The following is a 63,178-nucleotide window of genomic DNA, read 5'->3' on the forward strand; positions in this document are numbered from 1 at the left end:
GCACCCTATATTCTCCAGCGAGCGGGTATCTGCCCCTTTGTGCTCCTGGTTGACCTCCTTAACCCACTGTCTGGTGGTGGACCGACCTGGCTTTCACCACTAGCGTTAGGGGTACAGCTACCAGCTGGGTGTACAGGTAGGGCAGGCTGCTGTCTGCGGGTCCTTTGGCTTACCGCAGGCATGGCAGGCTCACTGTCAGCAGAGGGTTGACTCTCCTGGGCTGCTGGCACAGGCTCTTCTGCCTCTGGAACTGCTTGCTCTTCTTCGCCTTCCGGCTCTGGTGTAGGTTGTTGCTGAGCCGGTTGCAGGAAATGCAGGACGAGTACCACTATGGCATCGTTTATTCGAGTCCAGGACTGAGGGAACTCTCCGAGAACGGTGCTGATCATTTCTTCCTTGTCCTCTGCGGGTTCAAGGTCACTTTGATCCTCTTCTGCACTACGGAGTTGCTCGGGGCATCTTTTGAGGTGGTCTCTGGAGACGGTACTAGTGGTTTCTCTTCCATCCTTGGTGATCACGCACACCTTCGAGTTGTCGTGATCAGACTGCAGTACGGTGTAGGGTTCCCTTTCCCACTGGTCGTCCAACTTATGTAGCCTTCTCTTCCGCTTCAGGACCTGCTCACCAGGTTCTAGGGGACCAGCAGGGGCGTGTTGGTTGAAGAGTCTTTCTTGCCTTTCTCTCACCTGGGCCAGGCTCTTCTCCACACTCTCCTGTACCTTCTTGTACTGCAGTCGCCTCTCCGTATCCCAGTCCGCATCGGGGGAGGTGTCCTCAGGTGTTAGGACTCCCATCTCCAGGTCTACGGGCAGCTTACCTGGTCTGGCTCGCATCAGGTAAGCCGGGGTGCAGTTTGTAGCATTCACTGGGATATGGTTGTACAAGTCTATTAGGTCCGGCAGTTTTTCTGGCCACAGGTTGCGTTTTTCAGGGGCAACGTCTTCAGGAGATCAATGACTATATTGTTCATTTTGTCACACATCCCGTTGGTTTGTGGGTGGTAAGGCGTTGTCCGAATCTTCTTACAGCCATAGAGGTTGCAGAATTCTTGGAAGATTTCAGCTTCGAACGCTGGACCCTGGTCCGTCAGGACCTGTTCCGGATACCCGTGTGGACGGCAGAAGTATTGCTGGAAGGCTCTGGCCGCCGTTTGGGCTGTCAAGTCTTTTACCGGGACCACCACTAGAAAACGGGAATAGTGGTCCACGATAGTCAGGGCGTAGATGTATCCTGACCGGCTTGGAGCCAATTTGACGTGGTCCAGAGCTACCAGCTCAAGAGGCTGCTGGGTGACGATGGGCTTCAAGGGTGCTTTCTGGCTGGCACGATCCTTCCTCCTTAAGTTACAAGGGCCACAGTCCCTGCACCACTTCTCTACAGCACCTCTCATGCCGACCCAAAAGAACCGTCCTCTTAGCAGGAACTCCTGTTTCTTCCAACCGAAGTGCCCCGCTCTGTCATGGTAAGCCCCCAGGACCATAGCTGCATCCCGCCTTGGGACCACGACTTGCCAGGTCAGCTCGTGTGTCCGGTGGTTGACAAGTCTTCTGCACAGCTTGCCTTCATAGAGGAACAGCTTCCTCTTCTCTTTCCATAGCTGCTTGGCTTCCTCTGGAGCATCCAGATCTAAGCGGGCATCTTCCTGGGTCAGAAGATCTTTCACCAGGCGGATTGCAGGGTCACTATCTTGGGTCTCGGCCCAGCTGTGGTGAGGTAGGGGATTGATCATAACAGTTGTTATATCTTCTTCTTTCACGCGGTGGGAGTATTGAGCGGCCCCATACCGGTGAAACGCGGGGAGTTCTACCTCCTCCAGCTCTTCTGGGTCTTCGTCACCTTCAGGTAAGTGAGGCATTCTCGACAGCGCGTCAGCGTTGGCATTGGTTTTGCCTGCCCGGTACTTGATCACGAAGTCATAATTGGAGAGACGGGCCATCCACCGCTGTTCCAGGGCACCAAGTCTTGCACTGTCTAGGTGTGTTAACGGGTTGTTGTCCGTGTACACAGTGAACTTTGCGGAGGCCAGGTAATGCTTGAAGCGTTCCGTTACGGCCCACACCACCGCCAAGAATTCTAGCTTGAAGGAGCTGTAATTCTCCGGGTTCCTCACGGTGGGCCTCAGCTTCCGGCTGGCGTACGCGATCACCCTTTCTCTGCCCTGTTGCTTTTGTGACAGTACGGCCCCCAGTCACACATTACTGGCATCTGTGTGGAGAATAAAAGACTGGCCATAATCAGGGTAGGCAAGGATCTCATCCCCTGTGAGGGCCATCTTCAACTGGCGGAAAGGACTTCTCTTCCGGTTTATCCCACTTGAAGGGTGGCTTTTGGCTTCTGGACTTAGACTGTCCTATCCACTCGCCCGTATGGTTTGCAACGTGGGTTCCTTTCTTCTCCCGGCCTGGTACGGCTCTGCTGGTCCCTTCTGCTGTGGCGGAGCCTCCGGGCTTCTTAGGCCAAGGAATGTACAGTCCCCTGCGGACTGGTTATCTGCTGTAGGACGTGGAATCCTCACAGCCTCAGATGCCAAAGTCTGGTAAATTTGGTTCTTTATCTGCCAGGACAGGCGTACTTCACCTCTTGTCCCTGGCTTGAGGCTCTCCTACTGCCACACGTCCTCTTAGGGTGCAATACAACTGTCCCTCACTGCTCTGGGACACTTCTCTATCCAGAGACAGGTTGTCCAGTTCTCCCTAACCCTGCCCCCAGTTCCAGCTTTTATAGGGGCAGCCTGCTCCCCCTACTGGCCTGAGACAGGAGGTATTGCATGCTAATGTTCCCCTGACCAGAGAACCTCCCCCTTGCTCTCAGACACAGCTTTATTATATTTGTGGCATCCAGGCCAGGGTGACACATTTCCGCCACGCGGCGGACGCTGCATGCTGGGCCTCAGCAACCCTTCGGGCAAGGTCCTGGGTTTCCCTATGGAGGAATTCAGTATCTCACGGGGTCAGGAACATGCCTCCCTCTTCTCCGACGATAGCAGGACTTGGGCCGACCTCGGAAGGCTCCGGTGGACTTTCCTCAGCAGCGTCCATGACTGCTCCTAGGAATGGTGAGTCTCGGACTGTTATGGCCGCACTTTGTTGTGTCCTTCGTTCCCTCCTCTTTTCGGGGCGGCTCCAGGGCGGCTGGCTGACGGGCACTCCCAGGGACATCCCATCCGCTTTGACGGACATCACCTTGCGGACTGTCTCTACTGAAGGGGGCGGTCTGCACTTTTGGCGCCATGGGGGAGCCAGGCCCACGATAGGAGGTGCTAGGACTCTGTCCTTTCTGCACATCATGGCGTCCGTTTTTCTTGGGCGGGCGCCATTTTAAGTGGAAAGCGACAGTCTGTGGTAAAAGGCGCAAAGTACCCGGTAGCAATGGCGTTATTCTCTTCCGTTGCTGCGGGCACGCAATCCTGCCGACTACGGCAAGTTTGTGACGCTCACAGCCCACCCTGGGAGATGGGGGGTACTCGGAACCGGGTCAGATGTTGGGGGTAGCAGTCGTGGCCTGGACCCGTTCCGTGCCCAGGGCCGTAACAATAAAAGATTTAATGGGCTTTCAGGGTTTGGTGTTAATTGAGTGGATGAAATGACTACGCCACCTGTGGCTTTTGGTGATTCGCCACCAGCGCTGTGTTCAGTCCTCTGAGGCGGGATGTAGTGGCAGCAGAAGATGGTGCTACTACCCACAGGCAGAGCAGGGCCTCAGGGCAGAGGAAACAGGAAGGTGGGAATTGTAGTGGGAGATGTGGTACGGTGTAGTGCGATGCCGCGTTGCAATAAGGAACCGGAGGCCATAGGGGTAGTCTTCCAAGCTTTACTCACGGTAGAATGCACAGCTGCAAGGCTTCTCCCTGCTCCTCACGGCGCGTTGCGGCCACCAGGACCGGGGGTCCGACAACCTCCGGGTAGTTCAGGTGCTTTGGTCAGGACCCCGCACCAGAGTGTTCCTAGACTTCTTACTAAGTCCTCTCCTGTCCGTATGTGGTACGTGTGGTAAGGCCGGGTCTCCCTCTGGTCTATGCACAGAACAAGGGTACGGGTGGCGACTCCGCTCCGTCCGTTACCCGGTGGGATCCACTGAGCCTTCCGGGCTTTCCTGACTAGGACGTGAAGTAACCAAGTCAGGTATCGGGGGCCGGTACCCCTTTTGCAGCAGGAGTCCCTCTGACTAGGCCAGAATAAAGAGTACAGGTGGCGTATGCCGCTCCGTCCGTTTTCTCCAGAATCCTTTTGCCTGTGGAGCTTTACTCCTCCACTCCCCTCCAGGCCTTCTTAAGTAAGGACCTTGACCGGGTAGAGACAGCCGTTAACTCTTGCCCGTTCCTCGACTCAAGGCCAGTGTATGAGGACCGTGTCCCCATCAGCTGCAGGTTCACACAGAAAGCCACGTTCAGCGATGAAGATCACAATCAAAGACCATGAACTTAAGATGGCTGTCTATTAAATATGAATTTAGTACGTGTAACCTAAATGTGCGTCCTCCACCCTCACCCACTACTAAGTTCTCCCTAACTTTTGGTTCCCCCATCTCTACTTATCCCGGCTGGGGCAGCACCCTGGTGCATATAAGCCACCATACAGGTGGGAGAGGTGTAGAGTTGGATGCAGAGGTGGGGTCCTGACAGCTGCACCATCCTTACCTCGAAGGAGAGATACCACACCTCATTAAAGAGATGCAGTACCCCTGTGGCGACCGAACCCTCAGGGACGCCACATACGGATCTAGTGTCCTCCCAAAGAGTGGAAAATTCGCTGACAAGAGACTCCGCGGCCGGGTTGTCCACCGAAGCGGAGACGGAAATGGAATCCGGGAATATTGACCGTAGACCACGAAGAACTGGGAATTGGAAGAAGATTTGCTTTCATGGTTGTTGTAGGAGAACTCGGCCCATGGCAGGAGCTCCACCCAATCGGTATGGTGAGCGTTGACAAAGTGCCGGAGATAGCTGGTAAAGATCTGGTTGATACGCTCCACTTGGCCGTTGGATGATAAGCGGAGGAGAAATCCAGGGTTAAAGCAGACGAAGAACAAAGACCACCGGGTCTGACGCGGATTGAGTCTTTGGGCATTCTGTAGATATGCCAGGTTTTTGTGGTCAGTATAGATGACCACAGGGTGCAGAGTCCCTTCGAGCAGGTAACGCCACTCCACCAGCGCCAATTTGATGGCTAGCAGTTCTCGGTCTCCTATGGAGTAGTTGCACTCAGACGAAGAGAAGAGCTTGGAGAAGAAGCCGCAGGTTACCATTCTCCCGGTTGGAGATTTCTGGGTGAGCACCGCTTCAGCTCCGGAAGATGAAGCATCTACCTCCAAAAAGAACTGTTTGTTGCAATCTGGATGTGCAGCACTGGGGCAGAAGAGAAGGCTTGTTTTAAGGAGAGGAAGGCCTCCTCCGCTTCGGACGGCCATTCCTTAGGATTCGCTTCCTTTCGGGTGAGCGCAGAGATGGGAGCAGTCTGGGAAGAGAAATGTGGGATGAAGAGACGGTAATAGTTGGCGAAGCCCAGGAATTGCTGAATCGCCTTCAACCCCTCCGGATGGGGCCACTTTAGGACGGCAGAGACCTTCTCGGGGTCCATCTGTAGACCTGTCTTAGAGATAATATAGCCCAGGAACGGAAGAGAGGACTGCTCGAAGAGGCACTTCTCAAATTTTGCATATAGGTGATTCTGCCTGAGCCTAAGCAGGACCTGACGAACATCCCTCCGATGTGAGGGAAGATCCGGAGAGAAGACAAAGATGTCGTCCAGGTACACCACCACGCATGAATATAAGAGGTCACGGAAGATGTCATTTACTAATTCTTGGAAGACAGAGGGAGCATTGCAAAGACCGAAGGGCATCACACGGTATTCATAGTGACCGTCCCGGGTAATGAATGCCGTTTTCCACTCATCTCCTTGGCGGATCCGGACCAGGTTATACTCCCCACGAAGATCGAGCTTGGTGAAGATCTTCACGCCTTTAAGGCAGTTGAACAGCTCAGAGATGAGCGGCAGAGGGTATTTGTATTTGACAGTGATTTGGTTGAGTCCTCTATAATCGATACATGGACGTAGTGAACTGTCTTTCTTTTTAACGAAGAAGAATCCGGCTTCAGCCGGAGAGGAAGATTTCCGGATGAATCCCCTAGCCAGATTTTCTTTGATGTACTCCGACATGGCCCGGGTTTCGGCCAACGACAACGGATAGATACGCCCACGGGGTGGAGTGGCACCGGGTATCAGGTCGATAGGGCAGTCATATGGCCTATGAGGTGGCAGTGTCTCTGCCTCTTTTTTGTCAAAGACATCAGCATAGGACCAGTAAGGTGCCGGAAGACCGGGTAAATTAGTCGGAGTAGATGGAGGTCGAGCCAGGCGAACCGGGACCAGGCAGGTGTTATGGCAATCCTGCCCCCAACGAAGCACCTCACCGGATTGCCAGTTCAGAATGGGTTCGTGTCTCTATAGCCAGGGTAGACCTAGCAAAAGAGGGTGAGAGAGTCCGGAGAGCACATGGAAGGAGATCCTCTCTGAGTGCAGCATTCCTACCTGCAGGGTCACTGGCTTTGTGACGAGCAAGATGGTCACCGGAAGGAGTCTTCCATCCATGGAAGCGACTGCCAATGGTAGAGATTTGGTAGGAATCTGATACTTCTCTACAAGGGACTGGGAAATGAGATTCCCAGCGGCTCCAGAGTCCAGATGTGCAGTTTCAAAGAAGCGGTTCTCTCCACAGGAGATAGAAATGGACAAAGTCAAGAACGGAGAGGATTTGCTCTTGCCTAGGATGACCTCTCCGAGCGGTCCTAGACACTGGAGTTTCCCGGCTTCACCAGACAGGAACGGATCAGGTGCTCCTTACTATCACAGTAGAAACAGCTCCCCTCGGCTCGGCGTGTTTCTTGGCGAGACTTGACCATCTTAGTCTGGTCGATCTGCATGGGTTCGGGCGAGCGTGCTCGGGGATTAGCTGTTTGGGAAGCCGGTTTCTGAAAAACAGGAGCAAGACGGGGAAATCTTCTCTCCCGGTTAGTCTCCTTGGCACGTTCTAGGAAACGGATGTCAATCTGGGTAGCCAGTGACACCAGGTCATGCAGGGTGGTAGGAATGTCCCGGCCGGCTAACTCGTCCTTAATCCGACCGGAAAGACCCTCCCAGAAGGTGGACACCAGGGCCTCGTTGCCCCAGGCAAGCTCAGAAGCGAGGGTACGGAACTGTATGGCATACTGGCCCACGATGAGACTCCCTTGGCAGAGACGGAGCAATGAGGAGGCAGTAGAAATCCTTCGTCCGGGTTCATCGAAGACCTTCCAGAAGGCAGTGAGGAAAGCCAGAAGATCAGACACCAGGGAATCCCCTCTCTCCCATAGAGGGTTTAGCCATGCCAAAGCTTCCCCGGTGAGGTGATACATGATGAACGCCACTTTCGCCCGGTCGGAGGGAAACTGATGTGGCAGCAGTTCAAAGTGCAGCGTGCACTGGTTCAGAAAGTCCCGACATAGGACGGGGTCACCTCCAAAACGAGGAGGCGCAGAAAGCCGGGGTCCTGGGCTGGATGCCGTGGTATTGGTAGGCAGCGGCACTGCCGGAGAGGGTGTCGCTTGACTTGAGGCGGACACCGGTGGAACAGACAGCATGTCCAGGCGAGAGTTGACAGACCCCAGGTAGGTCAGGATGGTTTCCTGTTGGGATCTCTGACGAGAAACCTCCTAGTACAGGTCAGCAAGCGAAGGAGGCTGGGGGCCACCGGGTTCCATGGCCCGTGCAAACTGTTACGGATCCGGCTGGTGGAACCTCTGTGCTGCGGTGCAAAGAGGGACTAGAGGGGAGTAACTAGGTATCAACTCGGACCGACCAAGGCCGTACGGCGGCTCAATCGACTCCGTGACCAGGGAAGGACTGAGCAGAGGGACCAGGTGCTACACTGGGGACCGACCTTGTATGAGAGCAGGTGACTCCCACGGGTCAGAAGGCAGAGACTGACCGGTACAGCAGATGAGCACGGCAGGCAGGCTGACAGGAGATCCGGGCAGACGAGCTGGCAGGCACGGCTGGTAACTATCAGGAGCCTCTAGGTCGGCTGTCTGGTGGTCACAGCAAGTGACAGGCGGGAGCCTCTAGGTAGGCTGTCAGGTGGTCACGGCAAGTGACAGGCGGGAGCCTCTAGGTAGGCTGTCAGGTGGTCACAGCAAGTGACAGGCAGGAGCCTCTAGGTAGGCTGTCAGGTGGTCACGGCAAGTGACGGGCAGGAGCCTCTAGGTAGGCTGTCAGGTATACACGGCAGGTGCAGGCAGGAGCCTCTAGGTAGGCTGTCAGGTATACATGGCAGGTGCAGGCAGGAGCCTCTAGGTAGGCTGTCAGGTATACACGGCAGGTGCAGGCAGGATCCTCCAGGTAACAGGCAAGTTCTCCAAGTAGGCAGGCTAGCCTAGCCCATAGACAGACTGGAGGGTTTGACCATAGGCAGACCGTCGGGCTGGAGAGTGTCCTTGGCAGGCGGAGACAGGTGAAGGCTCCGGATAAGCGGACTGGCCAAGTCCATAGACAGACTAGCGGACTGGGCTGTAAGCAGACTGTCGGGCTGGACTGGTGATCAGGCTGGCAGACTGGACTGATAGTCAGACGGACTAGACTGGTAGTCAGACAGGCAGCAGGACCTGTGGGCTGAAGCAGAGTTTAGCATACAGAGCAACAACCTTGCACAGGCACCTCCATATTGGAAGAGGTGCCTTTTATAGGGGAAGTTGGCCGGGGACTTTTTAGGATGGCGCGCGCGGCCCCTATAAGAGGAAGGGAGCGCGCGCGCGCCCTAAGCACAGTGCCCGGGGAGCTGCGCGTGCCGGCAGCAAGAGAGGCAGGAGCGCCGGAGGACGCCGGCCACGGAGCGCGGCGGTGAGTGGGACGGCGTCTCTGCCTGTCAGGGAGCAGAGACGCCGATACTACACCTCTCATGGATAACCTGACACCACTGAGGTAATGCCTATTTTCCACCCTCTGCCCAGAGGAAGTTTCGAGGAGGACGGAGAGAAAGGAACCTCCCACCACAGACCTGAACCAGGAGACATAGCGTTCCATATCTCCTGGCAACAGCTGACGCTGGAGAACCTGGCGTCCTGGTGTAACAGGCAGAGCATAACCCGAGTCCAGACTAAACCCGGGGTGAAAACGGCCTAGGCTTGATTATACTCTGGGGTATATATTGGCCCAGGTCATTTTGTGGCACCCAGCTGTTCACAGGTACCACAGGACCCAAAATGGTGCATGGATGGACTTCTCCACAAGAGGCCTTCATTACATGCAGACACCTCCACCCTTCCACCTTATACCACCAGAGGGAGCCCTGTTAGGAATATATATATATGGAGGGTGGAGTTAGGCAGTCAGAAAGTCAGAGAGAGAGTTCAGAGAGTGTGCTTCCACTGAGAGCAGTGAAGACGCAGCACATCTGCTGCTGGATTGAGGGCCCCGAGTGTGGCCGGAGGCAGTACGGAGAGGAGAGATGAGTTGAGGGGGCAGAGGAGCATCATAGGCTCACCCCAAGACACAAACCGGACACCGGGTCCGCGCCTACAGGGTCCTCTATACCCAGTAGGGACTACCGGCTTACCAGGAGGCTTCCAGACCCCTGGTCATCCTGAGGCTACCAGCCACAACTGGACTAAGAACCACGAAGGCCCCGGCATCCAGGGATAGTGGTTGCCAAAGAAAGGTCCTACTACCAAGCGGTCAGGTGAGAGAGCAACACAACACAGAAGCTAGGCCAAGTTTCAGGCTGGCTAGAAGCTTAGAGAGAGGGAGACACGGATCAGGAGGCCTTATACCCGCTCACTGGGGAGAAGTCCTGAAGTGCACCCTTCCTAGCAAGTACCCTGGACCATACCTGCCGTTACTCCAGTAAAGGTACTGAAGCGAACCCCCTGTGTGCGTGTCCGTCATTCCCCTTGACCTGGCCATCTTTCACCTGCATCCCTTCCATCAACACTGCCCCGGGGGTCCGCTCCGCCTGTGGGGAGCAGAAACATCCCAGCTGCCATTTCATCACCCCCGGAGGTCTGCAACAGCGCCGGTAACCATTACCGGAAACCACAGGTGGCGTCACGAAACAAACTATACACTAAAAAACCCTTTTTCAAGAGAGACCTCAGAGTACGGGCCCGGGAGCCGACTGCCGTGACATCCTAAGCAAGGTAAAAGGCCCGGGTACCGAGTTCCCTATATGCCCCTGGGTGACACAATTTCATACCCCCTCATGCCAAATTATACCCCACCTTGATATCAGTAGTGTTGAGTGATATACACAAGAATTACTTAATTTATCAACATCTTAATGGGGGGGTCAGGTTTGTCAGGTAAGTTATGTGAGAAGATAACTGACTTAAATCCTAAAGCTCTAAACACATAGACGTGGAACTCTAACATCTGAGTCATTACAACAAACATGACACATCTCAGATGTTAGACTTCCCAGTCACATTGTATTGTAAGATCAGTCTTAATCATGTGATTAACACAAATACCTTCCCAATATGTGGAAGTCAGTTTTAAGTTATTAAAAATGGCATCTAAATTCTCATTTACAAGTACTGATAAAATAGAGGGGTATATTGTAGCCTGGAGGAGAAAAAAATCCCATCTAAAATCTATCTAATTTACAAAGGCTCATAAAATAGAGGGGTATATTCTGTAGGGGTATAGTTTGATGTGTGACGCTCGCAGCCCTACCCTGGGAAGATGAAGGGATTACTCGGAGCCGGGTCAGATGTTTTGTGGGGTTGCAGCCGTGGCCTGGACCCGGTCCGTGCCCAGGGCCGTCACATTTAAAAAAGATGTAATGGTCTTTCAGGGTTGAGTGGTTGCTTACGACTACGCCACCTGTGGTACCTGGTGAAGGCCACTTCAGACCGAGTCCTTTCCTGTCTGTGTAGATAGGCTGGGTCTCCCTCTGGACTACGCTCAGAAAAAGGGTACGGGTGGCAACTCCGCTCCTTCCGTTACCCGGTGGGATCCTCTGGGCCTGCCGGGCTTCCCTGACTAGGACGTGGAGTAGCAAAGTCAGGTATCGGGGGCCGGTACCCCTCTTGCAGCCGGAATCCCTCTGACTAGGCCAGAATAGCGACGACAGGTGGCGTATACCGCTCCGTCTGTATCCCCCTGGGATCCTTTAGCGGTGGAGCTACACTCCTAAGCTCCAGGCCTTCTTGGGTATGGTCCTTGACCGGATTGAGACATTCGTTAACTCCAACCTGCCCCTCGACTCAAGGCCGGAGTACGAGGGCCGTGTCTCCATCCGCTGCAGGTTCACCCATAAGCCACGTTCAGGGATGGAGATCACAATCAAAGAACCCTGAGCCCAAGATGGCTGTTTATTAAATATGAAATATTAAGTGTAACTAAATGTGCGTCCTCCACCCTCACCCACTAAATGGTTCCCCCTATCTCTTGGTTCCTCAGTCTCCCATTTTCCAGTAGGGGCAGCGCACTAGTGCCTACTAGCCCCCTCTGGTGGGAGAAGTGTGGTGTTGGATGGTTTAGTTTGGCCTAGGACAGTTTATCTGCCAGGGGGGTATATTGTAGCCTGGAGGGGTATAGTTTGGCTTAGGCTATTTTATACTCTGGCCTAGGTCAAACTATTCTTACAGAACACGGTCTGATCATAAGACATCTCCTGGGTAGTGGGGGAAGCAGAAGAGTATATAGATATCGCAGCACGGGATCACAGCTGATCCTTTTTGTGAGGTAAACATTTCCCTCCCTGTTTTTAAGCAATGTTTTACTTGAAAGAAAGAATCAGCTGTGATCCCCTGCTGTCCTGTCTGTATACTCTCTCCCCCCGTACCTCTGCCCAGGAGCTGTGGTATGATCAGACCATGTTCCTGTACGGTCAGACACAGCCATTACACAGTACACAGCAGGGGCACATTTATAAGATTATCTCAGCACAGGAACATTTTATTTAAATACATCCAATTGTGGAGCTTATTATTATTGCTTTAACTCATGTTTTTGAACACACTGCTATTATTTTGAACACTACTGTAAATTCCGGGTTTCAGAGAGTGCCCGGGATACTAAATGCATCCGTGGGTAGTAAACATTGAAGGTACATGGTGACAGATCCTCCCAAAGCACATGGCACAACGTGCATTCGTGCATTGCCTTTTACATTACGTTGTCATACTCATTTGGATAACCTGAACATATTCTGCGCAGCAGACAGGCATGCAGTGTTTGATCCCTTCCTGCTGGAACACGGAGGACGACTACTTCACTGCATTATGTTTACTGAATTTTATGATACTTTATATAATTTTAAACGAGACCTACTCAATACTTATTACATTATAAAGCTCTGGGTTTAGGAAGTACATGGAGATAATTGCATCTAACATGCCGAAATCGGGAACTGTGGCGGACACCAATAAAACATACGTGACTCCATCTGGAGATTAGGAGCAGTCGGTACCGTTCTCGTGTCCATTTTGTGTTTTTAAACAATTAATTGGACGTCTTGTATTGGAAAAAAAAAAACAACCTTTTTTAATTCCCTATTCATCGGGCATTCAAGACCGTCATCTACAAGCTAGACTTGTCAGCAGCTACAAGGAGCAACTTTAGTGCCCAGTGGGAACCATCTGTATATTGCATTGACATCCTGTTGGTTATAATGGGAAACTTCAGCAAAAAGAAATAGTATTTAACATACAGCCATAGTGGTAATCTGCAGGTAAAGATCTAACTGGAAGTGCAGCTGCAGGGTGGAAATGAAGTTATATTTTCCCTGCAGCCACTCGCTTCCATTCATTGGGTTGAAAGCAGCCTGCTCCTTGAGTGACAGCCTGCCCTTCAGCATATGTGACGCCTCTTCTCGGAAAAAGCCCATTATTTTACCTTGGGTGATGGGGGACTCGGAGTCGGGTCCTGTGATGGAGAGATGGGGTGCAGCCGTGGCCCGGACCCAACCTGTGCTCAGGGCCGTCACATTAAAAAGGATGGTGTGGACTTGTCCGGGTTGAGTGGCTGATTTACGACTACACCACCTGTGGCACCTGGTGAAGGCCACCAGCACCGCTGCAGTCCACTGAGGCATGGTGTTATGGCGGCTAGAGTTATTACTACTCCCCACAGGCAGAGCAGGGCCTCAGGGCAGATGGACAGGATGGAGGGGGTAGTAGTAGAGGAGAACGGGCACCGCGTCGTGCGGTGTAGCGCAGAATAAACAGTCCGGAGGCCATAGGGGTGAACTTCCAAGGCTTTACTCACTTTAGATATGGCAGAAGGAAGGCGACTCCCTGCTCCCCGCGGAGTCCTGCGGTCACCAGGGACGGGGGTCCGACAACCTCCGAGTAAGTCCAGCGTTCAGTCGGAACCCTACACCAGAGTGTTCCTGAACTACAGACCGAATCCTTTCATGTCCGTGTGTGTGCAAATAGGCCGGGACTCCCTCTGAGCTCCTCTCAGAACAAGGGCACGGGTGGCAGCTCCGCTCCGTCCGATACCCGGTGGGATCCTCTGGGCCTACCGGGCTTTCCCGACCAGGACATGGAGTAGCAAGGTCGGGTGTCGGGGGCCGGTACCCCTCTTGCAGCCGGACTCCCTCTGAATATATCAGCATGGCGAGGACAGGTGGCGTACACCGCTCCGTCTGCATCCTGCCTGGGATCCATTTGCTGTGGAGCCACACTCTTAAGCTCCGGGCCTTCTTGGTCCTGGTCATTGGCCGCGTTGAGCCTTTCCCTGTCTGCAACCTGCCCTTCGTCCCAAGGCCGGGGTACGAGGGCCGTGTCTCCCTCCCCTGCAGGTCCACACAGGATCCATGCTCAGGGTGGGAGATCACAGTAACACACAGTAATTTGACAGCACAAAGACCCAGACCAAAGATGGCTTTTTATTAAATATGAAATTTAAAGTGTAACTAACTTGTAGGTCCTCCACCCTCACCCACTAACTGGTTCCCCTAACTCTTGGTTCCCCAGTCTCCCTGTAACCAGGGGAGCAGCACCTAGTGCATACTAGCTCCCTCTGGTGGAGAAGTGTGGTGTTGGATGCAGAGGTTGGGTCCCGACTATCACACTGTTCTTACCTCAGAGGAGGAACACTACACTCCATTAGAGAAGTGCAGCATCCCTGTGGCGGTCGAACACTCAGGGGCGCCACACATACATGCAGTCAAGGAGTAGTGGGCATGATTACAGCGGGCTCACTGAGTACTGAGCGGTGAATGATCAAAGTCCTGATTATCCGCAACCCGGATGACTGGAAGTAAGCGGCTGCAGGGAAAATATAACTTAATTTTCTCTCTGTAGCTGCACCTCCAATTAGATATGTTTAATAAGATATTTACCTGCCGATAACCTGTAAATACCATTTATGTTTGCTGACAGGTTCCCATTGGAAACAGTGTCATATCATATTTCTCCTGTAGGGGCACTGCAGGGAGACTAAACAGTTGCTGTCAGGTTCCACAACAAATTACAGATGATCACTCTCTATAAGCAACTTATAGTTGAGGGACCAGGTAAATAAAAGGGATCGAGAGAGAAAGAGAGCTCCTTTACATTTAAAGGAATTTTCTTTTTTTGGAAAACCACCTATCCCCGGCTGCAACAAACAAAATGTGCTTTATTCTCCCTGTCCACTTCTGCTCCTGGTGTCTGTTATTGTCTGCAAGGTTGGCATCATGAAAAAAGCGCTGCAGTCAATCAGTGAGCTCAGCGCCTCTGAGCAGCTCGCCGTCAACTTGGGCTGAGTCACTTTAACAGATTTTGGGAAAAATGGGTCTAAATAGTTGTGTTTCTCTTAGATATTGAGTATTTTGCCCCTTGAGTGTTAGTTCTCTTTCTACCATTTTATGGAAGCATTAAGCAGCTTAGGCTTGGATGTCATTGTGTGGGGCTGCTATTATTATGGGGTCACTTAATCACCATTATGTGAGGTCTCAGGCTCATTGTGTTATGTGGACACACTGGCCATTTATGCACGGGACCACTGTGCAGATTGTGGTTTGATGGCGTTGATGCTGCTATTGTTCTTAGGGTTTGTGGGAAGCTGTAATTACGCGGTGTGGTTGGCATTGTCATTGGAATACTGTGACTGTTGCTGTTAAAGGCTATGAACACCTTTGACATGAAAAAAACATTTTTTTTTCACTTATCTTAATGGCTACCCTTAGCTAATAAATCACTTTGTAATCTTCATTTCTTCATTTATTTTAGGACCCCCTGATATGCAGTCTGCAGCCTGTTCCTACGTTAAGATTTCAGTTTCAGTTCTTCAATACAAAAAGTGAAACTCATATATTATACAGTTAGGTCCATATATATTTGGACAGAGACAACATTTTTCTAATTTTGGTTCTAGACATTACCACAATGAATTTTAAACAAAACAATTCAGATGCAGTTGAAGTTCAGACTTTCAGCTTTCATTTGAGGATATCCACATTAAAATTGGATGAAGGGTTTAGGAGTTTCAGCACCTTAACATGTGCCACCCTGTTTTTAAAGGGACCAAAAGTAATTGGACAATTGACTCCAAGGCTATTTCATGGACAGGTATGGGCAATCCCTTCGTTATGTCATTCTCAATTAAGCAGATAAAAGGCCTGGAGTTGATTTGAGGTGTGGTGCTTGCATTTGGAAGGTTTTGCTGTGAAGTAAACATGCGGTCAAAGGAGCTCTCCATGCAGGTGAAACAAACCATCCTTCAGCTGCAAAAACAGAAAAAAAACATCCGAGAAATTGCTACAATATTAGGAGTGGCAAAATCTACAGTTTGGTACATCCTGAGAAAGAAAGAAAGCACTGGTGAACTCATCAATGCAAAAAGACCTGGGCGCCCATGGAAGACAACAGTGGTGGATGATCGCAGAATAATCTCCATGGTGAAGAGAAACCCTTTCACAACAGCCAACCAAGTGAACAACACTCTCCAGGAGGTAGGCGTATCAATATCCAAATCTACCATAAAGAGAAGACTGCATGAAAGTAACTACAGAGGGTTCAATGCACGGTGCAAGCCACTCGTAAGCGTCAAGAATAAAAAGGCTAGACTGGACTTTGCTAAAAAACATCTAAAAAAGCCAGCACAGTTCTGGAAGACAGATGAAACCAAGATCAACTTCTACCAGAATGATGGAAAGAGAAAAGTATGGCGAAGGCGTGGTACAGCTCATGATCCAAAGCATACCACATCATCTGTAAAACACGGTGGAGGCAGTGTTTTGGCTTGGGCATGCATGGCTGCCAGTGGCACTGGGTCACTAGTGTTTATTGATGATGTGACACAGGACAGAAGCAGCCGAATGAATTCTGATGTATTCAGAGCCATACTGTGTGCTCAGATCCAGCCAAATGCAGCCAAACTGATTGGTCGTCGTTTCATCCTACAGATGGACAATGACTCAAAACATAAAGCCAAAGCAACCCAGGAGTTTATTAAAGCAAAGAAGTGGAATATTCTCTAATGGCCAAGTCAGACACCTGATCTCAACCCAATTGAGCATGCATTTCACTTGTTAAAGACTAAACTTCAGACAGAAAGGCCCACAAACAAACAGCAACTGAAAACCTCCGCAGTGAAGGCCTGACAGAGCATCAAAAAGGAGGAAACACAGCGTCTGGTGATGTCCATGAGTTCAAGACTTCAGGCAGTCATTGCCAACAAAGGGTTTTCAACCAAGTACTAGAAATGAACATTTTATTTACAATTATTTAATCTGTCGAATTACTTTTGGTCCCTTTAAAAACAGGGTGGCACATGTTAAGGAGCTGAAACTCTTAAACCCTTCATCCAATTTTAATGTGGATACCCTCAAATGAAAGCTGAAAGTCTGAACTTCAACTGCATCTGAATTGTTTTGTTTAAAATTCATTGTGGTAATGTCTAGAACCAAAATTAGAAAAATGTTGTCTCTGTCCAAATATACACTGTGTTCCAAATTATTATGCAGATAATATTTTCTCAGATTTTCCCAAATTACCTATATGAATTGCAGTCATTGTAATTTTCCAGTCAAATAACTATTAGAGTACAATTGAAAGGTTTTCGCACAAACTGCCTATGATAACAGTATATTTTTAAAAAAATAAAAAACTCAAACTGCACTCAAAATGCATGTTCCAAATTATTATGCACAGCAGAGTTTTCAACCTTTTCATTTTAATAAAGAACAAAAAAATGGTCATTTTTGAAATTATAAGCATTAGCAGGTTATTACAAACTGAAATCAAACAGTTTTCAACTCAAAACTTTATTCTAGGTGATGTTACATTTGCACATAGGACCGCTTGTTCGAAAGGAGCTTCTGAACTCTCTCGTCCATTGAATTTGTCAGGTTTTGGATGGTTTCTGCTTCCAATTGTTTTGCATGAGGACAGAATACCCTCCCAGAGCTGTTGCTTAGATGTGAACTGCCTCCCGCCATCATAGACACTCCTTTTGATGATGCTCCAGCGGTTCTCAATGGGGTTGAGGTCAAGGGAGCATTGGTGCCACACCATAAGTTTGTCCCCTTTTATGCCCATAGCAGCCAGAGATGCAGATGTATTATGTGCAGCATGAGACTGGGCATTATCATGCATGAAATGATCTCGATGGTCCAGAAGGATGGAGTGGAGGATGGCTGGTTGATGGACACCCCATGCAAACACGGCTACGGCGCTAACAAGGAGGAGGTAGAGTAATGTTTTGGGCTGGAATCATGAGAGAGAGATTGTCGGCCCTTTTAGGATCCCTGAAGGGGTAAAGATGAACTCCATAATGTATGTTGAGTTTCTCAAACAGCACTTCCTTCAATGGTTCAAGAAGAAGAACCGTGCATTCCGCATCAAGATCATTTTCATGCATGATAATGCCCCGTCTCATGCTGCACATAACACATCTGCATCTCTGGCTGCTATGGGCATAAAAGGGGACAAACTTATGGTGTGGTACCCATGCTCCCCTGACCTCAACCCCATTGAGAACCTCTGGAGCATCATCAAAAGGAGTGTCTATGATGGCGGGAGGCAGTTCACATCTAAGCAACAGCTCTGGGAGGGTATTCTGTCCTCATGCAAAACAATTGAAGCAGAAACCATCCAAAACCTGACAAATTCAATGGACGAGAGAGTTCAGAAGCTCCTTTCGAACAAGGGGTCCTATGTGCAAATGTAACATCACCTAGAATAAAGTTTTGAGTTGAAAACTGTTTGATTTCAGTTTGTAATAACCTGCTAATGCTTATAATTTCAAAAATGACCATTTTTTTGTTCTTTATTAAAATGAAAAGGTTGAAAACTCTGCTGTGCATAATAATTTGGAACATGCATTTTGAGTGCAGTTTGAGTTTTTTATTTTTTTTTAAAAATATACTGTTATCATAGGCAGTTTGTACAAAAACCTTTCAATTGTACTCTAATAGTTATTTGACTGGAAAATTACAATGACTGCAATTCATATAGGTAATTTGGGAAAATCTGAGAAAATATTATTTGCATAATAATTTGGAACACAGTGTATATGGACCTAACTGTATAAAGTCATTGAAAACAGAGTGATCTATTTCAAGTGTTTATTTCTGTTAATGTTGATGATTATGGCTTACAGCCAATGAAAACACAAAAGTCATTATCTCAGTAAATTAGAATAATTAACAAAAAACACCTGCAAAGGCTTCAGATGCATTTAAAAAGGTCCCTTAGTCTGTTTCAGTAGGCTCCTCAATCATGGGGAAGACTGCTGACTGGACAGATGTCCAGAAGGCAGTCATTGACACACTCCACAAGGAGGGTAAGCCACAAAAGGTTATTGCTAAAGAAGCTGGCTGTTCACAGAGTGCTGTATCTAAGCATATTAATGGAAAGTTGAGTGGAAGGAAAAACTGTGGTAGAAAATGGTGCACAAGCAACCGGGATAACAGCAGCCTTGAAAGGATTGTTAAGAAAAGGTCATTCAAAAATTTTGGGGAGATTCACAAGGAGTGGACTGCTGCTGGAGTCATTGCTTCCAGAGCCACCACACATAGACGTATCCAGGACATGGGCTACAAGTGTCGCATTCCTTATGTCAAGCCACTCATGACCAATAGACAACGCCAGAAGCGTCTTACCTGGGCCAACGAGAAAAAGACCTGGACTGTTCTCAGTGGTCCAAGGTGTTGTTTTCAGATGAAAGTAAATTTTGCATTTCATTTGGAAATCAAGGTCCCAGAGTCTGGAGGAAGAGTGTAGAGGCCACAATCCAAGCTGCTGGAGGTCTAGTGTGAAGTTTCCACAATCAGTGATGGTTTATGGAGCCATGTCATCTGCTGGTGTAGGTCCACTGTGTTTTATCAAGACAAAAGTCAGCGCAGCCGTCTACCAGGACATTGTAGAGCACTTCATGCTTCCCTCTGCCGACAAGCTTTTTGGAGATGGAAATGTCATTCTCCAGCAGGACTTGGCCCCTGTCCACACTGCCAAAAGTACCAATACCTGGTATAAAAACAACAGTATCACTGTGCTTGATTGGCAGCAAACTCGCTTGACCTTAACCCCATAGAGAATCTATTATAGAGAATCTATGGGGTATTGTCAAGAGGAAGATGAGAGACCCCAGACCCAACAATGCAGACGAGCTGAAGGCTACTATCAAAGCAACCTGGGCTTCCATAACCCCTCAGCAGTGCCACAGGCTGATCGCCTCCATGCCACATTGCCGCATTGATGCAGTAATTGATGCAAAAGGAGCCCGACCAAGTATTGAGGGCATTTACTGATCATACATTTCAGTAGGACAACATTTTGGATTTTAAAAACATTTTTCAAGCTGTTGTTATAAAGTATTCTAATTTACTGAGATAATGACTTTTGTGTTTTCATTGGCTGTAAGCCATAATCATCAACAGTAACAGAAATAAACACTTGAAATAGATCACTCTGTTTGTAATGACTCTATATAATTTATGAGTTTCACTTTTTATATTGAAGAACTGAAATAAATTAACTTTTTGATATTCTAATTTAGTGAGAAGCACTTGTATCAGCACAGCTTTTATTCTGCATTATTTCCTCTTCATGTGCTTTTCTCCTTATCTATGGTTTGTTATCTCTGCCCTCCCTGAAACTGTAGATACTTTCCCCTCTCGCCACAATGTGTATAACTCCCTCTATTTCTCTGCAACTATCCTTAACACTGATAGAAGGAGGGGAAGAGATAAGAGACCTGTCAGGAGCACAAAACAAGAGAGCACATTTGCTGATCAATCATCTAGATAAAGGATTTACAATGTGCAGCAGAAAATCAGGAGAAAATTTTCAATGAAGACTATCTAGAAAAAAAATAGCTTATAAAGAGGACTTGTCACCATGTCAAAAGTATTTCACTTTAGTCTTATTTTATTCCTTCTGCTGCAGAGTATTCTTCTTTCTTTTTTAAATTTGCCATACAGCCCCAGAGATATGGGCTGTTTTAATTAGTACTAATTTTGTGGCTCATAGGGTAATAATGCTGATCAGCCTAAAGACACACACCAGAGAATCCTGTGAGAGCTACCATCTTGATAAAAACCCATAAAAATTAGCATAGACCAGCTCCAAACTGAGACAATGCGAATTAGACATTTTCTTCAAACTGCCTTAAAGGGGCACGGTAATGGGGACACACTGGCACCTAAAGAGGCACAAGGAAACATTTCATTGAGATGTGCTGCACATGTTGGAAATACTGTTTTGTCATTAGTAGAGCTGAGCTAAAAGATTTGCAGGACACTGGTCCAGCAGCCACACTACTGGTCCAGACCCCTATTAACTTCCTATTTCTTCTCTGCTTCTCTGACCCTTCTTCTGATTAGTAGGTCCGGTGCAACGTCATGCTGTGCTTATTAAAGGGAATCTGACAGCAGTTTATTTTGCTATGTAATCTGAGAGCAGCATGATGTAGAGGTAAAGACCCAGATTCCAGCTCTGTAGACAAAAAAGAAGGAAGGCTGACAGCACTCACTAGTATGATGGCGGAATAAACTTCAACTTTTGAAATGCATTACCCTGGACTGGGCACTGTTCCAGCTCTGTGTCACTTACTGGGCTGCTTACTGCAGTTTTGATAAAATCCCTGTTTTCTCTGCAGCAGATCTACCAGTTCTCTCAATACTGAGCTCTGTATAATCCCACCCATACCACTGATTGGCAGCTTTCTGTGTACACTGTGCATAGACAGAAAGCTGCCAATCAGTGGTGGTGGGGTGCGGGGTTGGACTGGGAGGCACCAGACACCTAGTCCTGCAGTGATAATCTCCTGCTGATAAAACAGGGATTTTATTGAAACAGCCTAGTAAGTGACACATCGCTGGAATCAGGCTCTCAGCCCCTACATCATGCTGCTGTCAGATTGCATAGCAAAAACCTGCTGAAAGATTCCCTTTAATCAGATGAAGAGCCAATGATGCCAACAGGTAGGAGGAGGTTTGCAGGGCTCTGGGCTAGTGAGGTGACCATTGGATTAGTGTCCTGCATATCTTTTTGCTCATCTATTGGAGAGCTGGGTGCACTTGCAGGCCATTATTAATTCGCTGTAGCAGCAGTGGCAGCAGCGGCCATCTGTCTGCTCTCTACAGATGTCTTTGTAGTGTAGCCAGCGTAACCGTAAATCAATAACTGGGCATGTGCGGTAAACAGGCTCGCTGCATTTGCTGCGTGTGTTTCTGTTTCTTTTAGAGGACGTGCCTATGAAAACTGGTCTAACCAGAGTGTCAGCGACTGCGGCGTCTGAGCAACAGATATAAGGAGCGGTGAGGAGCACGGCGATGGGCATAGTGCAGGTGCTGTGTACACGCCACGGCTGATCCTTCACCTCGCCTCCATCTATGAAGAAGGAATAAGATCAGCCATCCTCCTCATCATGCTTTACTGCCACGCCAGATACAGGGCAGCCTGACATGTGCCCGCACCGTCTCTCCCATGAAGAATCACGCAGGCTGGAGCCCAGTCAGAGCAGCTGTAGTGTTCTTCACATTATGTCTCATTCATCAGATCCCACAAAGTAAGTGACAATTATTTCCCAGGGACGTTACGTTACGCACTTCATCTATGGCGCTGCAGCCATTGTGGAACCATAAGTGCCAGCAATTATTTCCTTCCAGTGTCCACACACCGACACTTGTAGTCTTACAGCAACAGGAAGGCCACATGTTGCATCTCTACAAACGTTCGGTTTAATCCACCTTTGAGTACTCCCGTAAAGATGTAGCTGAGCCAAGATGGTCAGGTGTAGCAGAGCCGAGATTGCCAGGTGTAGCAGATCCAAGGTTGTCAGGTGTAGCAGAGCCAAGATTGTCAGGTGTAGCAAAGACGAGATTGTCAGATGTAGCAGAGACGAGATTGTCAGGTGTAGCAGATCCGAGATTGTCAGGAGTAGCAGATCCGAGATAGTCAGGTGTAACAGATCCGAGATTGTCAGGTGTAGCAGACATGAGATTGTTAGGTGTAGGAGATCCGAGATAGTCAGTTGTAGCAGATCCGAGATTGTCAGGAGTAGCAGATTCGAGATTGTCAGTTGTAGAAGAGCCGAGGTTGAAGGTGTAGCAGAGCCGAGATTGTCAGGTGTAGCAGATCCAAGGTTATCAGGTGTAGCAGAGCCAAGATTGTCAGGTGTAGCAGAACCGAGATTGTCAAGTATAGCAGATCTGAGATTGTCAGATGTAGCAGAGCCGAGATAGTCAGGTGTAGCAGATCCGAGATTGTCAGGAGTAGCAGATCCCAGATTGTCAGATGTAGCAGATCCGAGATTGTCAGGTGTAGCAGAGCCGAGATAATCAGGTGTGGCAGAGCCGAGATAGTCAGGTGTTGCAGATCCAAGATTGTCTGGTGTAGCAGATCCGAGATTGTCAGGTGTAGCAGATCCGAGATTGTCAGGTGTAACAGAGCCGAGATAATCAGGTGTAGCAGAGCTGAGATAATCAGGTGTAGCAGAGCTGAGATAATCAGATGTAGCAGAGCCGAGATTGTCAGGAGTAGCAGAGCCGAGATTGTCATTGGGCACAACTCATAGGTGATATCTTTACAGTTATATGCCACAAGATGCAATGACAAATTCAGCTTTGCCATATTATTATTATTATTATAGCGCCATTCATTCCATGCCGCTTTACATGCCACATTGACACTTGGACACCAGTGACTGCCAAAATCCTGCCTTTGTTTTTGTTAACCCATTGTTTCTTTTAGATTTTAGCTGAGTTTCATGATACAATTATATAATTACTATTATGTATAACATATAATATTATTATAATATTATATCATATTAATTTATGCAATTCAACCAATCAAGAGGTCAGTGATTGATGATTGTATCAACCCGATCACTATGATTACCAAAATTGTGATGGAAATTATAACATTGGATTAAAAAAAAGAATTAAAGTCAATTAATTCCAGCGACCTGTCAGTGCCTGTGAAGGCTGAGCTCAGTCCCAAGTCTCTGACATATAATCTGGACATCCGTCTGATTGATATATTTCTTTTTTACCATGTTTTAGACATAACATTGATTGCTACAATCCGATGGTCCAGTGGTCATTGTAGGAATCCAATCACAGTTATTTCCACAATTTTGGCTTGTGAATTGTAACATTGGATTTGCAGTTCATAATATATAAATGCTGAGCTCAGTCCATGTGTCTACAGTCATGGCCAAAAGTTTTGAGAATGACACCAAAATTATATTTTCACATGATCTGCTGGCCTCTGGTTTTTATTAGTGTTTGTCTGATGTTTATATCACATACAGAAATATAATTGGAATCATATTATGAGTATCAATAGGTTATATTGACAGTTAGAATGAGTTAATGCAGCAAGTCAATATTTGCAGTGTTGCCCCTTCTTCTTCAAGACCTCTGTAATTCTCCGTGGCATGCTCTCAATCAACTTTTGGACCAAATCCTGACTGATAGCAGTCCATTCTTGCATAATCAATGCTTGCATTTTGCCAGAATTTGTTGGTTTTTGTTTGTCCACCCGTCTCTTGATGATTGACCACAAGTTCTCAATGGGATTAAGATCTGGGGAGTTTCCAGGCCATGGACCCAAAATCTCTATGTTTTGTTCCATGAGCCATTTTGTTATCACCTTTGCTTTATGGCAAGGTGCTCCATCATGCTGGAAAAGGCATTTTTGGGCGCCAAACTGCTCTTGGACGGTTGGGAGAAGTGGCTCTTGGAGGACATTCTGGTACCATTCTTTATTCATGGCTGTGTTTTTAGGCAAGACTGTGAGTGAGCCGATTCCCTTGGCTGAGAAGCAACCCCACACATGAATGGTTTCAGGATGCTTTACAGTTGGCATGAGACAAGACTGGTGGTAGCGCTCACCTCTTCTTCTCCGAATAAGCTGTTTTCCAGATGTCCCAAACAATCGAAAAGGGGATTCATCAGAGAAAATGACTTTGCCCCAGTCCTCAGCAGTCCACTCCCTGTACCTTTTGCAGAATATCAGTCGGTCCCTGATGTTTTTTCTGGAGAGAAGTGGCTTCTTTGCTGCCCTCCTTGAAACCAGCCCTTGCTCAAAGAGTCTCCGCCTCACAGTGCGTGCAGAAGCACTCACACCAGCCTGCTGCCATTCCTGAGCAAGCTCAGCACTGCTGGTAGTCCGATCCCGCAGCTGAAACAGATTTAAGATATGGTCCTGGCGCTTGCTGGTCTTTCTAGGGCGCCCTGGAGCCTTTTTGACATCAATGGAAGCTCTCTCCTTGAAGTTCTTGATGATGCGATAGATTGTTGACTGAGGTGCAATCTTTGTAGCTGCGATACTCTTCCCTGTTAGGCCATTTTTGTGCAGTGCAATGATGGCTGCACGTGTTTCTTTAGAGATAACCATGGTTAACTGAAGAGAAACAATGATACCAAGAACCAGCCTCCTTTTAAAGTGTCCAGTGATGTCATTCTTACTTAATCATGAGTGATTGAACGCCAGCCCTGTCCTCATCAACACCCACACCTGTGTTAATGGATCAATCACTAAAACGATGTTAGCTGCTCCTTTTAAGGCAGGACAGCAATGATGTTGAAATGTGTTTTGGGGGTTAAAATTCATTTTCTGGGCAAATATTGACTTTGCAAGTACAGTAATTGCTGTTAAGCTGATCACTCTTTGACATTCAGGAGTATATGCAAATTGCCATTACAAAAAATGAAGCAGTAAACTTTGGAAAAATTACTATTTGTCTCATTCTCAATACTTTTGGCCATGACTGTATGATGCATCATCTGGACATCCGTCTAATGGAAGCGTATTCCCCTGTGCAAACGCAGACATGCTGTGTGTCCGTCTGATCTGATGGAATAATGTGCATTGCTACAATGTGACCGTAGCAGCGATCAAGTGATCAGTGATCGAGCCGATCAGTATTTATTGTATCAACCTGATCACTAAAACTGTGATGTAAATTTTTTAAAACTGGATTTTTTTTTTATTGTACAATTAATGGCAGCAGCGAATCAGTGCATGTGGTGTCCCCTCCTGTCTCTGCGATGCATCATCAGGACATGCGTCTGATCGATTCAGATTTTGGCTGAGTTTGATGCGTAATATTAAATTGCTGCAATCAGACGACAGCAACGATCATGTGATCGGTGATCTACCCCATCATCATAAATTCTATCAATCCGATCACTATGATCGCTTAAAATCTTAAAATTGATTTATTTTTTTTTACCTTTGCAAATGAAAGTTTTTTTTCGAAAACCCCTGTCCCTTGGCTGCAATTTGTAGTTTGTTATAACAAAAAAAAAAAAAGCATTACTCACACTCCCCAAGTCCAGCGCTAAATCTCCACTGTTGTTCTCAGTGTCTTTTAGCTTAACTCGGTCAGAACTACTGAGCTCACTGACTGACTGCAGCACTGTTGATGTGATGTCAGCGCTGCAGACAATAGCAGACATTGGTAGCAGCTGCAGGGAGTCTGCATCGGACCTGGGGAGGGCGAATAGGGAACAGTTTGTGGGGACAAAGATTTACCAAAACTGGTAAATCCCTTTAATCCCAACAATCTACCAGTCGGCCCATATCTCTATGATACATTGTGTGGACACCCGGCTGATTGTGGCTTTTGCTGCAGGATATAAATCCCAGTGCTTTGCAAATATCAGTCCATCATCTAAGAGGAATCCATTGAAAGCTTCCTAATGGACCCCGATTCATCTCATCCCTTTAACAGGTTGCACAGACTACCTCGGGTCATTGTGGAGTCATATTCACATGTAACAGCAGTTACTGACATTTCCATGTATGATCGGCAGACCTGCCTGTGTCCATAAAGAATATAAACCTATAAAATATCAGCAGATTGCACCATATGCATTATAGGATGTCATCCCATTCATGCACATGGATACATATACATATATAGTGCTGCAATGGGTTTCTCATTTAAAGGGCTTGTCCATGAGTATGGTCGTAAAAGATTACTAATAGGAATGTGCTTGAAAATTGACAAAAAAGAATTGTATTCCTAGGTCTCCCATTCATTTGATTGAGCAGCGGGTAATGCCTCATTTCACCTGTAGTGATCCCTACAGGAGTTTTGAGCAATCACAAAGAGGGTCTCCTGATGATCACTAAAGGACTAAAGGGGTTTTCCACTTCTTTAAAAAAAAAATTGTTATTTACTCATCCTCCCTGGGTCCAGCGCTGATGTCACCGCTGCTGACAATCAGTGAGCTCAGAGCAGCTTGTGCCATCAACTCATGCAGAGCCACTGATCTCATTGATTGGCTGCAGCACTGCTGATGGAGCGTCAGTACTGTAGACAATAAGGCTATGTGCCCACGATGCAGAAATGCTCTGGATTTTTCCTGAGTGTTTCTGCATCTCCCTGGCAGAAAAAACGCATGCGGATTGTACATGCGGATTGTACATGCGGATTTTACATGCGTTTTTCCTGCCAGGGACATGCAGATGTGAAGCGCTCTTCACATGCATTTCCGCATGCGGGTTGTCAAGCGCTTTCCAAGCGATTTTAGCATCACTTGGAAAGTGCTTGACAACTTGGTCACACTATATAAATCCATGCAAAAGGCATGGACTTATATAGTGTGACCCCAAAGAATGGTTAAAAATAAAAAAATAAATCTATACTTACCTTCTGGTGGCCCCTGCAGTCTTGCTTCGCTCCATACTATGACGTCAGCGCAGGTCCTTCAGTCCACCACGATCTGCCGGCAAGGGAGGACGAGCGCAGCGGGGGCCGTCAGAAGGTAAATATAACATTTATTTTTTATTTTATTCTTTTTTTCACAGTTTCTATGGTACCCGGGTCCGGAGGAGAGTCTCCTCTCCTCTAGACCTGGGTACCATCCGCACATTGAAACACATGGATTCTGCATCTACAGATGCAGGGATGCGGATTCCATGCGGTCCAATGCAAGTCAATGGCAGCGAAAACACAGCGCTACCGCAAAATAATTGGTAGTGCTGCGTTTTTTTCCGCAATGATAATTCGCAGCGGAAATTTCCGCAGCATGTGCACAGCACATGCGGATTATCATTGAGGAACATGGCAGACCTTCTATCATGCGTTTTTTAAGCGTTTCTGCAGCGTTTTTGCCGCTGCGGAAACGCTTAAAAAGCGCATTGTGGGCACACAGCCTAACAGACACCAGGAGCAGTGCCGGAGACTCAATGGTGGACCCAGGAAGGCTGAATAAACCCCCTTTTTTTTTGTTTTTTTTTAAACAAACTGCAGCAGAGGGATGGGGTTTTTCCAAAACTGGAAAACCACTATAATTACCAGGTAAAATAAAATTTTAAAAAATTACAATTGTAGTGATCGGATTGATACAATTAAGGATTATCGTCTCGATCACTGATCACTTGATTGTCGCCACGGTCGGATTGTAGTAATTAATATTAGGTGATGTGGGACTGAACTGAGCTCTCACATGCACTGATACATTTGTGGCATTAATTGTATTTAATTTTTAAATCAACCTGCAGCCGGGGGATGGGAGATTTCTGATAATAGATAAGCGCCTTTGTCAGACTAGAGCTGCTGCACAGGAGACTGGTCACTACATAATGCACATAGTGCGCGGAGCTGTGGTAGAATCATAGAATCCTAGAATGTTAGAGTTGGAAGGGACCTCCAGGGTCATCGTGTCCAACCCCCTGCTCAATGCAGGATTCACTAAATCATCTCAGACAGATGTCTGTCCAGCCTCTGTGTGAAGACTTCCATTGAAGGGGAACTCACCACCTCTCGTGGCCGCCTGTTCCACTCATTCATCCCCATCTAATATCTAATCTGTATCTTCTCCCTTTCAGTTTCATTCCATTGCTTCTCGTGTTTCCATGTGCAAATGAGAATAAGGTTGAACCCTCTACACTGTGACATCCCTTCACATATTTGTAGACAGCTATTAAGTCTCCTCTTAACCTTCTTTTTTTGAAAGCTAAACATTCACAGATCCTTTAACCGTTCCTTGTAAGACATAGTTTGCAGTCCGCTCACCATCCTGGTAGCTTTTCTCTGAACTTGCTCCAGTATTTTTTTAAAATTTGGTGCCCTGAGCTGGACACAATATTCCAGATGAGGTCTGACCAAGGAGGAGTAGAGGGGGATTATTGCTTCCCGTGATCTAGACTCTATGCTTCTCTTAATACATTCCAGAACTATGTTTGCCTTTTGTGCTGCTGCATCACACTGTTGACTCATGTGACATCTGTGATCTATTACTATACCCAAGTCTTTTTCCTGGTGTCCTGGTCATTACTCTGTGTACTTCTGCCGGCAGCGAACCTGTTAGCAGCTCATTGTTGGGACTCCACTGATCTGATCATGATGAACTATCAATATAATATTCCTAGAAAACCCCTAAGGTGACCATGCACCCTGGGATTGAAAAAAAGAATATATATTTCTCATTGATTGTCACCCTACCTGGTGCCCTCCATTTCGACACTGCTGTCTCCTCCACTCAGATGGGCGTTCTAAATCTCCAGTTTGTGAGATGGCCCTGACGCGCCCCTGGGCCTGTGTCGCGCAGCGTTGCGCACGCGGGAGCTTACCCGGAGCCGGATCTGTTGAGGGTTGTAGTCTCGTGGCGGTGATCCGGTCCGTGCCCAGGGAGTCAGACTAAGTGGCGCTGTATCAGCGGTAGATGTTGGACGACTACGCCACCCGTTGAGTACAGCTAAGGAGCTGCTGCTGCAGGGCAGACCGCTGAGGCCGGTGGTAGGATTGTGCAGCGTGATAGTATAACCCCCAACGGGAGGGGTATGGCCTCAGGGCAGCCGACGTGGATGATGGGGGTAGCAGGAACCACTCGGAGACGGTACGGTGTAGTTCAGGGTCTTTTACTGGTGACAAAGATAGACCCTCCCGGAGTACTGGCTAGCGATTGGGGCCTGGTCAGTCCTTGAGCAGATGGGATCTCCCCTGGCCAGGCGGAGTTGTAGGCCTCCCAAACTAACGATACTCTTCTAGCTACCTTGCTAGAGGCGGGTATAAGTAGCCCACGTCCCTGAGTGTACCGTGTGGTGCTCACCCGTATGGCCGGTGACTCGGGGCCTTCTAGTAGCTTTCGCTCCACGACGGCGGTGCTGGTCCCACGCGTGTGACCGTGCCTTCGGGTTTCTGGGCCAGAGGACCTGCAATCCCCTGCCGGTCGGTTTCTGCTGCTGGATAGGAGTTAATCCCCACAGCCTCGGACTCCGGGTCCCGTGATAACTTCTCAGTCAGGGCGAGCTCTGCAGCTGCCAGCCCCTGACTCCTTGTAGCACTGTTCCCACAGAGCTCCTGTTGTTTCTTCCTATGCTGCTTCTCTTCTCTACTTCTTCTCTACTCCTGGCATGGCCCGGGAGCTGGGCCCAGCCGGAGCCACAGCTCCCTGTCAGCCCTCCTGGCTGAACTCTCCCTCTGAACTCCCTAACCCTGCCTCAGCCCCAGGTTTATATAGGGGAAGTCCTTCCCCTCCCAGGACTGGGCAGGAGGTGTGGCATGCATAGGATTCCTGACCAAGAGACCTCCCACCTGCTCTCAGACATAACATTGCATTACTGTGGAAACCAGACCCCTGGGGTGCCACATTCTCCCCTAGTGAAATTTAGTACTCCGGGACTAAACATATTTTTTTAGAAAGACATAACAGGGTATAACAATAATAATACAATAAGAAAAACACATAAAGGTGGTCACGGCATGTCCGCAACCGGGTGCAGTCTTTGAAGGAAACAAAGGTGTCCATTTCACCAAAACAGGGAGACGTAACCAGGTAGGGGTCTGTCCTGCCCCGAGTCCTTAACAGTCTTTTAGTCCATCCTGGGTTACGCTCCACTAACTGTACAAAGGATTCCCGGTAAATCCACCAAGGACTCCTATAAATTACTAGAAACACATAATTATTTACAGGATATGGCCGCTCTCAGTCCTCGGCCAGTGGGGATAAGGATTGGCTGCTCACAGTCCTCAGCCTGGTAAGGGATAGGGGATGGCTGCTCACAGTCCTCAGCCTGGTAAGGGATAGGGACACACGGGGAACAATTCACTAATCCCAACGGGGACCATATTTTAATTAGCAGCAGTCCTTGTACCCTTACGGGTAACTATTTACAGCTCTTTATTCACGCTACTTCCCTTCAGTAGCTATGTCCTCTTTGTGCTCCCTCCTGAGGGTAGTCCTCAGACCCGTCCGGGTCCTCTTGGCTTTCCTCGTATTGGTAGTACTGCAGCTCCTCCTCGGTTAGCTGGGTTAGTATCTCTGCGACAGTCCTCCTCCCAGGTGGCCAGGACTTTACCTCCCTTTGGGCTGCCCCGGTTAATTGGGCCACCAGGATGCTCACTTTTTGCTCCTCTGTGAGGGGGTACACCTGGAAGAGGCTATCCAGCTTTTCTCTAAAGTCATGCAGGGTATGTGACTCCCCTGAGTACTGGGGTAGCCAGGCTGCCCCCGGGATATAGGGCATGGTGAAAGGCATGACCGCAACAGCGGTGGCGCTGGCGGGGGTTGAAGCGGTGAAGCTCCCCTCCGTATCCGGCATCCTTCTCCCCCCTAGTGGACCGTGGCCTACCTTGCGATGATCCTCTTCCGTAGGCCGCGGCTCCGCAGTGGATCGTCAGGGTTGAGGACCTTCCGTCGCGCTCCTGTGACGTCGGCGTCTGCTGGGCTCCTTCCAGGACCTTACGCAACGTCCGGACGTGAGGCGGGGCTTCAGTTCTCGCGCGCTTTCGGAGTCCACGCCCCTCTTCTTCCCGCGCGGCGTCCTCAAGATGGCGTCCAATGGCGGGAAAACTCCACGTGTGGCGGGAAGAAGGCTGAAGATGGCGCCAGATGGCGGGAAAACTCCACCGATGGCGGGAAGGAAGCGGAAGATGGCGCCGGATGGCGGGAATCTTCACCACAGGTAAGTTTGAACAGTCTTTTTCAGGCACGCAGTACCCGGTGGTTGCGGGCACGAGATCCTGCCGACTACGCCAAAAGTTGACGCGCCCCTGGGCCTGTGTCGCGCAGCGTTGCGCACGCGGGAGCTTACCCGGAGCCGGATCTGTTGAGGGTTGTAGTCTCGTGGCGGTGATCCGGTCCGTGCCCAGGGAGTCAGACTAAGTGGCGCTGTATCAGCGGTAGATGTTGGACGACTACGCCACCCGTTGAGTACAGCTAAGGAGCTGCTGCTGCAGGGCAGACCGCTGAGGCCGGTGGTAGGATTGTGCAGCGTGATAGTATAGCCCCCAACGGGAGGGGTATGGCCTCAGGGCAGCCGACGTGGATGATGGGGGTAGCAGGAACCACTCGGAGACGGTACGGTGTAGTTCAGGGTCTTTTACTGGTGACAAAGATAGACCCTCCCGGAGTACTGGCTAGCGATTGGGGCCTGGTCAGTCCTTGAGCAGATGGGATCTCCCCTGGCCAGGCGGAGTTGTAGGCCTCCCAAACTAATGATACTCTTCTGGCTACCTTGCTAGAGGCGGGTATAAGTAGCCCACGTCCCTGAGTGTACCGTGTGGTGCTCACCCGTATGGCCGGTGACTCGGGGCCTTCTAGTAGCTTTCGCTCCACGACGGCGGTGCTGGTCCCACGCGTGTGACCGTGCCTTCGGGTTTCTGGGCCAGAGGACCTGCAATCCCCTGCCGGTCGGTTTCTGCTGCTGGATAGGAGTTAATCCCCACAGCCTCGGACTCCGGGTCCGGTGATAACTTCTCAGTCAGGGCGAGCTCTGCAGCTGCCAGCCCCTGACTCCTTGTAGCACTGCTCCCACAGAGCTCCTGTTGTTTCTTCCTATGCTGCTTCTCTTCTCTACTTCTTCTCTACTCCTGGCATGGCCCGGGAGCTGGGCCCAGCCGGAGCCACAGCTCCCTGTCAGCCCTCCTGGCTGAACTCTCCCTCTGAACTCCCTAACCCTGCCTCAGCCCCAGGTTTATATAGGGGAAATCCTTCCCCTCCCAGGACTGGGCAGGAGGTGTGGCATGCATAGGATTCCTGACCAAGAGACCTCCCACCTGCTCTCAGACATAACATTGCATTACTGTGGAAACCAGACCCCTGGGGTGCCACAGCCCCACTTTGGCATGGAGAGCACATTGGTAAGCCTAAACCATGACACCTCTGCTTTTCCCATCCCACAGCACAGAAAAGGCAAAGGATTCATGCTTCCCACAATCACCAACCCCCACCATACCAATGTGGGACCATGTCAGAAGCAGGAGGTACAGAATGCCGATCTGAGTGGAGGAGACATCAGTATACAAATGCTGGGCACCAGGTAGGGAGACCATACCTAGGAAATTTATAGTCATTTTTCAGACCCAGGGTGGAGTTTTGCTTTAAGGAATCCAAGCTGCAATAAAGAAATTGCCTGTTCTAGTATTCTAAGTAGGGTTGTTTAATGATAAAGAATAACATTTTGGCTTCATACATTCCCCATTAGTGGGCGCTCATCGTATACAGGATTATACAGCTTTCAATAGCTAATTGTCTGTCATTTAAACCCTTACTGACTTTGCATGTCCAGGTCCAGTGTCACTTGGTGTGTATGGAGCTCAGAAGCTGAAACTCACTTGTCAGCTTTGCTGTGCAGACTCTGACAGAATGTGCAGAGCAATGTCATTATCATTAGAGAGAAGGTGAGCTGAAGACTCGAAAGTTCGAAAGGCCATTGTACATACTACATTATAGACAGCAGAAACCATTAATATCATTGTATGCTCAATTAGCAGCCTCACCTGAGCACAATTCACAGGGTACATTTTTTAACAAGTGCCCTCACACTGATATTTTAATATTTTAATCTATTAATAAAAATTACATTTTATTCCCTTTCCCTATTAATCTGCAATTATTTTCAGTGGTATACACTAATGTCAATTTATGATATGATTTATGATTTAAAAATCTAAATACACAAAACAAACAAAAAAGCAACAAAAATATGTTTAGAATTATAATCTGATTTAATTAAAGCGGAATTTACTTTAAAGCCCCAATAACTGACCTGGTTTTAATTTGCTGATGAGTTTTAGAGCAGCCTTTAATTTGCTGATGAGTTTTAGAGCAGCCTTTAATTTGCTGATGAGTTTTAGAGCAGCCTTTAATTTGCTGATGAGTTTTAGAGCAGCCTTTAATTTGCTGATGAGTTTTAGAGCAGCCTTTAATTTGCTGATGAGTTTTAGAGCAGCCTTAATAGTCAAGGGCGTGAAACAAGGCAAAGTGCTCTAAGGTCCATAGACCAGAGTAGAGCAGTACAGATAAAAAGTAAGTTTGGCAATTGTATGTACATATTAATTCCTGAAACATGTCCTCGCTCTCTTGTCTCTGTGATCACCTCCTGCGTATCTACCAGGGTGGAGATAGTGAGACTTTTCACCATGTAAAGTTTCCACACCCCTCACATCCGGCTACACCTCCAGATAAGGCCGGGATGGGCAATGTGTTTGTTTTACAGTAAAGGTAGAAGTACAATTTTCAGAAGGAAGTTACAATCGATGATCACATGCTCTATTCCACGGCTGACAGCATTTTACAATGTGAATCAGTCCAAAAAGTTGCATAAATTTACTCATAGTTTCCTACTTTAATTATTTGGCCCTGATTTTAACCCCTTCCCGATGCAGCAAAATTTTATTATTGCACTTTCGTATTTTCCTCATTTTTTTATTGAATAACCATAATCTTCTTTTTAATTATTTTTGTGTCACTATAGCCATAAAGAACTTATTTTTTGCCGCACGCATTGTAGTTTTGAATGACCATTTAATGTACTAAAAAATGGGGAAAAATCCAATTGGGGTGAAATTCTGTAAAAGACACAATTCTGACATTTTTTTTTGTTTGTTTTACAATATTCATTGTGCACTAAATGTGACTTAGCAACATAATTGTCCAGGTCAGTACGATTACGAAGATACTAAACTTGTACTTATTTTATATTTTAGTGGTTTATAAAAATGTCAACTTTGTAAAGAAAATATATTTTTTGTCGCCAATTTCTGAGATCCTTTTTTATTTTTCAATCGATGGAGCTTGGTGATGAGCTGTTGTTTTCATTGGTATCATTTTGGGATACATGTGATAATGTGGTCTCTTTTTTGATTTTTTGAGGGAGGTGCAGCAGATGTCAGAAAGAGATTTGTCTGTTTTTTTCTCCATTCATTTCAAAGCAAAGCTAAAAAAATATATTTCTAGGAATGTGTCCAGACAGGTAAATATTATCCCATAGACAAGTCAAGTCACAGCTTTAAAGAGAAGAGAGAAAATGACATATTGTTTACATCAAATTATTGAGTTACATCTACTTTTTTTTACATATCACAAACTATTAAAAATAAAAAAATAGAAATCTTGCAATTCTCACACTGGCCACTGGGGCTTTTTTAGACTCTAACTTCCTGTTTGAGGAAACAACACTTGTACATTAGACACAATGAATATACCTTAACCCAGTGCTGGCGAACCTATGGCACGCGTGCCAGAGGGGGCTCGCAGAGCCCTCCTTGTGGGCACGCCCGCCATCGCCGCAGCACTGGGCTCCTGGACCGGGCCGGCGGGTGAGCACTTGGAGCCCGCAGGCACCAGGCCCTACTTCAGCTAGATGTGCATTCTTGGACGCACATCTAGCTGAAGTGTATTACAGCACACGAGCTTGCCAGGTCCATGAGCAGCAATTCACGCTGCTGGCCAATCAGAGGCCAGCAGCTGACATCAGCATACACACAATTGGGCGCATGGCAGTGACGACACTAGCACGCTGGAGTCAGCTGCCGGCTACAGGAGAGGACGCGGCGCGGGAGAGGAAGCAAGGTGAGTAGGAGTGTTTATTATGTGTTTGTTTGTTTTTTTTATATGCGATGAACAGCAGCGCAAGCAGGATGGGGTGGGGGGAGCAGCATATATACATGGACTGGGGAGGGCAGGCATATACAGTGGGTACGGAAAGTATTCAGACCCCTTTAAATTTTTCACTCTTTGTTTCATTGCGGCCATTTGGTAAATTCTAAAAAAAATCATTTTTTTTCTCATTAAAGTACACTCTGCACCCCATCTTGACTGAAAAAAACAGAAATGTAGAAATTTCTGCAAATTTATTAAAAAAGAAAAACAGAAATATCACATGGTCATAAGTATTCAGACCCTTTGCTCAGTATTGAGTAGAAGCCCCCTTTTGAGCTAGTACAGGCATGAGTCTTCTTGGGAATGATGCAACAAGTTTTTCACACCTGGATTTGGGGATCCTCTGCCATTCTTCCTTGCAGATCCTCTCCAGTTCCGTCAGGTTGGATGGCGAACGTTGGTGGACAGCCATTTTCAGGTCTCTCCAGCGATGCTCAATTGGGCATAGGTCAGGGCTCTGGCAGGGCCAGTCAAGAATGGTCACAGAGTTGTTCTGAAGCCACTCCTTTGTTATTTTAGCTGTGTGCTTAGGGTCATTGTCTTGTTGGAAGGTGAACCTTCGGCCAAGTCTGAGGTCCAGAGCACTCTGGAAGAGGTTTTCATCCAGGATATCTCTGTACTTGGCTGCATTCATGTTTCCTTCAATTGCAACCAGTCGTCCTGTCCCTGCAGCTCAAAAACACCCCCATAGCATGATGCTGCCACCACCATGTTTCACTGTTGGGATAGTATTGGGCAGGTGATGAGCAGTGCCTGGTTTTCTCCACACATAACGCTTAGAATTATAACCAAAAAGTTCTATCTTCGTCTCATCAGACCAGAGAATCTTATTTCTCATAGTCTGGGAGTCCTTCATGTGTTTTTGAGCAAACTCTATGTGGGCTTTCATATGTCTTGCACTGAGGAGAGGCTTCCGTCGGGCCACTCTGCCATAAAGGCCCAACTGGTGGAGGGCTGCAGTGATAGTTGACTTTGTGGAACTTTCTCCCATCTCCCTACTGCATCTCTGGAGCTCAGCCACAGTGATCTTGGGGTTGTTCTTTACCTCTCTCACCAAGGCTCTTCTCCCACGATTGCTCAGTTTGGCTGGACGGCCAGGTCTAGGAAGACTTCTGGTGGTCTCAAACTTCTTCCATTTAAGGATTATGGAGGCCATTGTGCTCTTAGGAACCTTGAGTAATGCAGAAATTCTTTTATAACCTTGGCCAGATCTGTGCATTGCCACAATTCTGTTCTCTGAGCTTCTTGGGCAGTTCCTTTGAGCTCATGATTCTCATTTGGTCTGACATGCACTGTGAGCTGTGAGGTCTTATATAGACAGGTGTGTGCCTTTCCAAATCAAGTCCTATCAGTTTAATTAAACACAGCTGGACTCCAATGAAGGAGTAGAACCATCTCAAGGAGGATCACAAGGAAATGGACAGCATGTGACTTGTGTGATATGAGTGTCTGAGCAAAGGGTCTGAATACTTATGACCATGTGATATTTCAGTTTTTCTTTTTTTAATAAATTTGCAAAAATTTCTACATTTCTGTTTTTTTTTCAGTCAAGATGGGGTGCAGAGTGTACTTTAATGAGAAAAAAATGAACTTTTTAGAATTTACCAAATGGCTGCAATGAAACAAAGGGTGAAAAATTTAAAGGGGTCTGAATACTTTCGTACCCACTGTATGCAAGGATTGGGCGAGGGCAGCATATATACAAGGATTGGGAGAGGGCAGCATATATAGAAGGATGGGGAGAGGGCAGCATATATAGAAGGATGGGGAGAGGGCAGCATATATACAAGGATGGGGGGAGGGCAGCATATATACAAGGATGGGGGAGGGCAGCATATATACAAGGATTGGGGGAGGGCAGCATACATACAAGGATGGGGGGAGGGCAGCATATATACAAGGATGGAGGGAGGGCAGCATATATACAAGGATGGGGGCATATACCAAGATGGGGGTGAGCACATTCTTTATTTCTGCAGTCTCATACCCCTTTTCCGGTCTGTGGCTGCTCTATGCTGCCCTCGTCTGCTCTCTGTATCAGTTGTTTTTTTCTAAACTAAAACCTCAGTATTCAGGTTAATTTGCCGTGTTGGCACTTGGCGATAAATAAGTGGGTTTTGGATTGCAGTTTGGGCACTCCGTCTCTAAAAGTTTGCCATCACTGCCTTAACCCTATCTTTGTATTGAAGCATCTAATGAGCGTGTGCAAATGTCATTGTGATAGGAGGGGGAGAAGGTGAGCTGTGATATCACCTATTGTTATCGGATCAGTTATTACCTGCCATTGTAATCCTGTCTCTGATGATAAGGATCCTGCTGAAAACTTTTCCTGAAAGAACAGAAAGTACGAGTCTAAAAAAGCCCTAGTGGCCAGTGTGAAAATTGCAAGATTACTAATTTTGTTTTCGAATAAAAATCATGATCTGAAAATAAAAATTGCCAAAAAATATTAACAAGTGCATGTAACACATGAATCTGATTTAAAGAATAAGTTAATTTCTGCTGATAGAGATAAAAATAAATAAAAAATTAGTAGGAGATGAAGTAAGCAGAGGATTGCCAAGTTCAGTATTGTCCTCCCGTCACTGATATGATGAGGATTTTCCATAGCGTCAAAAACCATATGTTTTTTTGGCAGATTTGCTGCAAAAGAAATCCACTGTGAAAATCCACAACCCTCGGGCCCTGATCTGGGTAGAGCATAGTATATCTGTTTAGCCAGTGTTCAAAATGCTCCTAGAATCACGGTGATGGTTTTACACACTGTCATATTCTTACAATGGACAAACAATGAGGCTTCTTAATATTTGAATCCCCTCTAAGTGACATTGTAAGCCCTCCCCCCATCACCGTCTGAGCAGGCGGGTCCACAAACTGCAACAATTGGCCATTTTTGGGTGTTTGTATACTTGCCACCTTCAGAGAGTTCTCAGCTAAGTCAGCATATGACATTCAAGTAATTCCATATATGAAGAAGGCGGCCACAGTAAATGTTTCAGTCCATCAGGACCTTAGTAATGGCCTGGTGTGATGTGGTGTAATGTGCATGCAGCCTTACTTCACCAATGCTGAGCGACAGATGGAGTGGTGTAAAGCCGCCACCACTGGACTCTGGAGCAGTGGGAACATGTTCTGTGGAGTGATGGATCACGCTTCTCTATCTGGCGTCTGACGGAGGAGTCTGGGTTTGGTGAATGTCAGGAAAACGTTACCCGCTTGACTGCATTGTAGCCGCTGTACAATTTGGTGGAGGAGGGATAATGATGTGCTTGTTTTTCGGGGGGTCATCCTCAGCACCTTATTTCCAATGAAGGCAAATCTTAATGCTCCAGCACAAGACATTGAGGACAATTGTGGCTTCCAGCTTTGTGGGAACAGTTTGGGTAAGGCCCTCTCCTGTTCCCTATGACTGTGCCCAGTGCACAAGCTCCATAAAGACATGGATGAGAGAGTTTGGTGGAAGAACATGACCGGCCGCACAGAGCCCGGACCTCAGACCCATCCAATAACTAGATCAGAGATTGTGAGCTCGGCCTTTCCTCCAACATCAGTGTCTAACCTCACAAATTCTCTTCTGGATGAAGGGGCAAAAATTCCCACAGACGCCTCCAAAATCTCATAGAAATCCTTCCCAGAAGAGAGAAGCCTAATATGGACCATATCCATATTAATGCCTGTGGATGTAAAATGAGGGGTCAAAAAAGCTCCTGTAGGTGTAATGTAGAGGGGGCACATACTTTTGCCCATGCAGTGTATTTTTCACAAATCATTTGTTGTTGTGGACATAATACTGTCACGCAAGGTGAGGAAAGGAACAAGTGTACAATTACGGTAAGAGGGGGAAGGGAGCCCAACAACTAGTTAAAGGGGGAGTGGAGACCCCTAGGTAGATCTAATATCACCTTGACTACCCTATCGTCCCTATATAGGTTCCGCACCTATCACCGAGCAGCAGACCTAATCTCTGAATGTCCCTAGAGCTTGGCCCTAGGTAGGGAGGGGACATGGTGAATACTAGTCAGACCCCACTACAAACTAAAGACAACAAGGTAAACAAACAAAGGGGATACACTTAGCTTGAGAAGACACCAGAGAGATAACGCCAACTGTCCTCCAAGGGAAGTCCAAGAAGAATCTAGCCGACTACTAGTACTCCAGGCATGGACAGAGGAACATATAACTATCACCGGCGACTCTCTGGAGAGACTGAGAGTTTTTAACTACCAAGCAAGGGTGTGTCAATTAGCAGCAGAAGGTGGAGGTCGCTGCTGGGTCCTAAAGAAAGAAGGATATCACTACACTACAGAGATGAGAGGATCAAGAAGGTGTCTGCAATGCCAAGCGCAGTGACCTTCTACAGCCAGATCTAGAGAGACTGTCTGTCACACTTGATACACCCGTGACAAATACATAGGCTAAAATCCTTCTAGATAAAACTGTTCTTTATCAATATATAACTATACCGTGATGGATCCCCTGTTCCGACACTTCTCTATAATTACCCATATTGTCCTTACCAGAGTCTGAGTCTATTTCCGCTATAATGGCGGTCATATTAGTTTTCTCTCAACAAAACAATTGTTGTCCTGTTGGAAAATCCATTTTCATACAGCACATGAGGGAAGTCTTCCAATATTTGAATCCCCATTTGAAGGACATTTTTAAGTCCAAGCAAGATCCTCTTCTCCCGGCCAAAGTGGAGAGTAATTACAAAAAGCTTCTCCCTCTGGAGGACCTGTTCTGCCCTGTATTACCCAGTCATCGCATTGATATGAATGGGCTCTGTGTAATGATCTGTTTCCCCTATAGTGGCGCTGTAGGAAATGAACATTTATTGACTGGTTTCCTCATAGATCACAGCTTAAAATGGGAGTCCCAGTAAGGGGAAGCTTCAAGGAACCTTTCTAATAAATAAGGACTGTCCATAGAAGGAACCCGTCTAATAAATAAGGACTGTCCATAGAAGGAACCCTTCTAATAAATAAGGACTGTCCATAGAAGGAACCCGTCTAATAAATAAGAACTGTCCATAGAAGGAACCCTTCTAATAAATAAGGACTGTCCATAGAAGGAACCCTTCTAATAAATAAGGACTGTCCATAGAAGGAACCCTTCTAATAAATAAGGACTGTCCATAGAAGGAACCCGTCTAATAAATAAGGACTGTCCATAGAAGGAACCCTTCTAATAAATAAGGACTGTCCATAGAAGGAACCCGTCTAATAAATAAGAACTGTCCATAGAAGGAACCCTTCTAATAAATAAGGACTGTCCATAGAAGGAACCCTTCTAATAAATAAGGACTGTCCATAGAAGGAACCCTTCTAATAAATAAGGACTGTCCATAGAAGGAACCCGTCTAATAAATAAGGACTGTCCATAGAAGGAACCCTTCTAATAAATAAGGACTGTCCATAGAAGGAACCCTTCTAATAAATAAGGACTGTCCATAGAAGGAACCCGTCTAATAAAAAAGGACTGTCCATAGAAGGAACCCTTCTAATAAATAAGGACGGTCCATAGAAGGAACCCATCTATTAAATAAGGACTGTCCATAGAAGGAACCCTTCTAATAAATAAGGACGGTCCATAGAAGGAACCTGTCTAATAAATAAGGACTGTCCATAGAAGGAACCCGTCTAATAAATAAGGACTGTCCATAGAAGGAACCCTTCTAATAAATAAGGACTGTCCATAGAAGGAACCCTTCTAATAAATAAGGACGGTACATAGAAAGAACCCTTCTAATAAATAAGGACGGTCCATAGAAGGAACCCGTCTAATAAATAAGGACGGTCCATAGAAGGAACCCATCTAATAAATAAGGACTGTCCATAGAAGGAACCCTTCTAATAAATAAGGACTGTCCATAGAAGGAACCCTTCTAATAAATAAGGACGGTCCATAGAAGGAACCCTTCTAATAAATAAGGACTGTCCATAGAAGGAACCCGTCTAATAAATAAGGACTGTCCATAGAAGGAACCCGTCTAATAAATAAGGACTGTCCATAGAAGGAACCCTTCTAATAAATAAGGACTGTCCATAGAAGGAACCCGTATAATAAATAAGGACTGTCCATAGAAGGAACCCGTCTAATAAATAAGGACTGTCAATAGAAGGAACCCTTCTAATAAATCAGGGCTGTTCATAGTAGGAACCCTTCTAATAAATAAGGACTGGCCACAGCAGACCACCCCTTTAAGAAATAAATTATACAATTTTCAACATCCTGCTTGAAAACAAGGTCAAAGACTTATATTTTCTTGGCAAGGTCTTTTCCAGACTCTGTAGAACCGTTCACTTTGCTTCTCTTAGGCTCAGAGCTCTCTGCCATGCACTTAGCCGTATTGGACTATCTCCACTCAATAATGCATTCCTCTTATTTCCTGACAGGATGCGTCTGGAGTTTACTACGTCAATTACTGACTGTAGATTCATGAATAAAACAATGTCCAAAATAATAGATTTCCCCACTTCATTCATCTCGTTTATGCTTCAGATATATTACATTGTAATAGGCGACCTCCATGTCCTGGTAACAAGTAGGTCACCTATCATTGGCATTGAGGAGAGAGAGCATGCTTCTGTCTCCATTCATGAGCCACTTCTTCTCCATCACCTCCTGATTTCATAATTTATAGACACAGTGTTACTGCTTTTTAGTAAGTGTTTGTTTCACCCTACTGGATTCGCAGCTACACTGCTCAGTACTGCTGTATAATGTCCTCCATGCTGCTGCTGCTGAATCTCCTGATACATAAAGATAGGAGATCAAGAGTCACTCATGTCTGTGAGTGCTGTGTATGGGAGACATCATGGCAGTTATTCTCCACCCACTAGCTCAGAGACAACTGGAAATTAGACATAGAGCCTGCAGAGGGGAAACTGGTGATAAATGCATGATACAAGTCATATAATGGGCAGAAATAGTGTTATTTCTCATGTACATGGCTTTTTCTGAAAAGTTACCTGAAACAACAGGAATACTTTAAAGCAGACCTGGACAAAGTGCGGCCTGCGGGTCACGTCCGACTCTCTCTCTGTTCCAGTCTGGCCTGAGGAGTGAGACATCTGAAGGGCTGAAAACAGTGGCCCACAGGCCGCACCATGCCTACCTCTGCCTGCCGCTCGATATCAGCGCTATCTACATCCTCAGGATGCAGGTAGCAGTGTATACATTGGTGGAGAAGCCTTCCACCAATTAGTGCGTGCGACCGACCCAGCAGATGTGATAACGTCACTGTCTGCTGTGTGGAGAGTCAGTGCACCGGAGACCAGAGCAGAGCACTGGGGGAAAGGGAGCGAGGTGAGTAGGTGTTTTGCTTTTTTTAATATATGTATGGGATGTTTACATGTATGCAGGAGGCTATGTGAGGGCTTATACTGTATATAGGGGGCTATCGGAGTGCTCATACTGTATATAGATAAACTATGTGAAGGCTCATACGGTATATAGGTGGAATGTGTGTGGGCTCATACTGTATATAGGGGGCTATGTGAGGGCTCATACTGTATATAGGAGGCTATGTGAGGGCTCATACTGTATATAGAGAAACTATGTGAGGGCTCATACTGTATATAGGTCTATTGTCTGTGGGCTCATACTGTATATAGGGGGCTATGTGAGGGTTCATACTGTATATATGGGGCTATGGGAGGACTCATACTGTACATAGGGAGCTGTGCTTGGGCTCATACTGTATATTGGGGGGGTTCATACTGTATATATGGAGGCTTTGCGAAGGCTCACACTGTATATAGGGGGACTGGGTGAGGGCTCATACAGTATATGGGGGCTGTGTGTTCTCTCATATGGTATATAGGGGGTGTCAGCATACTTATCTCTGCTCAATATTAAGTGATGCAATAATAATAATTATAATTAATATGTTAATATTAATATTGAGCAGAAATTATTTCAGCCTATTGGTTCGACCTGTACAATAGTCACGGTCTCTCATGTGGCCCCTCAAGAAAATTAATTGTCCACACCTGCTTTAAAGGGTTACTCTTGGAAGAAAAAGTTAACCCCTATCCATAGGATAAGGGATAAATTGCTGATCGTTGGGGGTCTGAACACTGGGACCCCATAGAGCCTGAGATCCGAGCTCTGGAACCCCAATAACAGGGCTCTGCAGCTCGGTCCTAAACAGAGCGTGCTCGGTCTCCGCACCATTCATAGAAATAGCTCGCTGTACTCAACAGTCCCATAGACAATGACTAACTCGGAGCTGCAGAACTCCATCACTGGGATTCCAGGGCCCAGATCACTGGATCGATGGGGGGCCCAGTGTCCAGTGGTGCACATCACTTACATTCCTGGCCCCCCAATGTGGCAATGTGGAATGTGATTTATATCATGGTGAATCGAAAGGGGAACCGGGCAGAGAGCGACAGTGGCAGAAAAGGTGAGGGGCAGGTCTAGGGCAGGTGACTATAATCTTATTATTTTTTAACCCCTTACCAGACCTGTTAATTTTAACTTGGGGTCTGGCGAGCCTTTTCGGGACAGATTCGATTAAAGACAAATTTAATTTGGATTGAATCAAATCTACTGGCCAATGTTGGAAAGTCTGCCTGAAACGAATTTCGGAAGATTCGCTCGTCTCTATTTTCGATAATAGAGTAATATTAGGGAATTGCTCTAATTGCAATCATCTAATGCGATATTATATAGGACCTGACTGCTGTCCCCATGTGTCTGTTTTCATAAATCCTTGCATTCCGCAGAAAATACCATGCAGTCTGTACATATGGGGAATAATAACAGTGTATAGGAACACCCCCCATTGCCTATGAGAAAGGTAAATTGCAGAGGTCAATATAATTATGCATTTCCAGGAGGAATAATAGAGGGACGTCACAATGTAGAGTTCAAAGACAAAATGCTCCAGGATTGCTGTCTTATGGTAAAACAAGTATTACTACAAGAAACATGTGAGAAGCTATAGCTGCACTTTACAGGGGTCATAATTCCCGCAGAGGCTTATCTAGCATTGTTATCCATAGTATAGATATTGCATAAAATCTATAGAACATTGTTAGTGAACATGGTTTATGGCTTCATGATCAAAGTGCAGAGCGTTACCCCGAGTGTCTGCAGACTATACATAGAAACACATCACACAGGATAGTACAGCAGAAACCTGTGCTAAACTACATACCATGTGGTCAATGACCCCCATGGTGGGGACTGCAGGGATCTGTGCTTGGAGCAGTGGGGACCGCAGGGATCTGTGCTAGGACCGATTCTTTTTAACCTCTTTATTAATGACCTTGGGGATGGGATTGAGAGTAAAGTGTCAGTCTTTGCTGACGACACCAAACTATGTAGGATATTAAAATCTGATCTGGACATTACGATATTGCAGAACGATCTGGATAAGATGACTGAATGGGCAAACACTTGGCAGATGAGGTTTAATGTAGATAAATGTAGAGTAATGCACCTAGGACGGAGTAATCCTATTGCTGCATATACATTAAATGGGAGTATACTCGGGACAACAGAAGAGGAGAAGGACTTGGGTATTCTGGTTACAAGTAAGCTGAGCAGCAGCACTCAATGTCAAGCAGCAGCCACAAAGGCAAACTATTTTTTAGGATGTATAAAAAGAGAAATAAAATCCTGCAATCCCAACGTATTGTTTACCTTTTTATAAATCACAGGTGAGGCCACATCTGGAATATGGGATCCAGTTTGGGCTCCATATTTTAAAAAGGATATTCAGAAGTAAGTTAGAATCAGTTCAAAGGCGACAACTATATTATAGCAAGGGATGGAGGCCTCTCATATGATGAGAGGTGGAAAAGTTGAGCTTGTTAGAAAAACGACGCCTGAGAGGAGATCTCATTTACATGTATAAATATATGTGGGGTCAGTACAAAGGACAGCACATGACTTATTCCTTCCAAAGACCATACTAAGGACCAGGGGGCAGTCATTAGGAGTGGAAGAAAGGCGATTCCGGCAGCTAAACAGGAAAGGGTTCTTTACAGTCAGAGCAGTCAGACTGTGGAATGCCGACCACAAGAGGTAGTGATGGCCGACACTATAACAGCTTTCAAAAAAGGGGCTGGATGATTTCCTCGATACACATAACATTGTGGGTTATAGATAATTTAGTGACAAAATATATAATTGGTGGAGAAAGGTTGAACTTGATGGACCCAGGTCTTTTTTTCAATCTATGTAACTATCTATAGATCAGCCATTAAAGTTTAACTAACATAACCATATATCGGTTATTCAATGAAATTCCGTTCTTTGGTCATGTTTTTAGGCTATAAACACCAGATTATGCAATACAAACTGCATATATTAGTAAATAGATCGCTTAGACCTGACTAGGCCGGTGTACTTACTTTGAAAATCCATATCAGATTCATTCTGCTTGATATTAAAGTGTAACCGTCGCTTTCATTTTTATTTCATAAATCAATACTACAAATGAAAATAAGAAACTTTGCAAAATATATCTTATCAGCGAAATCTGCTTCTTTCTCCTCCAGGATTGATAAGTCATTATCAAAATTCTCAATTTATGGGGTAAAATCTGTATTCGGTGAAGACAGATTGTTACATTATTGAGATAGGAGATGCTATAAGATTCTATGAAGAGGGGAGGAGGAAACAGCTCTGCCTCTAGATGATCCCTCCTCTTTCCTACCCCCAATCCATAGAATTTTAAAAGCATCAACTGCCATCTCCTATCTAGGTAATGGGAAAATCTGTCTGCAAAGAATACAGATTTTACCTCTGAATTGAGAATTTTTATAATGACTGATCATCTCTGGCAGAGAAAGGAGCAGATTTCTCTGATAAGATATATTACTAAGTGTTCAATTTTCATGTGCATTATTGATTTTATGAAATAAAAATTAAAATGCCGGTTATACTTTAAAATGAGCTTTGGTTGGACCCATTCAATTCTGATCTTCATATCAGGATTAAAAAAAACACATTTTAAAAAAGACATTTTAACTCGGATTTACAAAGTAAGTACACCACCAGTCTCATCAAGTCTAAGAGATCTGTATGCAGACGGCATTATGAAATCTGGTGACAGATCCACTTTGAAAGGTTCGTCCACTAATGTCAAATTTTATTTGATTAAAATAGTAAACATATAGAGAAAAAGGGAAAGAGTGCCCAACAAATTAGCACCTAGGGTTGTATACATATAATAATCAAAATATCAGTCGACGCAGGACAAGCCATCAACAGGTAGAGCAAATAGAATCATGCAGTGGAAGTTGAATAATAAATATAAATGCATGGTCTACCATACTACAAAGACAGGAACTGGTAATGAAAAATCACATTAGTAAAGTGCATTGTGCTCAAGTGATAAGTCCATCAGAATCAATCGCCATTAGATATAAGTAGATGTACACCAGGCAGACATTACTGCAATATTACCAATAAAGATGATGACAAGTGATGCCTAGAGTGTGAAGCATAAGTAATACTAACCCCAGGACGCCACACCCATCCGACGCGCGTTTCGCCGTATGCTTTGACGAGGATGTATGACAGATATAAGAAGATATGATTGGCCAATCAAATAGGTCACCTATTTAATTTATGTTAGGGTCGTAGACTAGTAGACAACCCAATATTAATTATTAATGAGCCCAAGGAGGTTAAAAAAAAATAAACAAAAAAAAATTATATTTACTTCCCGGACTATGCTGCTCCTCCTGACACAGCGCTGCCTCCCCATGTTAGCGCTGCAGCAAATCTGCCAGTCCTTGGTGGCCGGATCTAGAAGCAGTTAAAAGTAGCTCATAATCCACAAAGGGATTGGCCAGTAAACAACATTTATTGATTTTCTGCAAGATAGCGAGTAACTATTTGATAGAAGGAGGGGGCACCGTTCTTGCTTGTCTCTGTCTGACCCGTAGATAGCAATAGTCCTCACAAATTCATAAAAATGGAGATCCTATATTTCACGGGCGGACACTGACAACTTGGGGCCCCTGTGCAAGAAATGTGTTTTAGCCCCCCTCCTTTTGTGACGACAAAGCTACAGATATTCATGGGACAATACAGAACATATGACACTTTGATAGTAGTCAGTGTACAGCTTGTATAACAGTGTAAACTTGGTGTGCCCTCTAAATAATTCAAGACACAACCATTAATGTCTAAACCACTGGCAACAAAAGTGAGTACACCCCTAAGTGAAAATGGCCAAATTGTGCCCAAAGTCTCACAATTTTGTGTGGCCACCATTATATTCAAGCAGTGCCTTAACTCTCTAGGGCAGAGGTCCCCAACCTTTTTTGCACCAGGGACCGGCTATAAGGAAGACCAGTTTTCCATGGCCCGGTGGGGGTGGGGGCGGGGCTTTGGTCATATGGGGGTGGGGTTATGGAGGGGTGGAGCTGTATGGGGAGGATGCTGGCGGGACCTCGGTGTACAGCGCTGCTAAGTAGCAGCATTGTACATTGAGCGTCAGTGTATACAGCGCTGCTGCTTAGCAGCGCTACACACTGAACACCGGTACCGGGAGCCGCGTCACTGAAGCCAGTCTGCTGCCCCAGCACGCCCCACATAACATGTTCTGCCGGGGTCGTGTCAGTGAGGAGAGCCTGCCGCCCCACCCCGTCAGGAACACACCATGCTGTGCTGTGGAGGGCCGCGTCACTAAGACCCGCCCGACGCCCCACCCCGTCCTGCATAATGTTCTCTGCCAGGAGCTGCGAGCTGTCACGGCTATGGCAGAAAACATTATAAATCCACACAGAGCGAGCTCTGACCAGGCGCAGGGCCGCGGAGCTAGCTGTCAGCGGCGCCGCGGACTGGCTGAAAAACCCCAACGGCCCGGTCCTGGTCCGTGGACCGGCGGTTGGGGACCTCTGCTCTAGGGCATGGAGTTCACTAGAGCTTCACAGGTGGCCACTGGAATCCTCTTTCACTCCTCCATGACGACATCATGGAGCTGAGGGATGTCAGAGACCTTGCGCTCCTCCACCTTCTGTTTGAGGATGTCCCACAGATGCTCAATAGGTCTCAGGTCTGGAGACATGCTTGACCACTCCAGCACCTTTACCCTCAGTTTCTTTAGCAAGGTAGAGGTCATCTTGGAGGTGTGATTGGGGTCGTTATCAAGTTGGCATACTGCTCTGTGGCCCAGTTTCTGAAGGGAGGGGGACCATGCCCTGCTTCAGTATGTCACAGTACATGTTGGCATCCATGGTTCCCTCAATGAACTGTAGCTCCCCACAGCTGGCAGCACTCATGCTGCCCCAAACCATGACACTCCACCACCATGCCTAACTGTAGGCAAGACACACGTGTCTTTTGTACTCCTCAGCTGGTTGCCGTCACACACGCTTGACACCATCTGAACCAAATAAGTTTATCTTAGTCTCATCAGCCCACAGGACAAGGTTCCAGTAATCCATGTCCTTAGTCTGCTTGTCTTCAGCAAACTGTTTGTGGTCTTTCTTGTGCATCATCTTTAGAATAGGCTTCCTTCTGGGACGACAGCCATGCAGACCAATTTGATGCAGTGTGCAGCGTATGGTCTGAGCACTGACAGCTACCCCTGTAACCTCTGCAGCAATGCTGGCAACTCTCATATGTCTATTTTGAAAAGACAACCTCTGGATATGCCGCTGTATGGTCTTGGCCACCATGCTGCAGCTCAGTTTCAGGGTGCTGGAAATCTTCTTATAGCTTAGGCCATCTTTATGTAGGGGAGGGGTGGGGAACCTCAGGCCCAGGGCCAGGGCCGGCGTCAGCACCCGGCGCACCCGGGCAAGTGCCGGGGCCCTGAGCAGGCAGAGGGGCCCACTGGCGGTCGCGCACCCCGCCGGGCTATGGGCGGAGGAGAGAGGTGCCAGCGTCCGCCCTTCTCTCCCGCTTGCTCAGGGCCCCGGCAGCCGGATACTTACCTCTCCCCGTGCCTCCGCAGATCCGCTGTCTTCCTGCTGTGCGCTCCCTGTGACGTCTCAGGTCAGAGGGTTCGGTGACGTCTTTCCACCGCGCGCTCCCCTGAGCTGTCACAGGGAGCGTAGAGCAGGAAGATACCGGCGACGCTGGAGTCCGGACCCGAGCAGCTGCAGCAGGTGAGGAGGAGTGAGGTGAGTATTTGATTTTTTTTTTTTAATGTATGGAGGCATGGGGCATTATATTAGGGGTGACATCCTGCATGGGGCATTATAAGGGGGGTGACATCCTGCATGGGGCCTTATAAAGAGAGGGGGTGAAATCCTGTATGGGGCATTATAAAGAGAGAGGGGGGTGACATCCTGCATGGGGCATTATAAAGAGAGGGAGGGTGACATCCTGCATGGGGCATTATAAAGAGAGGGGGGGTGACATCCTGCATGGGGCATTATAGAGAGAGGGGGTGACATCCTGCATGGGGCATTATAGAGAGAGGGGGTGACATCCTGCATGGGGCATTATAGAGAGAGGGGGTGACATCCTGCATGGGGCATTATAGAGAGAGGGGGTGACAGCCTGCATGGGGCATTATAGAGAGAGGGGGTGACATCCTGCATGGGGCATTATAAAGAGAGGGGGGGTGACATCCTTCATGGGGCATTATAGAGAGAGGGGGTGACATCCTGCATGGGGCATTACAGAGAGAGGGGGTGACAGCCTGCATGGGGCCTTATAAAGAGGGGGGGTACATCCTGCATGGGGCATTATAAAGAGAGGGGGGGTGACATCCTGTATGGGGCATTATAAAGAGGAGGGGTGACAGCCTGCATGGGGCATTATAAGGGGGGGGGACAGCCTGCATGGGGCATTATAGGGGGGGGGGACAGCCTGCATAATGCTTTATGTGGGGGGAACAGCCTGCATGGAGCATTATAAGGGGGGGGGACAGCCTGTATGGGGCATTATGTGGGGGGTAACAACCTGCATGGAGCGTTATAAGGGGGGACGACAGCCTGTATGGGGCATTATGTGGGGGGTAACAGCCTGCATGGAGCATTATATGGGGGCCAGTATCCTGTATGGAGCGTTATAAGGAGACCAGTAACCTGTATGGAGCGTTATATGGGGGCCAGTATCCTGTATGGAGCTTTATAAGGGGACCAGTATCCTGTATGGAGCGTTATATGGGGGCCAGTATTCCGTACGGAGCCTTATATGGAGGCCAGTATTCCGTATGGAGACTTATATGGGGGCCAGTATTCCGTATGGAGCCTTATATGGGGGCCAGTATTCCGTATGGAACCTTATATGGGGGCCAGTATTCTGTATGGGGCCTTATATGGGGGCCAGTATTCCATATGGGGCCTTATATGGGGGCCAGTATTCCGTATGGGGCCTTATATGGGGGCCAGTATTCCGTATGGGGCCTTATATGGGGGCCAGTATTCCTTATGAAGCGTTATATGGGGGCCAGTATACTGTGTGGAGCGATTTGCCGGTTTCTGAGCTATTGTAGAATTTACAATAGATATCACTCATGTAATGTAAGAAGTGAAATCTTTGGCATTGTACTATATATATATTTCTCTTCGGTATCTGTGCATCATGAATCGTGGTATGTGTTAAAGGGGCCCACTGAGACTCTTTCGCCCGGGGCCCAAAAAAACCTGGAGCCGACCCTGCACAGGGCCGTAAAGGTCCTCGATGACCTTTTATCCAACCCCCGGGAAGATTCCCGGGGATTGCAGTACTTGGGACGGCAGCTGTACTTTGATTGCCACCAGCCAATTAATTTCTTCTTGCTCGATGAGCAAGCGCACGCAATGTTCACTACTGAACGCTGAGATGGGTGCCTTCTGGACCAACGTGCCCACTGGCCGTCTGCGTCACTAGGCGTGGCCTTGCTCCATACAAGTGTATGGAGCGAGGCCACGCCCACTGGCCGGGGGTATGTATAACTCATACATGCCCCAGGGTCCCGGGTCTAAAACCGGCGAATCCCCGCAGCGCACAGTGCATGCACTTCAGGGATTCATAAGTCTGCAGTCACACAGAGGGACTGCAGACTTATCACTTTTGACCGAACAACCCTTTTAATATATTATTAGCCACACACAATTGAAAATATAAACTAAGTCAGTGCTGTGCCACCCATTAACTATAATCTCCACCGCCCAATAAATGTAAATGAATCAGTTTCTGTGACTCTTCCCCAATTATTTCCAAGGCTACGTACACACGTTGCATTTTTGTTGCAGAAAATACGCAGCTTTTTACAGTACCAGCAAAGTGAATGAGATTTCTGAATTCTCATTCACACCTTGCGTATTTTTTTTCTTCAAATCTGCAGCATGTCAATTCTTGCAGCATTTTTGCAGCAGATTTCACCTAAACTAATGGAAGGGGAAAAATCTGTAACAAAAACGCATGTAAAAAGCACTGGAAAATGCATATTTTATGCAGAGTTTTTACTGCCAGCACACCGGAATTGTAGCAGAATTTTCTGCTTCAAATCTTGTACGTGTGCACATAACCTTAGTCCCTGTCCTGTTTCCCCCCCCCCATTCATTATAAGTCCCTGTTAGTATCAAAATAAATTAGGGGGTGTGAGAAAACATTATCAGGGTTTTATAATGAATTGGAGGTGGGGAACTCGTCTCTCTGTACATTCCCCCATGGCATCGCTTCTTTCTTCTTCACGGGGAACTATCTGAATGACACAGTTGAGTGCTGCATGCTGACGTCACCAAGCCACAGACACCTGTGACACAGAAAAAGTACCAGGCAGGAAGCTGAGGACGGATTCCTGCAGCTCCTCTGCCATTTTCTTTTAATAAATTTGCAAAAATTTGTACATTTCTGTTTTTTTCTCAGTCAAGATGGGGTGCAGAGTGTACTTTAATGAGAAAAAAAATGAACTTTTTAAAATTTACCAAATGGCTGCAATGAATCAAAGAGTGAAAAATTTAAAGGGGTCTGAATACTTTCCGTACCCACTGTAAAACTGTGGAAACTGGGAATTAACCAGATTGTCTTAGATAGTGTATTCCAGAGAACTGGTGCAGCACAAGAAAAGTCTGAGACAGGACTGGGAGGTTCAGTGTTAGATCATTAATAGAATGGAGATCACGGGTAGATTCTTTATCCTAATTATATAATGCGGTCCAAGTAGAAAAGGCGGGAACCATAATATAATGTTTCCTATTCCTTTTGTAGGTAAAGGAATCATCCTGCTGGTCCCGGAGCCCATCATAAATGCAACAGTGACCCAAAATGTCCTCCTTTCTGTGGACTACGTGACTAACGGGACCCCATGGATACAATGGCAATATATGTCGAGCTGGAAGGCGCAGTGTATCATTGAGTGGAAGGTGAACTCTTACGTCAATGTTTCCGCCAGCTATGCCGGTCGGGTTCACAGGTTTGAGAACGGCTCCATACAACTTCAGAATGTGGAAGTGAGAGACACTGGTTTCTATATGATCACAGTGAGTGATGACTTTGGAAGTACCAAGCAGAGCACAATTATCCTCAATGTTCATGGTAGAAATTCTCTCCTCCTCTCTCGACGTTTTCTTATCTCGGGCTTTTTTTTTTAGCTTCTGCCGTCTTCTTCATGACTATTTCTCGTTTCAGAAATCCGCTATGAAGAGTTCTACTTTGTGGCCGTGTTCATTGCCTTTCTAGCTGCCGGATCGGCCGTATTGGTCTGCCTCATGTGGGTCTGCAACAAATGTATTAACATCGCCCAGAGGAGAAAGCAGCATCGGAGAGGTAACTATGCTCCCAAATCCGAAATTACTAGTGGTGTTGGCATGGGCAAGGAAGCACGAAGAATAGTGGATACAGACGGTGGAAGTGGAGTTAGTACCAGGTCCCTAGTCGCAACATCGTACATATGTTGGTGACCGTGCCCGGTGTTGCAGCTCATTTCTGATCTCCATCAGGTTCATCGAACTAGGGACAGCAACCACCCTATGTGCAATCCCCCGGTTACACAAGAGCCATTCAAATTAGTTGATCAGTGGAGGATGGAGGACTTTTACAAGACAGACTCCTTAAAAGGGGTTGTCCACTACCCCATTTTAAATTAAGTAGTCTCGTTTGTAAAATATATAAAAATATACATATATACAGGTGCATCTCACTAAATTAGAATATCAGCAAAAAGTTAATTTATTTCAGTTCTTCAATACAAAAAGTGAAACTCCTATATTATATAGAGTCATTACAAACAGAGTGATCTATTTCAAGTGTTTATTTCTGTTAATGTTGATGATTATGGATTACAGCCAATGAAAACGCAAAAGTCATTATCTCAGTAAATTGGAAAAATTAACAAAAAACACCTGCAAATTCTTTCTAAGTGTTTAGAAAGGTCCCTTAGTCTGTTTCAGTAAGCTCCACAATCATGGGGAAGACTGTTGACTTGACAGATGTCCAGAAGGCAGTCATTGACACACTCCACAAGGTCCCAGAGTTCCAATTTTCATTTGGAAATCAAGGTCCCAGAGTCTGGAGGAAGAGTGGAGAGGTCACAATCCAAGCTGCTTGAGGTCTAGTGTGAAGTTTCCACAATCAGTGATGGTTTGGGGAGCCATATCATCTGCTGGTGTAGGTCCACTGTGTTTTATCAAGACCAAAGTCAGCGCAGCCGTCTACCAGGAAATGTTAGAGCACTTCATGCTTCCCTCTGCCGACAAACTTTTTGGAGATGGAAATTTCATTCTCCAGCAGGACTTGGCACCTGTCCACACTACCAAAAGTACCAATACCTGGTTTACAAACAACAGTATCACTGTGCTTGATTGGCAGCAAACTCGCCTGACCTTCACCCCATAGAGAATCTATGGAGTATTGTCAAGAGGAAGATGAGAAACACCAGACCCAACAATGCAGACGAGCTGAAGGCTGCTATCAAATCAACCTGGGCTTCCATAACACCTCAGCAGTGCAACAGGCTGATCGCCTCCATGCCACATTGCCGCATTGATGAAGTCATTGATGCAAAAGGAGCCCCGACCAAGTATTGAGGGCATTTACTGAACATACATTTCAGTAGGCCAACATTTCGGACTTTAAAACCATTTTTCAAGCTGGTGTTATAAAGTATTCTAATTTACTGAGATAATGACTTTTGTGTTTTCATTGGCTGTAAGCCATAATCATCAACATTATACGTCTGTGTATGGTGGCTCTTGAAGCAATGACTCCAGCAGCAGTCCACTCCTTGTGAATCTCCCCCAAATTTTTGAATGACCTTTTCTTAACAATCCTTTCAAGGCTGCGGTTATCCTGGTCGCTTGTGCACCTTTTTCTACCACACTTTTTCCTTCCGCTCAACTTTCCATTAATATGCTTGGATGACGTCATGGCAGGTCCCACAGCACTCTGTGAACATCCAGCTTCTTTAGCAATGACCTTTTGTGGCTTATCCTCTTTGTGGAGTGTGTCAATGACTGCCATCTGTCAAGTCAGCAGTCTTCCCCATGATTGTGGAGCCTACTGAAACAGACTAAGGGACCTTTTTAAATGCATCGGAAACCTTTGCAGGTGTTTTTTGTTAATTATTCTAATTTACTGAGATAATGACTTTTGTGTTTTCATTGGCTGTAAGCCATAATCATCAACATTAACAGAAATAAACACTTGAAATAGATCACTCTGTTTGTAATGACTCTATATAATGAGTTTCACTTTTTGTATTGAAGAACTGAAAAAAATTAACTTTTTGATGATATTCTAATTTAGTGAGATGCACCTGTATATAGTCAGATCCTGCACCGGTGCCATTACAGCGACATTATGCCAAGTGGGCCCTGCAGCCAATCAGCGGCCATTATTGGGTTGCTGCACTCAATCACTTTGGCTAGTTCGACATTCATCCAAGGGCCACGTGAGCCCTGCAGGCAAAAAGCGCCTGCTATTGGCCTTCTGGTTGTCGGATTGGCTGCAGGGCTCACATAGCATAGCAATGCCACAAATCCCTGGTGTCAACATCGCTGGAAGGTGAGTATATGTTTTTTTTTTTACATTTTACAAGGTGGACTACTTCATTTTGGAAGGTAAGCATATGTATTTTTTTTTTTTTACATTTTACAAGGTGGACTCCTTAATTTAAAAAAAGGTTGTCCAGATAGTAGACAACCCCTTTAAATAAGATCATCTATTAGAATTTTTTTTTAGGAAAGATCTAAATTGGGGATATTGCACCTGTTGAATGGCACCCAAAACGTTAATTTCCACTTTTTAAGTTTTTTTTGTAAAAGACCATAAAAATTAGCACCACATAAAAAGGCCCATAGCTCTGAAACCGTATGGCGGATTTAAAAAAAAAACAAAAACCTGAATACTCAAGGGAGCAGTGGGAATAGAATAAGAGCAAAGACTGGCCGCCCTGGGACAAATTTTCTTCAAAGATAGTATCTATTCTGCAGTTACTGTCTGTTGGTATCCAAATTGGCGTCCAGGGGTCAGACCTCCCTGATGCCGGGAGGAGGTGGCAAATTTATCGACCCCCAAAACTTTCCAGAAACAAGCATTTCTGGGAGGTTTCCAGTGCCAGACGCCACCTACATCCAATAGTGTCATTAAGGGCTGCCAAAGTGAAAAATTGCCAAATATGAGAAAAAGTGTACTAAATTCCAATTTATAAGGTCCAATGTCATATCCAATCCCGTCTCTCCATCTTCACGTATGCTACGTCGCCACACCATAAATTTACCGCATTCATACAATAAAGAACTGCAAAGATTTCTCAAAACTGTCTAAAGTAAAATTGTCTTTGTTGCCCACAGCAACCAATCACAACGCAGCTTTCATCTTACTAGAGCTGTTTAAAAAAATGAAAGCTGAGCTCTGATTGGTTGTGCTAGGCAACAAAGAGAGTTTTTCTTTTAGGCAGTTCTGAGGCTCACTTTTGGATATTTATGAAACTCTGACTATGTCCAGGCACCCGTCGCCATTATTGGACCAGTCACATCTGAAAATTGTGGACGTGACTGGGTTGGTGTGCATGTAAATATGCCTCCCATGCCACTCAGAAGTCCGTGTGTAGAATGACTCATGTGTGCTGCTAGCACATAGGATACCATTGTGCTGTCTGTGTGCAGGCTGTTGTGCACCTGGACAATGCACGGAATGAAAATACATTTGTCTAAGCACAGCCTTTCTAAAAGAAAAATTGTCTTTGTTGCCCATAGCAACCAATCGTGGAGCAGCTTTAATTTCATATTCTGCTCTTCAAAAATGAACACTGTGCTGTGATTGGTTGCTATAGGCAACAGTTTTTTTTCCTTAAAGGGGTATTCCCATCTCCAAGATCCTATGCCAATATGTAGTTTGTGTAATAATAGGTACAGATAACTAATGTCTTGCAATGCCTGCACATGAGGAAAGAGACATAGCGAATCAGAAAAACTATACTACATTTCTGATTGGCTAATATTATTATACCTACACTACATATTGGGATAGGAGATAAGAATACCCCAATAATTCTACATATTTGTTTTATATATATATGTATATAAATAATACTGCACACACATTTATATATATATATATATATATATATATATATATATATATATATAACTACACATATATATATATATATATTACACATATACGTATATATAAATATATAAATAATATATATATATATATATATATATATATATATATATATATACACTGCTCAAAAAAATAAAGGGAACACTTAAACAACAGAATATAACTTAACTCCAAGTAAATCAAACTTTTGTGAAATCAAACTGTCCACTTAGGAAGCAACACTGATTGACAATCAATTTCACATGCTGTTGTGCAAATGGAATAGACAATAGATGGAAATTATTGGCAATTATCAAGACACCCTCAATAAAGGAGTGGTTCTGCAGGTGGGGACCACAGACCACATCTCAGTACCAATGCTTTCTGGCTGATGTTTTGTTCACTTTTGAATGTTGCTTGTGCTTTCACACTCGTGGTAGCATGAGACGGACTCTACAACCCACAGAAGTTGCTCAGGTAGTGCAGCTCATCCAGGATGGCACATCAATGCGAGCTGTGGCAAGAAGGTTTGCTGTGTCTGTCAGCGTAGTGTCTAGAGGCTGGAGGCGCTACCAGGAGACAGGCCAGTACACCAGGAGACGTGGAGGGTGCCGTAGGAGGGCAACAACCCAACAGCAGAACCGCTACCTCCACCTTTGTGCAAGGAGGAACAGGAGGAGCACTGCCAGAGCCCTGCAAAATGACCTCCAGCAGGCCAACAAATGTGCATGTGTCTGCCCAAACGGTTAGAAACTGACTCCATGAGGGTGGTATGAAGGCCCGACGTCCACAGATGGGGGTTGTGCTCACAGCCCAACACCGTGCAGGACGCTTGTCATTTGCCACAGAACACCAGGATTGGCAAAGTCACCACTGGCGCCCTGTGTTCTTCACAGATGAAAGCAGGTTCACACTGAGCACGTGACAGACGTGACAGAGTCTCGAGATGCCGTGCAGAGCGATCTGCTGCCTGCAACATCCTTCAGCATGACCGGTTTGGCAGTGGGTCAGTAATGGTGTGGGGTGGCATTTCTTTGGAGGGCCGCACAGCCCTCCATGTGCTCGCCAGTGGTAGCCTGACTACCATTAGGTACCGAGATGAGATCCTCAGACCCCTTGTGAGACCATATGCTGGTGCGGTTGGCCCTGGGTTCCTCCTAATGCAGGACAATGCCAGACCTCATGTGGCTGGAGTGTGTCAGCAGTTCCTGCAAGATGAAGGCATTGAAGCTATGGACTGGCCCGCCCGTTCCCCAGACCTGAATCCGATTGAGCACATCTGGGGCATCATGTCTCGCTCCATCCACCAACGTCACGTTGCACCACAGACTGTCCAGGAGTTGGCGGATGCTTTAGTCCAGGTCTGGGAGGAGTTCCCACAGGAGACCATCCACAACCTCATCAGGAGCATGCCCAGGTGGTGTAGGGAGGTCATACAGGCACGTGGAGGGCACACACAATACTGAGCCTCATCAGGAGCATGCCCAGGCGTTGTAGGGAGGTCATACAGGCACGTGGAGGCCACACACGATACTGAGCCTCATTTTGACTTGTTTTAAGGACATTACATCAAAGTTGGATCAGCCTGTAGTGTGTTTTTCCACTTTAATTTTGGGGGTGACTCCAAATCCAGGCCTCCATTGGTTAATAAATTTGATTTCCATTGATGATTTTTGTGTGATTTTGTTGTCAGCACATTCAACTTTGTACAGAACAAAGTATTCAAAGAGAATATTTCATTCATTCAGATCTAGGATGTGTTATTTGAGTGTTCCCTTTATTTTTTTGAGCAGCGTATATCTACTATATAATCGGCTTATCCCGTCTGTCTATCCGTCCAGGAAATCTAGCGTCGCTGATTGGGCCGGCCGCGGCCAATCAGCGACGCGGGATTTCAGAACAAGTCGGGAGATAGCAGGGCTGACTCCGCCCATGTGGTCATGTGACTCACCAACTGCCCATGACGTACTGAACATGTTTTGTCAGTCACAGTGTGTGATGTACTTCTGTCACGTTTCATTCACCGTGGTACGCGGAACAGGACACCCCTGGCTGCAGCCGCAAATAGTCGTGATGTAAGCGGAAGCAAGAGCCGGCTGCAGCCGGGGGAATTACGTGCTGGCTGTGCGTGGTCAGCGATATTGTCACAAGCAGGATTGACAACATGACGTAATTACAAAATTCATTAGGGGCCCCGGGGGGATACATTGGGGGTGTTAATTTAAAGTAGTGCACAACCCATTTAAACACTGCTTCGCTGATTAGTCGCACCCGGTCGGCTGCATACATATTCTAGAATACCCGATGCGTTAGAATCGGGCCACCATCTAGTATATATATATATATAATGTGTCTTTTATGTAGTTTATCTGCCACTTACCATAAATTTGCAATTTATTTTTACCTGGTGTAAATGTCGCTCTTTTCCTGAATCCGGCGTTGTTTTTCTTTTGTTCCTGTGCCTTTCTATTATTCAGATATGGCCTCCTCTTCTCCGTATATAAATTTAGTCTTGTTAGCCAAGAGGGTGTATTCCTCAGGTATATGCCACAGATGGCCATGCCCACTTGGAGAAAAGGACTAGATTTATCTAGATGGAAGAAGTAGCCATATCTCAGGAATAGTGATGAGCGAGCATGCTTGTTACTCAAGACTTACGAGCATACTCAGGTGTTTTCCGAGTATCTTAAGAGTGCTCGGGTATTATGTTTGAGTCACTCAGTGCTCATGATTTGCGACTGTTTGACAGCTTTAATACATGTGAGGAATTCTTGTTTCTTAGGCATTCCTCACATGTATTAAAGCTGTCAAACAGTCGCAAATCATGAGCACGGAGTGACTCAAACATAGCACCCGAGCACGCCGAAGATACTCGGCAAGCACCCGAGCATGCTCCCCGAAAGAGGTTAACAGAACATGGTCGCTCATCACTACTCAGGAACAGAGAGGCGCAGGAAGAAAAGAAAAACAACGCTGGATTCAGGAGAACAGCGGCATCTACACAAGGTAAAAAAAATACACGATTTACAGCAAATGACCATTCCTCTTTAAAGGGGTAATCATATATTGTTCAGGGATGGTGGGATGCCATACTCCCTTTATGATCAGTAGGGAACTGACCTTTCGGACCCTCACCAATTCAGCGAATAAAATAAATGATGTCAGACTGAGCTCTCTGTACAGGGAAAACCTAGAAGGGCCAGGATGGGTGGGGGTCCTAGAGGTGATATAACATATTTTGTTAATAATATTCCATCATTTTTAATAGGCTATAATGACTTTCTTTACTCTCGTCACTTGCAGCAGAACAGATCGAGCTACGCATCATTTCAGATTGAGCTCTGGACCACCTACCTCAAGCCGCTACAGAGACTATTGTCCAGTGAAATATCATCATGTTTACCAGTGATCGGGGGTGCGGGTGGGGGGGGGGCATTGAGTATTGTCCAATATGTTGCTATGGTAAGAGATTTGCACGCACCGGATGCCGCACTACTGAGCCGGGTCTGCAGTATTGTCATTAGCAATCAGAAGGAAAAAACATTTCCAATGTGATGGATTGGAGTCTGCAAGCAAATGCACAGAAAGAGCGGTCAGAGCGAACTCGAGCGACCGGTCCACTCCATTGTCTCCAGAGCCTTATCAGTGATACAACCAGTCAGTGGAGATTCCTGCGCTCCATAGAGAAGGCGAGATGCTATAACATGAGCTCTCCATGGTGATGGCGGGGTCTACGTGTACATTTATACCGTCTCATGATGCACTGTATGGAGCCTATTGTTTACAGTCTACGTGTAAGTTGTGACTACCTGGAATCGCTGCTATCGAGTCGTCAGCGCTTGTAACGCACTGTGTGGAAATATACGTTTTATAAATGTCACTGTGAATTGCACTTCAAGCGTTCCCTGTTGTTCGATACAATCATACAAAGGGTTTTCCGCCTCTTGTAACTTTTTTTTTCTATTTAAGTGCATGCATTTTTGTCTAAAAATCATTATTGCAATTCTATTTTATTACAAAATTTGGCACTGTTCACCTTTACAGGCTTCATGTTCATAAATCAGCTGAGAGGAGCTGAGACAAAAAGAGCTACAAACTCCTTATCAGAAGGAGCTCACTGATAAGATTCTTAGTTAACTCATTCTGCAGCCAGCAATAGACGAAGGCTATAGAGGGCAAACAGTGCAACATTTCTACTGAAACCCAATTACAAAAATGATTTTTAGCCCCAAATATGTACATTTAAGTAATAACAAATTCTAAATGGACAATCCCTTTAACTTTTTTGTGTTCTTAGAAAAAAAAAAAAAAAAAAAAAAAAAGCTACAATGATGGTTGCTTGATCAATAGCCAGGATTGGTTAGTGGCAATGCTGCATGTAATGCAATGTGGCACATTCAGGGATTAACAAGCAAACCCCGCATGTTTTGTGGCCGTTTAATAGCCGCGAAACATGTGGCCGCAGGGACTCGAACATGTCACTCGAGCACCCGCGATACTCGTTGCATACCCGAGCACCCTAGGCAAACTCGAGCAACGAGCACTTGCCCTCATCACTAGTTGGCACCTATTTTATGGATAACGGATACCTTGTTTTCTCCGGAGAACCCCTTTAAATATTGGGTGGTGTTTGTGGTTGCATTTTCCCTGTTCTGCGGCGCAGCCCTGCCATGTCACATTATGTATTATTACTTAAGCACAGCGGTGCAGCGGAATGAGCTGCTGGGCGCCTCCCGCCGAGATGTTGACACAGATGTGGGAATGTTTTACTTGCGAGTTGTGGGTTTCTTCGTTTGATCTGTTTACATATAAAAAAACGGGAGAGCACAAATCCAACAAAAAGAGGCCGTCCGCTGTCCTGCCATACGGTGCTATAGAGCCCGCATTGTGCGCATATTATCATTATGTGAATAAATCATGTCTGGTACCATCCGACAGCGAGGACTGATGCAGAAACAACTCGTCTCCTCTGAGAGGGAAAACAACGTCTCCCCCCACAACTCTTCCCTCCAGTGACGTTGAGCTGGAAAATTGAAGCTGACCTAATGGGACCTGTCGACCTTTAGCTTGTTTCATCCTGCCAGCAAGCCGGAATCGCTTCGATGGGATGTTATGCGGAAAATACTCGTTTTACCTTCATTGAAATGTCCAAAAATAAGAGACATATACCAGAAAATAATCCATCAAGGGGCATGGGAACCTGAATGAGGTACAGATGTGTCCTTGTATATTTTTATTCTTAGCCCGTGCCATCCTAAAATGACCAGTTTTATATAATAATAAAGGTTCCCTCTGTCGGGCATAGTTTACATTATAAGTGCTCGAAAATGCATCAGGTTTGTATCCTGAAAAATTAGAGTCCTCAATGAAATTCATGGAAATGTAAAGGTGGACACATATGTATAAACAAAGACCAGGTCCATAAAGGTGGCACATGCCCACGGGCAGCGCTAAACTGGTGCTGTAGTTTACTTAAATAGATCATATAGGAATCCTAAATGTAAAAGGAAAGAGATGGTGGGTCCTTCAATAAAGGGGTGAAGTTATTACGAGACGGCTTTTCAAAGTCACTGCGTTGCACTTACTTGCTACGGATTATAGCAAAGTGTTTCACGGAGTTTGACAAATTTACAGAAACATATTTAGATTTGAGAGTCCTCAGTGGTTGATACCTTTTAATGGCTAACTGAAAAGATGGTAACAAATTGCAAGCTTTCCAGACTACTCAGGTCTCTTCATCAGGCAGAAACATAATAAACTCCTGTCTCAAAATGTTAACCCATTTTTTTTTTTTTTATCAGTATTGTTACTTAGATCAGCTTGCAACCTATTAAGAAAATGGTAATTCATAAATCTATTGGCATAGCTATCCACAAGCAGTAAGAGCGGTGTAGAATCGCAAAAAGTTGCAAAGAAAAAAAAAATTGTGCGCCAAAACTTTCAACTTTTTTTTTTTTTTTTTTACTACCAAAAACGGGAGCATTTTAATACATGCTCCCCTCCCCTCTATTGTGTCTACTGAGTTTAGAGATGTGCACCCAAGTACACAAAGAACATTGCGAGATACAACCAGCAGGAATCGAATACGAAGCTTTAGGACACAACCTACACGTTCAGTATTTGGTCAGTATTTTACATCAGTATCTGTAAGCCAGAACAAGGAGTGGAACAATCAGAGGAAAAGTATAATAGAAACACGTCACCACTTCTATATTTATCACCCACTCCTGATTTTGGCTTACACATACTGATGTAAAATACTGACCAAATAGTGAATGTGTGAACATTGCTTTAGTCATCTATCAATCAAGAAGGAACCAACATTGGCTATCCATTCAGGATTCCCATCCCTTATAAAAAAAGGAAAAGGGTTTCTTGCTCTGGAGGACTGGTGCCATCCTGTATT

General features: G+C 46.3%; 1 protein-coding gene across 1 annotated transcript; it reads left to right on the forward strand.

Annotated features, from left to right (window-relative positions):
- Positions 1-21,570: 21,570 nt before the first annotated feature.
- Positions 21,571-60,664, forward strand: VSTM5 (V-set and transmembrane domain containing 5). Its single transcript, XM_073662186.1, has 4 exons — positions 21,571-21,977; positions 52,435-52,761; positions 52,855-52,992; positions 60,076-60,664. The coding sequence occupies exons 1-4, from the start codon at positions 21,896-21,898 to the stop codon at positions 60,108-60,110; spliced, it is 582 nt and encodes a 193-aa protein (XP_073518287.1). The 5' UTR covers positions 21,571-21,895; the 3' UTR covers positions 60,111-60,664.
- Positions 60,665-63,178: the final 2,514 nt, after the last annotated feature.

This window comes from Phyllobates terribilis, unplaced genomic scaffold (assembly GCF_046119375.1).
Source record: "Phyllobates terribilis strain yellow unplaced genomic scaffold, ASM4611937v1 Scaffold_2__4_contigs__length_985480577, whole genome shotgun sequence".
In the NCBI taxonomy this organism is placed as follows: domain Eukaryota; kingdom Metazoa; phylum Chordata; class Amphibia; order Anura; family Dendrobatidae; genus Phyllobates; species Phyllobates terribilis.

Excerpts from the sequence above, each read along its gene's own strand:
- VSTM5 (XM_073662186.1), top strand. The coding sequence starts at position 21,896 with ATGAAGAATCACGCAGGCTGGAGCCCAGTCAGAGCAGCTGTAGTGTTC. Across the intron at positions 21,978-52,434 it reads CATTCATCAGATCCCACAAA|GTAAAGGAATCATCCTGCTG; the intron begins GTAAGTGACAAT and ends TTCCTTTTGTAG. Across the intron at positions 52,762-52,854 it reads AATTATCCTCAATGTTCATG|AAATCCGCTATGAAGAGTTC; the intron begins GTAGAAATTCTC and ends TTCTCGTTTCAG.